The sequence below is a fragment of the Populus euphratica genome, unplaced genomic scaffold (genome assembly GCF_000495115.2).
Source record: "Populus euphratica unplaced genomic scaffold, PopEup_1.0 scaffold30.1, whole genome shotgun sequence".
NCBI lineage: Eukaryota > Viridiplantae > Streptophyta > Magnoliopsida > Malpighiales > Salicaceae > Populus > Populus euphratica.
The window spans coordinates 1223598-1295686 of NW_011499869.1; the positions used below are offsets into that span (position 1 = coordinate 1223598).

At 30.4% G+C, this 72089-nt stretch overlaps 6 protein-coding genes, 1 long non-coding RNA gene and 1 pseudogene across 8 annotated transcripts; 3 read left to right on the top strand and 5 right to left on the bottom strand.

The window, feature by feature from the left end:
- Positions 1-3221: 3221 nt before the first annotated feature.
- On the bottom strand, positions 3222-6870 carry LOC105126863 (mitochondrial Rho GTPase 2-like; annotated as a pseudogene).
- A 6824-nt stretch (positions 6871-13694) lies between these two features.
- LOC105126865 (uncharacterized) lies at positions 13695-28241 on the top strand. The gene is made up of 6 exons (XM_011027880.1): positions 13695-13821; positions 13902-14132; positions 14323-14400; positions 27352-27523; positions 27789-27878; positions 27969-28241. Exons 2-6 carry the CDS (start codon positions 14034-14036, stop codon positions 28109-28111), a joined length of 582 nt encoding a protein of 193 aa, XP_011026182.1. The 5' UTR covers positions 13695-13821; positions 13902-14033; the 3' UTR covers positions 28112-28241.
- LOC105126864 (uncharacterized) lies at positions 27512-27789 on the bottom strand. Its single transcript, XR_842506.1, has 2 exons — positions 27709-27789; positions 27512-27636 (listed from the first exon to the last, which is right to left on the bottom strand). It is a non-coding gene; the product is annotated as an uncharacterized LOC105126864 (long non-coding RNA).
- LOC105126974 (uncharacterized) lies at positions 28035-31210 on the bottom strand. Its single transcript, XM_011028034.1, is given in 7 exon segments — positions 28035-28123; positions 28585-28731; positions 28924-29907; positions 29993-30042; positions 30044-30408; positions 30816-30848; positions 30850-31210. Coding segments are annotated over 5 exon segments (852 nt in total). The 5' UTR covers positions 31135-31210; the 3' UTR covers positions 28035-28123; positions 28585-28731; positions 28924-29788.
- A 39-nt stretch (positions 31211-31249) lies between these two features.
- Positions 31250-37394, bottom strand: SCY2 (SecY protein transport family protein). Of its 2 annotated transcripts, none has more exons than XM_011027882.1 (14): positions 37211-37394; positions 36040-36546; positions 35842-35927; positions 34999-35078; positions 34775-34864; positions 34452-34543; positions 34282-34365; positions 33690-33831; positions 33278-33394; positions 32902-33031; positions 32459-32582; positions 32222-32328; positions 31889-32006; positions 31250-31798 (listed from the first exon to the last, which is right to left on the bottom strand). In XM_011027882.1, the coding sequence occupies exons 1-13, from the start codon at positions 37269-37271 to the stop codon at positions 31917-31919; spliced, it is 1710 nt and encodes a 569-aa protein (XP_011026184.1). In that variant the 5' UTR covers positions 37272-37394; the 3' UTR covers positions 31250-31798; positions 31889-31916. The 2 variants fall into 2 exon arrangements, with proteins under 2 accessions (XP_011026184.1, XP_011026183.1); XM_011027881.1 differs by having other exon boundaries at positions 36040-36549; positions 37211-37393.
- An 884-nt stretch (positions 37395-38278) lies between these two features.
- On the top strand, positions 38279-43702 carry UVH6 (RAD3-like DNA-binding helicase protein). The gene is made up of 12 exons (XM_011027883.1): positions 38279-38930; positions 39072-39352; positions 39744-39826; positions 39926-40329; positions 40771-40964; positions 41069-41249; positions 41421-41545; positions 41726-41815; positions 42184-42262; positions 42383-42459; positions 42670-42778; positions 43276-43702. The coding sequence occupies exons 1-12, from the start codon at positions 38397-38399 to the stop codon at positions 43393-43395; spliced, it is 2277 nt and encodes a 758-aa protein (XP_011026185.1). The 5' UTR covers positions 38279-38396; the 3' UTR covers positions 43396-43702.
- Positions 43703-44527: 825 nt separating this feature from the next.
- LOC105126870 (basic helix-loop-helix protein A-like) lies at positions 44528-50486 on the bottom strand. Its single transcript, XM_011027884.1, has 8 exons — positions 49880-50486; positions 49460-49714; positions 47910-48006; positions 47580-47594; positions 47387-47443; positions 46704-47280; positions 44960-45882; positions 44528-44833 (listed from the first exon to the last, which is right to left on the bottom strand). The coding sequence occupies exons 1-8, from the start codon at positions 49981-49983 to the stop codon at positions 44753-44755; spliced, it is 2109 nt and encodes a 702-aa protein (XP_011026186.1). The 5' UTR covers positions 49984-50486; the 3' UTR covers positions 44528-44752.
- A 16806-nt stretch (positions 50487-67292) lies between these two features.
- Positions 67293-69896, top strand: LOC105126871 (aluminum-activated malate transporter 2-like). Its single transcript, XM_011027885.1, has 6 exons — positions 67293-67609; positions 67752-67892; positions 68193-68465; positions 68705-68823; positions 69281-69424; positions 69519-69896. Exons 1-6 carry the CDS (start codon positions 67339-67341, stop codon positions 69840-69842), a joined length of 1272 nt encoding a protein of 423 aa, XP_011026187.1. The 5' UTR covers positions 67293-67338; the 3' UTR covers positions 69843-69896.
- The last annotated feature ends 2193 nt before the right edge of the window (positions 69897-72089 follow it).

Here is a 72089-nt window from a genome sequence, read left to right on the forward strand (position 1 = left end):
TCAAACGAGTCAAGATCAAGTGACACTTTGTCTGCTCCTCTGCAAGCACTACGTAGTTACCGGAAAAAAGAAGAGGCAAGAACATAAAATAGTTAAAATTCAAAATAAGATTATAAAGAAAAGGCATAAAATAGCAATTGGGAAACCTTTTAATACAGGGGTCAAATTAGAAATTTTCAAAATTTTGGGGTGCACTAGGTCCCATGGCTACTTCGCCTCTCTCTTCAGGCTTCAGCAATCAAACCTTGTAGCCACTGCCAATACTGATATCAATACCAATACCAATTCTTTCAAATTTGAAATGAAGCTTTCTTTTCAAATTCAAGTGTACCTAAAATAAAAGTTATTCATTTGAATTGTGATTTCAATTTCTTTTTTTTGGATGAAATGCAATTAATTTAATAACAATAGCGAACACTTAATCTGTGATTTTTCTATATTATTTTTTTCCATTATCTTAAATTTGGTAAAAAATCCCATCTGGAAAAAAAAAATGAAATAATAAGTGACGAGCGAGGTGTTAAAGAGACTATCTCCTCTAATAAAAAAAAAAATAGCCAGAGAAGAATTTGTGAGTTTTTAAATAGTATTTAGATATTATTTTGGGATAAAACATATAGAAACAATAGAAGTAAAGAAAACACATTTCCTATACGTTTTGTTTTAAGAATACAGAAATTTATTTTAAAAATATATTTTTTAAAAAATTATTTTTTATTCTTAACTCTACCTCTTCAACTAAATATATTTTTATTTTATTTATTTATTTTATTTTAAAACAAAAACCAAATACAACTTAAATATCATTTGAGAGAAATACTTGTCCAATGTCAAGTCTTCTTTTCTACAGGGAAAAAAAAAAACCCTTTCATATGTAACTGTTTTTTATTTGTTTTTATATTTTTAAAATGTTTTGAAATAAATTAATTTTTTTATTTGTTTCAAATTAATATTTTTTAATATTTTAAAATTATTTTAATATATTGATATTAAAAATAATTTTTTAAAAATATAAAAATATTATTTTAATATATTTTTAAATAAAAAAAACTTTAAATAACAACCACACGCAAATTTCATAACATCCCTTGTACGACAAGAAATTAAGTCCTCGAAAGTGTTGTCAGAGCTCCGTGATGCCACTTTACTGCTTTCCTTGTATTTCGAAGACTGCATTGGGAGCTCTTTTTATGCCGTCGCATTGGATAAAAATAAATTTAATATATAAAAAACCATCTAGCTAATGATAATATTTTTATAAAAATAAAAAATTTAAGAGTTAGATTATTGATCTTATTAAATTTAATATTTTTAATTAATTTAATAATATAATAAAAATATATATATTAATAAAAGAAATTAAAAAAATAAAATTAACTTAATTCAATCTCGATTAACCTGTGATCCATCACATAAAATTAAAATAAACTTATAAAAAAATTTAAAAAAAATCTAAAAAAACTCTAAATTAATCTAGATCAACTTTTCAAATTTGATATCCAGGTTTTGAGGTCAGAATTATATCATAGAAAATAAATTTAAAAAATTATAAAGCTAAATTCTTGATGAATAAAATCTCAATCAATAAAATATCAAGGAATAAAATTAAAAAAAATAAAGTTTTAATAAAAAATATAAAACAAAGTAAATAATAATTAAAAAAATAAAAATCAAATTTACACAAAAATAAAATGAATCAAAATATTAAAACATACAACTAAAAAACAAACTCAGAAGCCACTGTAACAACTCAAATGCCTCCATGAAAGCATGTGTTTGGTCATTGGATATTAAATAGTAACATTGATGATAATGATGATAATAGCAGTTGTCCTCATGATGAGAACCATTATATTGACAATATATATATATATATATATCAATATAAAAAATATAAAAAAATAAAATTGACTTAATTCAACTTGGATTAACTTTTGATGCATTACATAAAATTAAGATAAGTTTATAAAAAAATATTATAAAAAAATCTAAAATTTTTTTAAATTAATTCATATTAACTTTTCAAACTTAATATCCAGGTTCTGAGATCAGAATTATATCATAAAAAATAAATTTAAAAAATCATAAATCTAAATTTTTTATTAATAAAATCTCAATTAATATAATATTAAGGAATAAAATTTAAAAAATAAAATTTTAATAAAAATATATAAAACAAAGCAAATAACAATTAAAAAATAAAAATTAAATTTATATAAAAATAAAATGAAATAAAATATTAAAACATGCAACTAAAAAAACAAACTTAGAAGCCACTGTAACAACTCAAATGCCTCCATGAAAGCATGTGTTTGGTCATTGGATATTGAATAGTAACATTGATGATAATAATGATAATAACAGTTGCCTTTATGACGAGAACCATTATATTGATAAACCATTATATTGATAACAAAATGGTGATGGTTGGTGGTGGTGTAGTCGACAATTGTGGGGTGGTGGAAATTAACATTGTTAAATGATAGTGTATTAAGAGTTAGAAGCATTAAATAAAATACTATCTTTTTCATTCACGAGGGTAAGATCTCTCTCTAAATTAACACTATTAAAGAACAATTGGAAAATATTTTCCAATACTTATTTTTATTTTCACATGAAAATTTAAAAAATAATTTTCAAAAGAACATTTCACATGCTGTTAATTTATTTTTTTCCTATTTCAAAAAACATCTTACAACTTATTTGTCTAATTTATAATTTGAAATAATTGAAGTTCAAACGAAAGATTTTCAATTTAGGTCATTGAACGGCATAGAGAAAGAACCACATTCATAACTTTTTAATGTTTTTATCATTGATAATTTTACCTATCTATCACCTTTAATATAATTGTCTTTTAGCCAATCTAACGTTTCATTGAGCTATTTTTTTAATTATTATTATTTAAGAAAATTTTAGAATTTTGATATGTATTTTAATTATTATTTATATTATCTAACAATTATTTTTTAAAATATTTTTTGTTTTGAAATATCTCGAAATAATATTTTTTTAGTTTTTAAAATTTATTTTTAACATTGATACATTAAAACGATCCAATAATATAAAAAAATAACTTGAAGCAAATAAAAAAATAATTTTATTTAAAAAAAAAAACTTTTAAAATACAAAAATAAATGGGCTCTAAGTGGTTGAACCATTTACCCAAGGATCTAGGATAGGGTAAGACAGCTATGCTCTTAACACATCCATAGGGAAAGTGCGCATGAACGAGCTGATTTTCGAGCTTTTGGATTCAATTTATATTCAATAGGTGATCGGACCGAAGGTGACAGGCTCCATAATCGGTAGGACTTCAACAGAGCCTAGCAAACGGGAAAATGCTTGTGGCTCGCCAAAGCTATAAATAGGAAAAAATCAGAACATGAATTATAAGGGGATTGGTTGCAATGTGATTGAAAGGATTGTAGGCACGCGGAGCTGTCATTCCAACAACAGCAAAAGCTACGACCACTGCAAATTTAAAACATACTAAAACAGTTGAGATAATTCACGCAGACATGTAAACCATGAAATTAGTGTCATCGGTGTTCATGCATCCGTGTAGTGAGATTTTTTTTCCGGTGGGAGTGGGAGGCAAAACCTGACATGAGCAGAAGGGAGTGGTTGAGAAGCCAGCGGAACTGCTTGCGTCTCCTCCCAGCTACAGTTTCAGGAATGTTCAAATCCCATTCAGCTGCGCTTAAAATCCTAACTCTTGGCAAACCTGAAGATGAATTGGAAGTTATCACCACAAGCATATCTTAAAAATGATAAAAGGGATGGGCAATATGTGCCCGAAGATACAAAATTTTATTTGTGGTATCAAATTTCAGAAATTGAGTGTGCAAAAGATGAGGTTTCAATGACAAAAAGTATACCCTCACTGAATTTTGCACACTCATTGGATACGGATCCAAGGCATCCTTTGCAGCAACAATGAGACTAGGCACCTCGTGATCACTTTCCTCTCCGTGCCTAGCAACCTCTACAAGAAGTTCACTTGACCTTTTCCATGAATATTGATCCGAACTGGAAATAGGAATCATTTGTCATGCCATTATATCTATTTATTTAACAAGTACAAAAGGAGAAACTATTTCCAATAGTATATTTCTAATCCTTAAAAGAAAAATTGAACACCATTCATACACTTAGAAGGTATGTGCACGGGCAGGCTCAGAGGCAAAAGTTAAAGAATTTGGTAAAACGAAGATAGCAGCACCAATCGAAGTCCATATAATTGTGACAGACATAATATATGGTGATAAATGAGATCATCGACAGGCTACTTGACTACCAATATGTACAAGGAAGTCAAACTTGCTAAATATCATCAGTCAAACTTAACTGTCACAAACAAACACAGCAACATCAAAGGATAGCAGAGATTCTTTATTGGATTGCAATTTTGTCACTATCTTCAGGTATCTCTCGCAAAATATGTGTCTCCTTATCCCTCTGCAAGGACACCTGCATGAAAAAGAGGACCATACAGCTCAAGTCTAAGACACCTTGATGAAGATGACCCAGCACATCCTCCTTGATATCAGATGATATAAACACATTGAAAAATAATTCGCATTCGAGTTTTGAAAAGGAGCTGAAAAATAATTTGCATTTGAGTTTTGAAAAGGAGCCTGTTTAGAAAGATATTCTATAGAACTACCACCCAACAGAGCAGCTACTGTACGTACCCCAAGCTAGTCAACCACATTCATGCAAAATGCTCAGCGGCTGTCAAATCATGATTTTCAGAGAATGGCCTGTCGTTGGAATTGGCAGCAGAAAATTACTATTGCTTAGTGAAAAGCAGAACTGAAAAATGAAAACCTGGAAACAGAACTAGATTCTCCTATGATGACTCAGGGAAGTAACAGATTAAACTATCCAGAGCATATTGCTATAATGGCTACGACAATAGGTTCAAGAAAATACCTTCCTAAGAATGAATTCAAAAGTGCAGACTTTCCAGAATTTTTAGGTCCAAAAACTAAGCAGCGGAAAACATTTCTTTCTATTTGTTGCTTCTTCCGATCAACAGCTCTCTTCGAGTAACATAAGGTGCTGAAGCAGGATTTCCTCCATGTCCTAGCAAATTAAACAACTAGCTCGTGGATCCAGAATAAATTTGACAGATAGCTCAACAAGATTAAAAATAACATAATTTAAAGTTACCAGGTATAAAATGGATGCAGACAAGTATTTATAATAAGTCTTCCATTTTGTAGCGAAGTGAGGATGTTATTTTCTAAAAACACACAAATGAGAAAGAAGAGAAAAAAGATGCAGAAAGAGAGAGACAGTAACACATGGATCGATTTTTTTTTCAAGGAATCAATGAAGGTGGTGAAAAATTATAACAAAACAACTCTGATGCAACATAAAAAGATACGCCTACTTCTCCCAGACAAATTGGAGAAACACCAGCAAAGCTTTCATCATAATAAAATAGCCAAGATAACAGCTTCTTTTGAATAAGCACTACACAACTTCCACAGAATATTGGCACCTAGTTTTTCTACCAAGTTATTAGAACATCATCACTATGGATTCATTTAGTATCATCTTGTGTGAGCCCCCAAACATATCCATAATCAGTCTATGTTTAGGTCTTTTCAGAAGCCTTATTTTTTATGTCTCAGCGCACAGTATCTTCACCACCACCAAACAGTAAAAGAAATAGAAACAGGAGCAAACCAGTGCTTGGCCTAGCGGTGGAAAGGGCTTGTCTCCTTCCACTGCACTTGGGTTCGAGTCCTGACGTGCACGCCTGTCACCCCCACGGTGCCTTACATGCCTACTGGGTTTGCAGGGTATTCAGTGGGCCGTGGGGATTAGTCGTGATGCGTGCAAGCTGGCCCGAACACCCCACGTAAATCAAAAAAAAAAAAAGAAATAGAAACAGGACGTATGCAAGAAAGTAAATTGTTTAAGGTGGTCCAGAAAATGCTGTTGTCACATGGTATAACATGTTGGAATGTGATGAAGCCACCAAGAATCAGCAACAACTAAAGAAATAGTAGCAGAGCAAACCTCGAAAGAAACCCATCGAGAGTCAAATTTCCCATTGTGGTTCTCTCTGCAGCATCCTTGTAAGCAGCCTCACCCCAAGGACTGAAATATAGAAGTGAAAAACACAATTACAAAAGGCACTATATAAACAGAAGAAACCCCTATAGAGCAATTTGCAAGATCCTAGGAAACTTCAAAAGAAGCAGATTGGAGAATGATAATAAGAAATCCTTGCTTCCAATTCAAACGCAGGTAGCAAATATATGTGCGCGCGCGCGTGACGGAAATTCATAGGAAATCAACTGTATATATGCATACTCACACATATCACTACATCAAATTTTCAAGATTGTAAAAAAGAAAGAAAATGCCTATAATCGACGAAATTCTTCGAGCCAAAAACTACTCAAACGAGTTAGCGTCAACGGAAAATCACACGCGTAAGTTAATATGATCATTTCAGCTTGCTTCAATTCTTCAGTTAGCTTTCCTCTACTCTTCGAGCTTTAACATAAATGCTTACCTAGCAGAAGTGTCGATGATAGTGATAGGAACGCGATCGGTGATGAAATCAGCGGGAAGGCGAGTGGATACGTTTTCCTGGAAAGATTCGGTGGATGCTGCCGCAATCAAACTCGATTTTTCCGTTGCACAGTCTCCGACGACTAAAACTCTAACGCCTGTCTTCCCGCCGGTGGCCGCAGAATTTCGCCTGGCTTTGAATCATTTTAAGAATAAAAAACAATAGAGAGAGCCAATGGAAAACGAGGGAATCGGGGGGAAAAATCAATAAAGAAAAGAGTAATAAGATCTGAGAAATTGTAATTTATATTCACTATTCTTTTTTAAAAAATTCATTTTATGCTTGGACATTGGTCGACTGGGAGGAGGTAGCTTTCATTTTTAAATGTTTTCTCAAAATTAATTTGTCTTCAAAAAATGTTTTAAGTTGATGTATTTTTTAATATTTCTTTAATAATTTTAATATATATTGTATTGATATAAAAAAAATCCTCTAGCTAAAGATTTAAAATGACCAAAACTTTTTAAAATTTTGATTTAAATTGAAATTTTTTTATTTAATTATTTTTAACTAAAACTAAATTCTTTCATTAATTTTGATTACAAATAATATTTTAAAAATACAATACGCATTTTGAAAATATGTGATTTTAAAAAAGCTTAATAGAGTGATAAAGAATTAAATAAAAGGTTTATTTTTCTTTAAAAAATAATTTAAAATATAAAGTTTATGGAATAAGTTTATTTCATCACTATAACTTTCTATTATTCTAGGCATTTGAGAATTCAAAGTTATCTCGCGCGTCCGTTAAAATCAGGACTCGCTTTGTCTTCTTGTGCTTGTTGTTTAGGCCCAATCAATCGAATCAGATCAGCGCCCGTGTATTTTGTTTTTATATCCAACCCAGTGTAAAATCTCGGGTTGCTCTCGGAAATGTAGGGGAGGTACTTACGGGGAGCTGTTGCAGCTGCCACGCGGCAGTTCTCGTATGCATCAGTGGCGGAGAAGGTTGTAAGCGGAGGAGAAGGGGAAGAGAGTGGAGGCGGGGGCACTCAAGGAAGAAGGCTGTTTAGTTTGGTGTATGGAAAACGGAGTGCAGTAATAGCAAAAATGAAATGGAAAGAAGAGGGGCACAGTGTCAGAAAGTACGAGCCCCATCGGATTGTTAGAGAGCTCTGTAACCTGAAGCGTTACAGGCATGCACTCGAGGTCAGAATCAGATTGCCCACATCCCTTTCAAGTTTTTTTCTTGTCTGGAAGTATGAATGTATCTGTTTTTTAAAATAATTTTTATTTATAAATATGTTAAAACAATATTTTTTTTAAAAAAATTATTTTTAATATTAATATATTAAAAAAATTAAAAAATATTAATTTGAAATAAAAAATAAAAAAATTAAATTTTTTAAAAATATTTTTAAAATATAAAAACAAACATAACGTAAAACTATTTATTTGAATAAGTTATGTCTGTTTGTTAAATATGCAGCAGATACGTGAATGGATGACAAAACAGCATGATATAAAGCTTTTACCTTGTTAATTGCGAAAATTCGAGGTATAAATAGTGCAGAGAAGTTCTTTGAAGGTGTTCCTGATAAAATGAGGGGCCATCAAACATGCCCAGCTCTTCTCGTGGTTATGTACGGATTAAATTGATCTTCAGAGCGGAGGCTTTGATGAAGAATTTGTCTGAGCGGGGCGTTTCTTGAAGAATGCTCTTCCTTGCGATTATACGTTATCTTTGTATGTTGCAAACGTGCAATTTGCAATCCTAGTCTTTCAAATTTACTAGGTTGTGGTCTCTCAAATTCATCAAGATTTTAAAATTTTATAATGTAGGTCATTTGATCAAATTCAAAATCTCACAAGGTTGGTAACCTTTTAATTTAAATTTTAGAAGGTTAATTACTTTTAATTTGATCAAATTAAAAATTTTATAAAATTAATTATTTATCAATTTTACTAAAATTTTACAGGTTAGTCGTCTCTCGATTTGATCTAATGAAGTTATTCATTTTTTATTTAACCCAATTTAAATTTTATGCTGAGATTGATTATCTCTCAATATAACCTATTTAAATTTTATGTTGAGATTAGTTGCTTTCAATTTGATCTTTTATTTTAAATACCGGTCACTTTTTGACTTGGTTAATTTTTATTTATTTTTTTATAAATACTATTTTTTTACAAGCTTATGAAACAAAACCTATGAAAAATATTTTTTATTAACTTTGTACTATAAGTATTGTAAATAAATGACTGCGGTTATAAATTAATTTTTATTCCTCCTCGAAAACAAAAGTTTTCATTCAAAAAAAATGTTGCCAGCTCAATTTCCTAGACAATGTTAAAAAAATATGTTGTTGAAAAAGAAAAGGAAAAAAACATAAAGAAAAAAAATTGCAATTAATGGGTGAAATTGTGAAGAAATGGGAAAAAAATGGTTGAAATTGTCTACAAATTTAATAGTGGAAAGCCAATGATCAAATTGAAAGAGACAAGAAAGTTAAGAGATAAGAAAACTACATTAGAAATGAAATTATGAAGAAATTAAGAGAAAAGGAGTGAAATTGACTGAAAAATAAAAATCAAAAAGCTACTTATTGTTTTGAAAAATGTCAAAATTAAACATGTAGGGACTTTTTTTTAATTAGTAAGGGATGAGATTGAAAGAAGTCTTGAGAAAAAGGTCGAAATTGACAGAAAATAAAAAAAGACAATGACCAAAATGGAAATAAAGGAAAATTTAGAGGATCAATTCAAAAAGAAAAAAAAATCCTTTTAACTAAATGGCATTGTTTTTTAAAAAACTAAGTTAAAACAACAACATTTTGACATTGATTAAACAACCCTCTTCTCCCTCGTGAATGCATGATTAAAAAAGGCATGAATTTCCTTTGTTTTGCATGGCTTTTAGCTTGCTTTTAGGCACTCATTTCTCTCTTCCCCCTATCCAAACAACACATTATTTTCCTCCCTTAGATATTCATCCATTTTTAACCAAAAAAACATGTGCTCTGACCCTTTAAATTTATTGAAAAAACAGTTTAAATAGATCAATTTTAACATGTTTAGCTAAAGGTTACAATTATGATGATGATTGAGATTGATCCAAAAAAAATCAAGGGACATGATTATTCCACCTATAAGGGTTTTGAGACCTCTATTTTTGTCTATAAATAGAAAGGCAAGAACCACGAGGACTGGAGTTAGAGAAACAAAATACAAAAAAAAAATGGCAAGATAAAAGAAATAATAAAGTTTTAAGATAAAAGAAAATAGTAATTTTGAACTAGTAGATAGAAGAGGAAGAGACAAATAAAAGATAAACAAAAAACAAGAGAAACTTGAAATTAAAGAGAGAAAACCACCAAAAACCTTTCCATCATTGACACTACCACCATCTCCACCACAAAAGCCCTCAATAGCCATCATCGTAACCCCTAAATAATCTAAAACCACCCCTCAGGTAAGCCACAACCTACCTTGTTTATTTATTTTTTTCAATTCTAGGATCTTGCATGCATAATCCTATCACTCAATTTTTTATTCATATTTTTTTTATTGACTTTACAGTCATGATAGTTTCATTTTGTAAACTTACACTTTTTTATTCTAACAAAAATATAAGTATGTAGAAATTAATTTTCAAAATTAATAACTTCTTGCTCTTATATTTTTAAATGTTATTTGGATTTTATTTTGTTTTTATTGGATTTGAAATAGTATTAGATTCGTTTCAAAAAACTGTATTGTTACACTTTTACATATGCATGTGTGTTAAAAAAATATCATTTTTAGAAATCAACAACTTTTCACTCATGTATTTTATTTTTATTTTTAATGGCTTTCTAATATTGTTAGATATAGTTCATAAAATTATTTTATTTGTAGATTTTAAATTAAAATTTATAATTTATTTTAATTTAATTTTTATATAATTATAATAGTCTCGGACAAATGTCTCAACATTTGATAGGTGTTTAATTTTATGAACATCTATTTTTGTTATTGTATAAATTAAAAAAATTGAAAAAAAATATTAAATCTAATGTTATGTATAACTCGAATTATAGGTTTGACTGGTTCACTCATATTTTTTTTTTAATATTTTTTTAATTTTTTTATTTAATATAAAATTGATTAAGAATAAAACTTTATAATTTATTTTAATTTATTTTTTTATAAAATTATAATAATCCCATTACTTGAGTCACGAATTTACTTGAACCGATTTAATATATTTTACTTTTAATATTTTTTTTTAAAATATCACTTCATATATCACAATCTCAATATTTTTTTTAAAATCTCATCTCATATATATTAATTTTGAATTTATGGTTAAAAAATTCTGCTAAGAGATGCTCAAATACGTTTTGTACGTTTAAAAATAATTCAATTAATTTATTATATAGCGTCAAACAATGATCTAGTACATGACTAAAAGGACACGAGAGAGCTGAACAGTAATACCTACTTGAAGTGGATTAGTTCCGGTTTAGCTTACCAAAAACAACGTGCATCGATCATCGCAGGAGGGTGGATGATTGAAACATTCGTTCAGTAGTTACGGCAATATCCTAATATGATGTCATCATTCTCCTCCGAAAATATAGCTGCCAGCGTGTCTCTGTGTGTGCGCATGAGAAAATACATTTTTTATGCAATGCTCAATGCTAAGTTGGATATGCTGAAAGTAGCAGAGGTAGCTTAACCAGATAATAAGATAATATGTTTAATTTTGGACATTTCAGTCCACCCACTCCCTCCGTCGAGAAGGCGATAATGGGTTTTGACTTCTAATTATATCTCCGTCAACTGAAAACATAAATAAATAAAAGAAACAGTCAGGATTGCGAGATAGAAAGGCAATTTTGGCCATGAGGAAAATATTAGTCATCGGAAGAAATAAAGTTTTGTTAAAGACATCAGACAACTACGTACTACTTGAGAAGAACAAGTGGTTCACCAACATGTAGATTACCACTGATCCATATTGGCTTCTCGAATTAAGTAGAATACCATATTATTACGGGATTGTTTTGAAATATAGTCTAACTCATGTTTTTAAAATTTTAATTTAATTTTATTAAAAATTATTTTTTAAATATTTTTAGGTTGTTTTAATGTGCTGATATTAAAAATAATTTTTAAAAATATAAAAATATTATTTTGAAACATTTCTAGATTAAAAACATTTTAAACTACAAATAAATTTTTTTAAAAAATCTGGAAATCCAATTCTTACAAGTCAAATTAAACCTTAAAAAAAGGCGTGGGGGGGGGGGGGGGGGTGGGGCGTTACGTACACTTCTTGCATTCCTCGGTCGACCACTCCTTCCTGAACCAAACAAACAGACATTTGAAGATGCTGGATTAATTTTCGGGGGTTGGTGTGTTTGTTAAGAAGAACAGAGCCACCAGCTGCAACATGCAGGGCTACTACATTTGGGATAAGATCGATCGTCACCACGTAACCTGTTCAATTGATATCACCAAATTAGCTATTAATTAATTTAGTGTTTAGCTACCTGTACCACGTATGGAGATTTGGTGGGTGTAATCAGCAATCACTTTATCCAAAACCAAAATTATGACTTTAATATTAACATGTTATATATATATATATATATATATATATGATTAGTGATTATGGTGCAAATGAGCTTTGCCATCTGCGTTATGAATAATTGGAACAATATTTAATTAGCAGACAAAAAAAGGGTTAACCAAATCCAATGCAACCTACAATCCACATCTTAATCTGTTTAATAACTCAAATTAATACCCTTCAACATATATCTCAAAACTAAATACTAGTAATTAACTAGGATAAGTACTCTATTCTGTTTTTTAAAATTCTTAGAAACAAAATTAGTTTCCTTTTCTTTTATACAATATATATAAGTTTCCATGAAAAACTTTTGTCACGAGACTCGCTAAACTAATAAACTGACTAGGTATGTGTTTAGTGATATCATGGAGGTTGATTTTTAATTAAAAATATTTTTATTTTATTTTTTAATATTAATATATTAAAAATATTAAAAAATATATCAATTTAATATTCTTTTTAATAAAAATACTTTTAAAAGTTAAACCACAGGAACAATCATTCCCGGACTGTTGGGCATTCAAAGTTATGAAATTTACAAATATATCAGATACATAAAAGGAATCTATTCATTCCTAATCAATTAATACGCTCTTCTTGAAAAAAGAAGAAGAAGACAGCAACTGTATGGTTAAATAATATCAAAAGTAAAAATGCACTTGAGGTGTTGCCTGCAGGGAAAGGACTTCTTTTTTTTTTTTCTGTATTTGGATTTGATTTTTTTTTATATCTGTCATTTTCATTATGTTTTATTTATTTATTAGGCTTGTAAAATATTTAATAAATCTAAAAATTAGAATATTTAATGAATCTAAAAATTAATTATACTACCTATAAACTAGCTCGAACGTCTCAATTAATAATAATAATAATAATAATATTAAAAGTAAAAGCTTGCATTGTTCCATTTTGAATTCTACCAACCCATTTATAAAACACATAAAAGAAAAAAAGAAAAGCGTAGGGGTCTATGTATTAGAAGATGATCAAAGAGCTAGGGTTTAATATTTTTTTACCCAGGCATCTTATCTTTTGTTAGTTGGACGAGGTCTATGCAATAATTGATGCAGTAAATCTACACAGCAATTTTTGTCAAGCTCGTGCGATATAAGGATTTGCCACTCGTTCTACCTTAATTAGAACTCTAATAGAAGAAAAACATATTATTAAAGTGGACGGTCTCTTTAAGAGTTGAATGAAGAAAAGGGTCAGGTAGTAACGCAGGTTTATTTTTGTATTTTAAAAGATTTTTTTTTAAATTGATTTTTTTTATATTTTTAATCATTTTGATAGGTTAATATTAAAAATAATTTTTAAAAAATATAAAATATTTAAAAAATAAAAATTAATATATTTCCAAATAACCCCCGCCAATTAAGTTATCAGGGAAAGTATTTTGTTTAATGACGAGCAATAAGAAGCAGCTCTAGGTGGCCGGATTAGTAAATTGATACCGCAGAGTCCCAGGCAAATACGATAAATGTTTAGAAAGCGACGTGGTTTTCTGCTTAAATATCAGATAAAGCAATTGAAAGACGCAAACCAGACGCTTACAGGAACAGTACCCTTTACAGCGAGTGGAAAACGTCTTCGTTTCGTGAAAATCCCTTGGAAGATGTTCTGCAAGCGTTGAAGAGGAGAGTGATTAATATCTAGTCAAGAGGTCCCACAATATATCATTTTTCTTCTTCTTTTTTACCATGTCCTCTAGTCTTACCACGTGATAATTTAGTTGTGTTGCAGGTGAGAAGATGGAGCTTAAAAGCCTCCTCCTCTCCGCTCCAGAACAAGAAAGAAACTGAAATGACAAGCCAAGCCAAAGCCTGAAGCCTCCCTTTGCTTCCCTCTCCCTATCTGTCAAACCTTCTGCTTTCAATGGCTGGTATTGAAGATGGAGAAGTTGTGTTGGGAGAAGCAATTCCATGGCTACCTTCTCATATTGTTCTAGATCACGAGGCTTTATGGGACTCCAAGGTATATCACAGTATATGCATATATATATATATATATATATATATAGATATTTTTTTATTGATAAACCTTCCAATCGAAAAACACGCCACTGAATCGCAAGTTGTAGTGCTTCTGGTTTTATTTCTTTGTCTGTCTTTTTGGTCCCTTTTGGTTCTAGTTTTGAAAATCTCAGAGCCAGGTTTTATTTTAGGATTATGTGAGGCACCAACAGCATCACCACCACCAATATCGCAGTCTTCCTAGGTTGCCTCTAGACCAGCATCCACAGGTACAACACCCTGCTTTACTGTAGCTTCAACTTCTTCCAGAACTCTTTTTTTTTTTTGATATTTTCGTTTATTAACACTGTTTTTTTATATATAAAAATTAGTCAAATAACACATTTTAAATATTTTTATGAAATAAAACATTATGTATTCTTAGAATAATATAGTCTGAAATATTTTTATGAAATATCATAATTTGTGCATCTAAAATACCATGTTTTACAATTTGAACAGTAGTGATTAGAAAACATGACGTTTTACTTTTAAGAAACATGAAATATAAGGAAATTATGAAATAGACTGAGAAAAAAGAGAGGAGATATATGCAGTTTTGGTTATAATACGAGACAAATATAATAACATTAAAAAAAAGTTATTAAATTAATGTTTATTTGTTGGGAAGTGGTTTTTTAAAAATTATTTTTTAAATTTTTTTGTATTTATTTATTATTAAAAAAATTAATTAATAAAAAATAGTTTAGTTTTTAAGAAAATATATTTTTTTATTTTAAATGGAATATACTTCTTATAAATTGTAAAAAAATTAAAAATATTTTATTATTTGTTGATTATATCAAATTTGATCTCTAAATTTTTTATTGCTATATATTTTATTTTAATTTTTTTTAATTTCATTCCTAAAATTTTGATTCTTACATCAAATTTTACCCTTATTTTTATGTAATAGTTATTTATTTTTCTATTACTATTTTTTTTAATTGAAATTTTTTATTTATTACATTTGATTATTATTTGATTATTATTTATTTTATTTGAAATAATTTATAAAATTATAATATTTTTAATTTTATCATCTTTCAATTTTTTTATCTATTAAATTTAATTTTTATTATTATTTATTTTATTTGAGATAATTTATAAAATTATTATTTTTAATTTTATTATCATTCAAGTTTTTAATTTGTAAGATTTATTTTTTATTATTTTAATAAACTTAAAAAATATTAATAATTAATCTTTTATCTTATTTAATATGACAATCAAACATTGAAAAATATTTTTTAATTTATTTCTCATCATATTGTTAAATATTAAAAAGTAATTTATATTTTAATAATTTTTTATATAAAAATTAATTTTCAAATAAGAATTATTTTTTAACTGGTCTAATAGTGACTGGAATATATTTTCTGTCAAAAAAATAAATAAGCAATTACAATAAAAAGCGAAAAGGAAAAAGAGAAGAAGAAAGGAATGTAAGGTGGAGAGATTAGATGGAATGTAGCCATAAAGTTGATGATGATGTATCAGTTCTTGTACGCATGCATGCAAACTAGAGCAGAGATGGGACATGCCACGAAGACAAAGTTAAAGTTGGGTGCAGGACTTGAAGTCCTTGCTTGCAAGTGAAACGCTGTACGAAAGCTGAGAGTTCAAGTGACAACAATGCCAATAGCCTCTTGTCGCCACATGTAATGCAGTGTTTGGTTTTCCTGTCCAGTAGTATTTTTTAAAATATTTGATTTTTTTATTTTAAATTATTTTCTTTTACTTCTTTGGATGGTTTATGTTAAAATAAATTTTAAAAAATAAAATAATATTATTTTAACATATTTCTAAAAATAAAATATTTTAAAAAAACCACGGTAAAAAGATTTCTTTTGCTCACGGGATAAATATAGATAGTATTTTGTGGGCAATTGTGAGATGAGGTTGAGAATATGGGATATGTTGAATAAAACTTTCCAGGTGCTGGGCTGCAGTTTGCCTTTGCTAATGGATTGGAACCCTTTTAAATTGTTACCATAGGTGACATGGAGAAAGTTTTCTCAAAGCAATAATATCCATTTCGATCCTACGGATGGAGTTGCATTCCTTTACTATATACGTTGGATCATATGTTTACAAGTCTTTTTTCTTTCAGAAATTTGAATAATTGATCATGTGTTTAGAAAAACACGCCTTTAAATAATTTTTAACCATTAAATATTTATTTGTTTTTTAAAATATTTTTTATTTAAAAATACATTAAAAAATAATTTTTAATTAATTATCAAACCATATCGAAACAATCTAAAAACATCTAAAAAATTTAATTTAAAACTAAAAAGATTTATTTTTTTAAAAAAAAATTATTTTTTCAACTGATCTAACAGTGACTGGAATATATTTTTCTGTAAAAAAACAAGCAATTACAATAAAAAGCGAAAAGAAAAAAGAGGAGAAGAAAGGAATATAAGGTGGAGCGATTGGATGGAATGGAGACATAATGTTGATGATGATGTATCAGTTCTTGTACGCATGCATGCAAACTAGAGCAGAGATGGGACATACTATTAAGACCAAATTAAAGTAGGGCACGGGAGAGAATGTTTGGGTGTTAGGTGTGGTTAGTTTTTTTTTAAGGTATTATTTTTTTAAATATATTTTTTTAAAATAAAAAATATATATTTTTTATAAAAAAAAAAATAATTTTTCAAAAAAACTAACCACACCTCCTGCCCCTCGCTTGCAAGTGAAACGCTGTGCGAAAGCTGAGAGTTGAAGTGACAATAATGCCAATAGCCTCTTGTCGCCACATGTAATGCAGTGTTTGGTTTTCCTGTCCAGTAGTATTTTTTAAAATATTTGATTTTTTTATTTTAAATTATTTTCTTTTACTTCTTTGGATGGTTTATGTTAAAATGAATTTAAAAAAATAAAATAATATTATTTTAACATATTTCTAAAATAAAATATTTTAAAAAAACCACGGTAAAAAGATTTCTTTTGCACACGGGATAGATATAGATAATATTTTATGGTCAATTGTGAGATGAGGTTGAGAATATGGGATATGTTGAGTAAAGCTTTCCAGGTGCCGGGCTGCAGTTTGCCTTTTCTTAATGGATTGGAACCCTTTCAAATTGTTACCATTATGGAGAAAGTTTTCTCAAAGCAATAATTTCCATTTCGATTAATATATACGTTGGATCATATATTTACAAGTCTTTTTTTTTTAGAAATTAGAATAATTAATCATGTATTTAGAAAAATACTCCCTTAAATAATTTCTAACCATTAAATGTGTATTTAATAGCATATTAAAGATTACTTTTCAAAATATTTTTTGTTTAGAAATATATTAAAAAAATAATTTTTAAATAATTATCAAACCATATAAAAACAATTTCTAACCATTAAATGTGTATTTAATAGCATATTAAAGATTACTTTTCAAAATATTTTTTGTTTAGAAATATATTAAAAAAATAATTTTTAAATAATTATCAAACCATATAAAAACAATCCAAAAACATCCAAAATTTTTAATTCAAAACTAAAAAAAATTAATTTTTAATATTAATATATTAAAATAATTTAAAAATACTAAAAAAATATTAATTTGAAATAAAAAAATAAAAAAATTAAATTTTTTAAAAATATTTTTAAAATATAAAGACAAACATGATGTAAAACTATTTGTTTGAATAAGTTATGTCTGTTTGTTAATTATGCAGTAGATACGTGAATGGATGACAAAACAGCATGATATAAAGCTTTTACCTTGTTAATTGCGAAAATTCGAGGTATAAATAGTGCAGAGAAGTTCTTTGAAGGTGTTCCTGATAAAATGAGGGGCCATCAAACATGCCCAGCTCTTCTCGTGGTTATGTACGGATTAAATTGATCTTCAGAGCGGAGGCTTTGATGAAGAATTTGTCTGAGCGGGGCGTTTCTTGAAGAATGCTCTTCCTTGCGATTATACGTTATCTTTGTATGTTGCAAACGTGCAATTTGCAATCCTAGTCTTTCAAATTTACTAGGTTGTGGTCTCTCAAATTCATCAAGATTTTAAAATTTTACAATGTAGGTCATTTGACCAAATTGAAAATCTCACAAGGCTGGTCACCTTTTAATTTAAATTTTAGGAGGTTAATTGCTTTCATCAAATTAAAATTTTTATAAAATTAATTATCTATCAATTTGATCAAAATCTTATAAGTAGTCACCTCTCGATTTGATCTAATAAAATTATTTATTTTTGATTTAACCATGTTATATTGAGATTGATTATCTCTAAATATAATCTATTTAAATTTTATGTTGAAATTAGTTGTTTTTAATTTGATTTTTTTTTAAATACTGGTTACTCCTTGACTTGGTTGATTTTTTTTTATTTTTTTTATAAGCACTATTTCTTTACAAGCTTATAAAACAAAACCTATAAAAAATATTTTTCATCAACTTTGTACTATAAGTATTGTAAATAAATGACTGTGGTCATAAATTAATTTTTATTCCTCCTCAAAAACAAAAGTTTTCATCCAAAAAAAATGTTGCCTGCTCAATTTCCTAGACAATATTAAAAAAATATATTGTTGAGAAGGAAAAAAAACACATAAAGGAAAAAAAATTGCAATTAATGGGTGAAATTGTGAAGAAATGGGAAAAAAATGGTTGAAATTGTCTACAAATTTAATAGTGGAAAGCCAATGATCAAATTGAAAGAGACAAGAAAGTTAAGAGATAAGAAAACTACATTAGAAATGAAATTATGAAGAAATTAAGAGAAAAGGAGTGAAATTGACTGAAAAATAAAAATTAGAAAGCTACTGATTGTTTTGAAAAATATCAAAATTAAACATGTAGGGACTTTTTTTAATTAGTAAGGGATGAAATTGAAAGAAGTCTTGAGAAAAAGGTTAAAATTGACAGAAAATAAAAAAAATAAAAAAGACAATAACCAAAATGGAAAAAGAGGAAAACTTAGAGGATCATTTTGAAAAGAAAAAAAATCCTTTTAACTAAATGGTATTGTTTTTTTAAAAACTAAGTTAAAACAACATCATTTTGACATTGGTTAAACAACCCTCTTCTCCCTCATGCATGCATGATTAAAAAAGGCATGAATTTCCTTTTCTTCCCACTATCCAAACAACACATTATTCTCCTCCCTTAGATATTCATCCATTTTTAACCAAAAAAACATGTGCTAGCTCTAACCCTTTAAATTCGTTGAAAAAACAGTGCAAAGAGATCAATTTTAACATGTTTGGCTAAAGATTATAACTATAATGATAGTTGAGATTGATTCAAAAAAATCAAGGGACATGATCATTCCACCTATAAGGATTTTGAGACCTCTATCTTTGTCTATAAATAGAAAGGCCAGAACCAAAAGGACTCGAGTTAGAGAGACAAAATACAAAGGAAGAAATGGCAAGATAAAAGAAATAATAAAGTTTTAAGATAAAAAAAAATAGTAATTTTGAACTAGTAGATAAGAGAGGGAGAGACAAATAAAAGATAAAGAAAAAAGAGAAGAAAACAAGAGAAACTTGAAATTAGAGAGAGAAAACCAACAAAAACCTTTCCATCATTGACACCACCACCGTCTCCACCACAAAAACCACCAATAGCCATCATCGTAACTCCTAAATAATCTAAAACCACTTCTCAGGTAAGCCACAACCTACCTTGTTTGTTTTTTTTTTTTTTTTCAATTATAGGATCTTGCATGCATAATGCTATCACTCAATTTTTTATCATATTTTTTTTATTGACTTTACAATCATGTTAGTTTCATTTCGTAAACTTACACTTTTTTATTTTAACAAAAATATGAGTATGTAGAAATTAATTTTTAAAATTAATAACTTCTTGCTTTTATATTTTTAAATGTTATTTGGATTTTATTTTGTTTTTATTGGATTTGAAATAGTATTAGATTCGTTTCAAAAAACTGTATTGTTACACTTTTACATATGCATGTGTGTTAAAAAAATATCATTTTTAGAAATCAACAACTTTTCACTCATGTATTTTATTTTTATTTTTAATGGCTTTCTAATATTACTAGATATAGTTTATAAAATTGTTTTAATTATAGATTTTAAATTAGAATTCATGATTTGTTTCAATTTAATTTTTGTATGATTATAGCGGTCTCGGACAAACGTCTCAACATTTGATATATATTTAATTTTATGAACATCTATTTTTATTGTTGTATAAATTAAAAAAATTCAAAAAAATATTAAACCTAATGTTATGCATGACTCGAACTGTATTTTTGACTGGTTCACTCATGCCTTTTTTTTCTTTTTAATTTTTCTTTTTAATTTTTTTATTTAACATTAAGTTGATTAGAAATAAAACTTCATAATTTATTTTAATTTATTTTTTTATAAAATTATAATGGTCCCATTACTCGAGTGACGAATTTACTTGAATCGATTTAATATATTTTAATTTTAATATTTTTTTTAAAAAATATCACTCAATATATTATAATCTCGATATTTTTTTTAAAATCTCATCTCATATATATTAATTTTGAATTTATGGTTAAAAAATTCTGCTAAGAGATGCTCAAATACGTTTTGTACGTTTAAAAATAATTCAGTTAATTCATTATATAACGTGTAACAATGATCCAGTGCAAGACTAAAAAGACACGAGAGAGCTGAACACTAACACCTACCTGAAGTGGATTAGTTCCAGTTTAGCTTACCAAAAACAACGTGCATCGATCACAGCAGAGGGTTGGATGATTGAAACATTCGTTCAGTAGTTAAGGCAATATCCTAATATGATGTCATCATTCTCTTCCGAAAATATAGCTGCCAGTGTGTCTCTGTGTGTGTGCATGAGAAAATACATTTTTTATGCAATGCTCAATGCTATGCTGAGAGTAGCAGAGGTAGCTTAACCAGATAATAAGATAATATGTTTAATTTTGGACATTTCAGTCCACCCACTCCCTCCGTCGAGAAGGCGATAATGGGTTTTGACTTCTAATTATATCTCCGTCAACTGAAAACATAAATAAATAAAAGAAACAGTCAGGATTGCGAGATAGAAAGGCAATTTTGGCCATGAGGAAAATATTAGTCATCGGAAGAAATAAAGTTTTGTCAAAGACATCAGCCAATTACGTACTACTTGAGAAGAACAAGTGGTTCACCAACATGTAGATTACCACTGATCCATATTGGCTTCTCGAATTAAGTAGAATACCATATAATTACGGGATTGTTTTGAAATATGGTCTAACACATGTTTTCAAAATTTTAATTTAATTTTATTAAAAAATAATTTTTTTATATTTTTAGATCGTTTTAATATACTGATATTAAAAATAATTTTTAAAAATATAAAAATATTATTTTAATATATTTCTAAATTAAAAATACAGTGAAGCACAACCAAAATCTCAAAAAATACCCATCCAAATCTTACAAGTCAAATTAAACCTTAAAAAAATTAAGGGGGTGCTCAATATCATCTCTTCTTTCGACACTTCTTGCATTCCTCGGTCGACCACTCCTTCCTGAACCAAACAAACAAACATTTGAAGATGCTGGATTTTCGGGGGTTGGTGTGTTTGTTAAGAAGAACAGAGCCACCAGCTGCAACATGCAGGGCTACTACATTTGGGATAAGATCGATCGTCACCACGTAACCTGTTCAAATGATACCACCAAATTAGCTATTAATTAATTTAGTGTTTAGCTACCAGTACCACGTATGGAGATTTGGTGGGTATAATCAGCAATCACTTCATCCAAAATCAAAATTATGACTTTAATATTAACATGTTATATATATATATATGATTAGTGATTATGGTGCAAATGAGCTTTGCCATATGCGTTATGAATAATTGGAACAATATTTAATTAATAGACAAAAAAGGGGTTAACCAAATCCAATTCAACCTACAATCCACATCTTAATCTGTTTAATAACTCAAATTAATACCCTTCAACGAATATCTCAAAACTAAATACTAGTAATTAACTAGGATAAGTAATCTATTCTGTTTTTTAAAATTCTTAGAAAAACAAATTAGTTTCCTTTTCTTTTATGCAATATATATAAGTTTCCATGAAAAACTTTTGTCTCGAGACTCGCTAAACTAATAAACTGACTAAGTATGTGTTTAGTGATATCATGGAGGTTGATTTTTAATTAAAAATATTTTTTTTTATTTTTCAATAGTAATATATTAAAACTATTAAAAAATATATCAAAGTTTAAAAATACTTTAAAAAGTTAAACCACAGAAACAATCATTCCCGGACTGTTGGGCATTCAAAGTTGTGAAATTTACACATAAATCAGATACATAAAAGGAATCTATTCTGTAAAGGAAATGGATTTCATCTTTGACCCAAATTTGAAATGAGGAACGGGATTTCAGAACAAGTAATTTAACGCAGCAATAAGTAAGGGAGTCTTCGATCAAGCCGTTTTCATTCCTAATCAATTAATACGCTCTTCTTGAAAAAAGAAGAAGAAGACAGCAACTGTATAGTTAAATAATATCAAAAGTAAAAATGCACTTGAGGTGAAAGGACTTCTTTTTTTTTTTTCTGTATTTGGATTTGATATTTTTTTATATATCTGTTTTGTTTATTTATTGGGTTTATAAAGTATTTAATGAATCTAAAAATTAGAGTATTTAATAAATCTAAAAATTAGTTGTACTAACTATAAACTAGCTCGGAAGCCTCAGTTAATAATAATAATAATAATAATATTAAAAGTAAAAGCTTGCATGATTCCATTTTGAATTCTACCAACCCATTTATAAAACACATTAAAAAAAAAAACGTAAGGGGCTATATAAAAAAACGTAAGGGTCTATATATTAGAAGATGATCAAAGAGCTAGGGTTTAATATTTTTTTACCCAGGCATCTTATCTTTTGTTAGTTGGACGAGGTCTATGCAATAATTGATGCAGTAAATCTACACAGCAATTTTTGTCAAGCTCGTGCGATATAAGGATTTGCCACTCGTTCTACCTTAATTAGAACTCTAATAGAAGAAAAACATATTATTAAAGTGGACGGTCTCTTTAAGAGTTGGATGAAGAAAAGGGTTAGGCAGTAGTGATACATGAAATACAGATTTATTTTTGTATTTTAAAAGAATTTTTTTAAATTTACATTTTTTAAGTATTTTTAATCATTTTGATAGTTTAATATTAAAAATAATTTTTTTTAAAATATAAAATACTTTAAAAAATAACAATTAATATATTTCCAAATAACCCCCGCAAATTAAGTTATTAGGCAAAGTATTTTGTTTAATTATCAAACCATATAAAAACAATTTCTAACCATTAAATGTGTATTTAATAGCATATTAAAGATTACTTTTCAAAATATTTTTTGTTTAGAAATATATTAAAAAAATAATTTTTAAATAATTATCAAACCATATAAAAACAATTTCTAACCATTAAATGTGTATTTAATAGCATATTAAAGATTACTTTTCAAAATATTTTTTGTTTAGAAATATATTAAAAAAATAATTTTTAAATAATTATCAAACCATATAAAAACAATTTCTAACCATTAAATGTGTATTTAATAGCATATTAAAGATTACTTTTCAAAATATTTTTTGTTTAGAAATATATTAAAAAAATAATTTTTAAATAATTATCAAACCATATAAAAACAATTTCTAACCATTAAATGTGTATTTAATAGCATATTAAAGATTACTTTTCAAAATATTTTTTGTTTAGAAATATATTAAAAAAATAATTTTTAAATAATTATCAAACCATATAAAAACAATTTCTAACCATTAAATGTGTATTTAATAGCATATTAAAGATTACTTTTCAAAATATTTTTTGTTTAGAAATATATTAAAAAAATAATTTTTAAATAATTATCAAACCATATAAAAACAATTTCTAACCATTAAATGTGTATTTAATAGCATATTAAAGATTACTTTTCAAAATATTTTTTGTTTAGAAATATATTAAAAAAATAATTTTTAAATAATTATCAAACCATATAAAAACAATTTCTAACCATTAAATGTGTATTTAATAGCATATTAAAGATTACTTTTCAAAATATTTTTTGTTTAGAAATATATTAAAAAAATAATTTTTAAATAATTATCAAACCATATAAAAACAATTTCTAACCATTAAATGTGTATTTAATAGCATATTAAAGATTACTTTTCAAAATATTTTTTGTTTAGAAATATATTAAAAAAATAATTTTTAAATAATTATCAAACCATATAAAAACAATTTCTAACCATTAAATGTGTATTTAATAGCATATTAAAGATTACTTTTCAAAATATTTTTTGTTTAGAAATATATTAAAAAAATAATTTTTAAATAATTATCAAACCATATAAAAACAATTTCTAACCATTAAATGTGTATTTAATAGCATATTAAAGATTACTTTTCAAAATATTTTTTGTTTAGAAATATATTAAAAAAATAATTTTTAAATAATTATCAAACCATATAAAAACAATTTCTAACCATTAAATGTGTATTTAATAGCATATTAAAGATTACTTTTCAAAATATTTTTTGTTTAGAAATATATTAAAAAAATAATTTTTAAATAATTATCAAACCATATAAAAACAATTTCTAACCATTAAATGTGTATTTAATAGCATATTAAAGATTACTTTTCAAAATATTTTTTGTTTAGAAATATATTAAAAAAATAATTTTTAAATAATTATCAAACCATATAAAAACAATTTCTAACCATTAAATGTGTATTTAATAGCATATTAAAGATTACTTTTCAAAATATTTTTTGTTTAGAAATATATTAAAAAAATAATTTTTAAATAATTATCAAACCATATAAAAACAATTTCTAACCATTAAATGTGTATTTAATAGCATATTAAAGATTACTTTTCAAAATATTTTTTGTTTAGAAATATATTAAAAAAATAATTTTTAAATAATTATCAAACCATATAAAAACAATTTCTAACCATTAAATGTGTATTTAATAGCATATTAAAGATTACTTTTCAAAATATTTTTTGTTTAGAAATATATTAAAAAAATAATTTTTAAATAATTATCAAACCATATAAAAACAATTTCTAACCATTAAATGTGTATTTAATAGCATATTAAAGATTACTTTTCAAAATATTTTTTGTTTAGAAATATATTAAAAAAATAATTTTTAAATAATTATCAAACCATATAAAAACAATTTCTAACCATTAAATGTGTATTTAATAGCATATTAAAGATTACTTTTCAAAATATTTTTTGTTTAGAAATATATTAAAAAAATAATTTTTAAATAATTATCAAACCATATAAAAACAATTTCTAACCATTAAATGTGTATTTAATAGCATATTAAAGATTACTTTTCAAAATATTTTTTGTTTAGAAATATATTAAAAAAATAATTTTTAAATAATTATCAAACCATATAAAAACAATTTCTAACCATTAAATGTGTATTTAATAGCATATTAAAGATTACTTTTCAAAATATTTTTTGTTTAGAAATATATTAAAAAAATAATTTTTAAATAATTATCAAACCATATAAAAACAATTTCTAACCATTAAATGTGTATTTAATAGCATATTAAAGATTACTTTTCAAAATATTTTTTGTTTAGAAATATATTAAAAAAATAATTTTTAAATAATTATCAAACCATATAAAAACAATTTCTAACCATTAAATGTGTATTTAATAGCATATTAAAGATTACTTTTCAAAATATTTTTTGTTTAGAAATATATTAAAAAAATAATTTTTAAATAATTATCAAACCATATAAAAACAATTTCTAACCATTAAATGTGTATTTAATAGCATATTAAAGATTACTTTTCAAAATATTTTTTGTTTAGAAATATATTAAAAAAATAATTTTTAAATAATTATCAAACCATATAAAAACAATTTCTAACCATTAAATGTGTATTTAATAGCATATTAAAGATTACTTTTCAAAATATTTTTTGTTTAGAAATATATTAAAAAAATAATTTTTAAATAATTATCAAACCATATAAAAACAATTTCTAACCATTAAATGTGTATTTAATAGCATATTAAAGATTACTTTTCAAAATATTTTTTGTTTAGAAATATATTAAAAAAATAATTTTTAAATAATTATCAAACCATATAAAAACAATTTCTAACCATTAAATGTGTATTTAATAGCATATTAAAGATTACTTTTCAAAATATTTTTTGTTTAGAAATATATTAAAAAAATAATTTTTAAATAATTATCAAACCATATAAAAACAATTTCTAACCATTAAATGTGTATTTAATAGCATATTAAAGATTACTTTTCAAAATATTTTTTGTTTAGAAATATATTAAAAAAATAATTTTTAAATAATTATCAAACCATATAAAAACAATTTCTAACCATTAAATGTGTATTTAATAGCATATTAAAGATTACTTTTCAAAATATTTTTTGTTTAGAAATATATTAAAAAAATAATTTTTAAATAATTATCAAACCATATAAAAACAATTTCTAACCATTAAATGTGTATTTAATAGCATATTAAAGATTACTTTTCAAAATATTTTTTGTTTAGAAATATATTAAAAAAATAATTTTTAAATAATTATCAAACCATATAAAAACAATTTCTAACCATTAAATGTGTATTTAATAGCATATTAAAGATTACTTTTCAAAATATTTTTTGTTTAGAAATATATTAAAAAAATAATTTTTAAATAATTATCAAACCATATAAAAACAATCCAAAAACATCCAAAATTTTTAATTCAAAACTAAAAAAAATTAATTTTTTTTTAAATCACTGTTATACCATAATAATGCCAAATAAAGCCAAAAAAGAGAAGAATATATTAATCATAAAACACTTTAATTTGCAATGGAGTAGCGTATAAATACCAAACGAGTACTAATGATAGTATAACATAAAATATCCAGCACATAGAAGGCCTAAATAATTTTGTTGCACCAATTCTTATGAAATACTTGCAAGGATTACCGGGGGAATATTTTGAGTGATTTCGCTGCAGTTCTTTCTTTCCGTTCGCTATCGAAGTTTTGAATCAGAAACTAATGTTGCTAAATAATAGAAGTACTAGAGAGATGATAAATTACAAATTGTTTTTCTTTTTTTAGACTCGGTAGTGAAAGTTTCTCACCAATGTGCTTATGTGATATCAGCGCACAAAACCCAGCCCAGGACCGAATTGCCGAACAAAATACGCCACTAACTGGGCATCAGGGGGGCCTGGAATGCAGGCTGTTTTCCTAGATTCTGGTAAAAAATCATCTGGGACTGGAGTTTTTCTTCCACAAGGGGCGGGCACCAACATGCAATCCAGGAAGAAGCCAGGTACGGCATCTTATTGAATCTTCGTTAGAATGATGCAAGTGTCTGATCCACAAGACAACCATGTCCACGTGCATGCGGGTACTTTTCACAATCATTTTTAACAGTGAAGTTAACTGAACCACTAAAAAATAAATAAATAAATAATGGAAATAACAAGGCAGGCAGGCAAGATAAACTGAGCTTACATGTAAACCAAAATATCCTGCTAAAATGAAGAGGCACTGGAAATATCAGTACTGATCTGGAGTCTTTCATGATTGTGCAGCTTGCGCTCGTGTTCTCCTTCCTGCACGGGTTGTTCAAGCTCTTAATCTCAACGTGCATGAAATAGGCTTGCACATAACACGCCGGCAAGGTTAGGCTTATTCACTTTTGGTCCTTATCTTGTACATGTATCCTTTTGGCTTTATGATAGATTTGTTGCCGATAATTGTCTTATTGCCAGATGCCAAGAATAAATCGAAAGGCAGAGACTGCAAATCTTTCAAGAATAAAAATAGCAAGGATGTATCAACACAATGTAGTGTTGTATCAAATAACGAGAATTCGTCGCCAGAGACATTTCTTCCCGAAGAGTGGACTTACTAATTCCCAAAGGGGCTGCCATACCACAGTGCATCAAAGCAAGAGCTCTCGTTATGTTGTGCAGTTAAATATCATGTACAATGTAAATTAAATAATAACAATAACAGCACTCTATCTCCTTTATTGTTTATCCCAATTCCAAAACTTCATCGGCATGAGACAGTTTTTATAGCTTGCATATTGGTAAAACATTTAATAGGATAGTTGATTCAGGGTTTAATTTTGAATTGTTTTTTTCAAATAACATGATGCAAGTTGTTAGTGGGTATTACAGGAGCATGCTATGATTTGATCACCTGGTAAATGTAGAAGATCTAGTAAACAAAAAGGTCAAGAAAACAGTATAAAGCTAACATGCAGCTTTCTAGTAGGATAAAAATATCAAAGGAAACTACCAGACATATATTGATAAATATATCTATAGAAATAATCGACCTTAGAGTCAAGGCTGGTGAATAAATAGGTCAGTTACTTACAAGCAATGCTGCATAGGTACATCGTAGTTAAAGTGAAGCATGATCAGAGGCGGCACAAGAAAAGCTGCTCTTTACAATGATGAAGAGACTCATTCTTCAGTTAGGATCTTGGATGCGAGGCCCTTGACTACATGGCGACATTGAAACCTGCAAGAGAAATTCATGTCACTTTGTGATGTTGAAATCTTGTCTCATAAAATCTCATATGGCGTCAAGAAGCCAGCGACACAAACTGCGTCAATTCGCCCCAGCTTCTAGATTATAAAACTTGAACCATTATTACACATTGTTATAGAAAAAAATCCCTTTTTTTATTGGAATCGCAAAAGGCACACAGACCAAATGATCCTGGACTATAATTCCCACTCCTTCCTCATTTCTGACCATGAAGCTGACAAGACGAAACCTTCACACTGTTCATTTTGGGGTGGTTCACGCATTATTGAATTTCATTTTCTGCTCTTCAAGTTATTCAACTGCTATGTGTTCTCACCATCAGAGTCAAACACATTTCAATCATCTACTAAACTTGAAGCTCACAAGGTCAGATAATTCAAAAACTATTAATTATATCAAAACAGCAGTCTGGAAGGCACAATCTGCTAAAAAAACAAGAAAGTAATCAAATAAAACAATAATTTGATGTTGATGCATGCTGCTCGTAATATAGAGGAGTCAGAGTATGAATACAATAGTGCTCCCACCAATACAACGGATGAGAAGCACTGATATTATGATCTCAGCTATACTGCATTTTGATTAATCCAAAAATGTCAAGAAGATTTTTTTTTTGTTTACGAATGCGTCCTCAAGGCTTCAGATAGAGAACTTGCAGGATATTGTACGTAATGTAGAAAGACACACATGAATGGCTACAGAACTTCATACAATGATGCTCAACAGTTGAAGAAAAGATGTGCTTGAGAACTGTCAAGGTCAGGATGGCGCATGCATTCAATAAACAGAATGCAGCCAAAATTAATGTAATTGTATGAAATTCATTGCTACATTAACATGATTTTCTCTAAGCGTAGAGCAAAGATCAAAACATTATTAGCCAATTCAAAGGTTAAAAAAGGTGGATTTACATTTCTGAGCTAAGTAGGATGCTTGATGTTGTTATGGTTGCGTTAGTGATTGTTTCTTAAAGTGATCTTTGATATCATAGAATGTAAGACATGCAACTAAGAGTAAATCTATTTTGCTATTTGTGTAGCCCAATCCACGCCTTTTTACAGTATCTGAAGTCACGTTTTGGAAGAAAATGCAGAGGCAAATTGAAAGAAGCTGGAGCTTTCACCAACAGAAACAATTTAGTAGGACCTACAGAAAAGAACAAACACAGAAAACATCAGTGTTGACTTCCAGCAGATTAGCTGATAATGACAGGATAAGCTTTACCAGCTACCCGGATAGGAACTTGATCCAGCACCCTTTGAGATCAAGGCACGAGCAGCCTGTTGAAAGACATTTAAAGTATAAACCATTATCAAATATTTTCGAATTTGCCTTTATGAGACCACAAACAAAACACACACTCTCACAAAACCTTTCTTGAAGCCCTTCTGCAACTTTGCTTTTAGTGAAACCACCATCATCGCCTGCGACAACATTTCCACGCAAAAAACACGATTCATGTACATGCTGGGGCTGTATTGGACTAGCTCCAAGCACTAAAATTACTTCCTCAAAGCAAAAAACCTCACTAATTATGAGTGGCAACACGCTCTCGAGCCCACCCCCCGTGTTCACCAATTTCTCCAGTCTCCTAATCCCACACTTCACCTCTCTCATTCTGCTAAGGTGATCTCGTCTAACGGATAACTTCAATTAAGTTTGCGTAATTGCCATCTCCTATAAGTAAAAATTTTTAGGCTTCAAAGAATAATAAAAATAATAAAACAATGTCCAGAATCAGATTTATGTAGCAAATAACATACCAGCTCTTTATATTCTGTTTGCAAGGTATCAAATTCAAGACTAATATCCTGCTAAATCCTGTATCATCGTGTAACGAAGATATTGTAGAGCATTTTCTAATTCGATTCTTTTCACCAATACTTTCCATTTTTTCCCTAACAAATGCTTTCATATTAACAGATTAATTTCGAAAATTCAAAACAAAACGCAGAGATTAATGACGGGCCTAAAAATTATTTTAGAATAACCTGATCAGGAGTTGAAAGGAAGAAAACTTAGAATTAGGGGAATTCGAAGAGAGAAGCAACTTAAGAAGGGATTTTCTGATGCATATAGAGAACAAAAACCTATAACGCTTCTAGTGACATGGAAGATAACCCAGTTATCGATCGAGTCAGTGGTGGTCTCGATCTCTGTAAACTCCAAATATGAGCTTCCCTCCCTTCCATCACCGTTTGCTTTTACCGAGAGATGATGGGGCTTTTTTGAATAGATATAAGGGCGGGACGGGTGCAATCGGCTTTTATTACTGGGCTTGGACCAAGTCGCAGAGAAATCCAGTTGCTGAAGTTTATTTTCCCAAATCCCTGGTATGGTTAATTTCTCTTGAAAAGTGATGAAAAGGTGCATTGATAAAATCTCGAAAAATATTTTGAACTTATTTTAAAAGGAAAATCTAAAAATCAAACCTTGAGAATTTTTTAGGCATTTGGGAATTAATTTTTTAGGAAAAGATTTTAATGAGGTAAGTTACCAAACATTTTATATTTTTGACAACAATAGTCACAGCTGCTTTCACAAGCACAAATTTTGAATTGACGTTAAATCCCACTCATGTACAAGACATCTTTGTTCTAGAAAATCCAAGAAAACGAAACGCAGTTGAATTTGAATTCACTAAGTGAAAGCTATATGGCTTCTGGTTTGGGATTTTATATCAGAAGGAAAAAATCAATAATGGCACGACATTTTTCAAGGTTGTCAGAGGTTCATTCAATCCAGAGCATCAGCTTCAAGCAGCAACATGAACCAGGCCCTCCCCTTCCATGGCCAGGTAGAATTATGTTTTGTGTCCACCCGTCCACAAATACCCTGAACACACGCTATACTCATGCAAGGGGATAGAAGACAACCAAAAACTGAGGCTCAGAATCCACTCTTGCATCATTTAATCTGTAAAATAAGAAGACATCTATCTTTTTACTTGCACAACTGAAGTTGGCAGTTCCTGGTGCCTACCCTCCGAGGTGTTGCACGAAGGAATACCAATCAACAGTTGCCATTTGAAGAGTCTCTGCACCACAGGAAAAACAAATTTATTCATCAGGAACCAGCAATTTTTACACGAGGCGGGATTTCCTTTTATGGGCTAATTTATTATCACCTGAAAAGGTGATTGCAGCATCATCATGTTACACGCCATACCGCCTTAGGGCTTTGCTCAAACTTGGCATAACATTATATGCTTGATAAGATCTCCTTAGTTCAATAATAGAACCCACCTGGACCACCAATAAATGTGAAACGTTAGGAGAGGTGCAGAATATGACAGTTGTGCAAACCACCATAATTGATAAATTATTTACACAATTACAGTATCCTTTAGGAGTTTTTGTTTCTCTGTCATGCCTCCATGGTGCAATTCCATCATCAAACAGTCTAAAATAACAAAGCCAAGTGAATAATACATAATCATAAGGTGTCAGTTGGCACTCACGATAATTAGAACCGATGTAAACCCAATTGCAAATCCCTCATTGATCCGACGCAAGTAATGATCGAGAATGGTTGATGTAGTTGCCAGTACACTCAACAATAGACCTCCTGCAGGATCCACCCATTCCAAAAAAAAAAATGGCAAATTTTTTTTAAAAAAAAAGAAAAGAAAGGAAAAGATATGGCTCGAGATTGTAGTTATTCATTACATAAATAACTTGCAGAGGCAAATGTGTACCCCAGAAACGTGTTGATGCCTGGATCTTTGTGAGGTACTCAATGGTCGCCTTCCCAGGTTTCACATTTGGGATCCTAGCTCCCATTTTGTTCAAGTAATCTGCAATCTCCTTTGGCAAGTTTGCCTGTATAGGATCTCCAATTCAGAAACATTCACAAATAGGAAACAACAAATCATAGCAAGTGTGCTATGTAAAGAACAAACTTAAATAGGAACTTTTGCATTTAGAGTCAAAATGGTCCATCTATCTAGCTTGACATGTTTTCTTGAATAAATTAATTTCACATTTTCTGCAGAAAAGATATTGACAAGAAGTGGCTAAAAGGAAATCTTGACACATAAAATGAAAGGATCACAGGACAACAAACACATATACTAGCAAAAGTTTCCATCACATAGCATGTATGATATAATAATTCAAACAAGGATGAGTAGAAACTTACAATGTCAAATATATTGAATAAAAAGACAAACAAAGCATATATTGAATAGTAAACCCAGGGCTCTGCACCAATAGAAGTTTCAGGGTTCAATATCTCCTTAACGTGCTCCCAGAAAGGTGAACCAAGGATACTGCCACAAATGCTATGTTAGAATCCTTACAAACACAAGATTTGGTGAGAAGCGACAAATATATTCATGCTGTTGTCAGGCACAAAGGCACTGCAAACTTGAAAATCTTATAATTCCATGACAAAAGCATATCTAATAAAAAGATAAGCAGCAAGTTTAAGAGAATAGATATGAATTTTTGCCCTTAATATTCAAAATGAACAGGTCAATAGGAAACTATATCTAAATCAGTTTAGATGAAGTTACCCGGCAAGAATACTGGGAACAGCCAAGAGATAAGTTGTGGTGAGAAGAGGCTGCATTCCAGATGGATTAATGTTGAAAGGGATATAAGGCTCCACTTCAGTAATTGGGGAATCATCCCTGTCCAATACACAAAGAGAATAATGTCATATAAGCATTACTGACATAATTAAATTGAGTTAATTCATGAGCAAAGGGACATATTCTTCATAATTGCTTAAACTTTAGTATTTTTTAAAACAACAGGTCGTGTATTTAACCATCCTCTAGATCCACTCAAGAATATCCATCTCCAGAATCAAGCACTTCAAATAACATGGGAAAAAAGATAAAAGATCATAAAAGTGAATTTATGTAATCTGCATTTTGTTCCACCCAAAAAGAGGCTAAAAGTTCTGGAGAACTAAAGTATTACCTTGCAGCAGATGCAAGTTTAAAGCCATAGTATTGCAGCTTTATTTTCCTGCAACCTTCGGTCACCACAACTGCCCACATAGTGACAATGGTAAAAACACCCAATACTGCGAACATATAAGGCCACCAACTAGCAGCACTCCCTACAGCATGCACAAAAAGCTCATGATAAATACTCTGAGCTAGTATGTGGACAAGATACGCCAAAACACTCAAGAAAGCTTCATGTTGATAAAAGCCCACGCTCCCGCTTCGTATTTTTAATTAAATACAACCATTTGGGTTTTGCACCAGGCACACTCATCATGTGATTTTGCAAAGGCTGGTTTTAAGATACAATAATGCAGCATCCTACTCTCTACTTTGCATGTATAGAATTTCAATCCAGTGATCATCAGGGTTTTGGAAGTATAATGTTTGGCTTGAAGTTCAAAATGTTTTACTCACACTCCGTATCAATTTTTACATTTTACCATTTACATACAATTAGATGTTGCTTTTCACTGTCACATGCTCATCAAAGTACACAAAAAAAAAAAAAAAACAAGAAGAAGAGATTTTGGGCATCAGTTGCATGATCTCCTGTCATGTACCTGAGAGCTGAGACAGCATCTTGTATAATGTTTCAGTGTAACCCGTCAGGATTCCCACACAAATAATTAGAGATGAACCTTGACCTGAAATATGCTGAAGAGTTAAAAGCAAGCTAGACAAAAGAGGAAAACAATGAACAAAAATAAGAAAAAAATCACAAGGATAGTACCAAATCCAGATTCTGATATCGTGTCGCAGATCCATGTCATAGTCATTGCACCGCAGACCAACAAAAGAGCTGTCACCATCACATGCTTGACCCTACAAAACCATGAAGATTTTACAAAACAAGCTACCTCTAGGCATTTATTGGATAGCTATTCACAAACTTATAAACATCAGAAATGAGGATCACATGCATTAAGAATAAAATGAGGCAGAAAAGTTTTACTCCAACTGTTGATAGAAACTTGTTCTTTCCAATTTTTGTGGGACAAATTAGAGTCTAAAGTCAAAAGGAATATAGTGGAAACAGCATTATCACTAAATTACCTTTGACTGGCTGCATAAACTGAATAAGGAAGTGAATAGCAAGCAACTATGATTGCCTCAAATATTGCAAAGCCGAGTGATATCCACCATCTGAAATAGATAAAGGGAAAAAAAAATGCTTGATTTGTAACCTACAACATAATTGACTGATTCAATATAACATGCAATTTAAGATCCACTAGCAAGGACTCGTCTCACTGCTTGAGAAGAATAACTAGACACACATATAACTCTTAATCTTCTCATGGCCATCCAAGCCTTCTTTCCGCAGCTTTACCAGGGATGGAACAACATGGCAGAGTACCTGAGAGTCCAGTTCATGAGAATTAGAACGATTTTAGCTGTTCAGCCAAGTATATAAATGTACCAGTCTATAAAATGTTTAATGCATGAACTCAAATACTATTAAAATTAGTTAGCATATATATTTTATTATGCTATCACATATCTGAAGTGCCAATACTAAAAGAACAAAATAGAATTTGTGAGATTTCATTAGGTAGATAAACATTGGGAGAAAAGAGCATCTGATTTGTTGATTTTATCTTCTTGAAGAAAGGCAAGGGTTTTAACTGTTGGATACCATTGAACTAAAGCAATAAAGATTTTTTTTAAATAATCTAGCTAGCAGCATCGCATTCCATCAAACTTAATTATGGAACAGCGATTTTTAAAATGGAAGGCCAAATATCTCGGAAACAAAAATTTCCTTGAATATCCATCAACTTTCAATAGCCCTCACTATCCCACAAACTTTATGAAGAATCAGCGATCACAAACACCAGAAGCACTTTTTAATCTAATCATGCACCAACAGACAGTGATGATTCATTTACAGAAACTGCTGCATGTAATCTGCTAAAAAAAAAAGAAGGATAAGAGAGGATTTTCATCTGTCCAATATCTTGGTAAAGAGAGAAGCATTCTTCCGCCTCTGAATACTGCTTCGTATGTGAAATCCACAAATTGCTTTGAGAAAAAGAGAAGGCAAGGACCATATAGAGTGTGGTGATGCAGAACAGTCTAATTAAGAAATGTGTTATCTGGCCAAAGAAAAAGCTCAAAACCTGCATGAGTATTGATGCTAATATCTGAGGACTGATTCCAAGCTGAAAGAATGACAGTTTCAGTTCCGTTGAGAAATCCAATTCATCTGCCAAACAGCATAACAAGTAACTCAATCAAACAAAATTAAAAACACTAGCTTTGAAGTCCCAGCAGATTTGATCTAAAATGATAGACATGGTTATTTAAGTTTAACTTACCAACAGATCCAGTGACAAAGCTTAGATAATCTCGAGGTATCAACCTTCTATCAAATCCAGGCAAAGGAATATAATATCCAACACGACCAATTACAATTAGGACAGCTGTCACAAATAACCTCCTTCTTATCTCACTCTTGAAAAATGATTCAGCAGCACTATTGATAACAGAATTCATCCGACCAAAATTGAGGAACCTGTTTCGAAACATTTTAGGTGGGGATTGCAAACTATTCAAGTTATTGACATCAAGCAGATTGAGAAGAGCAGCCCCGTCATCAGATCTAGGTGGTATGGCTTCATGTACAGGCGATGCATCAGCATTTGCATAATCAGTTCGATGCTGATCTGAAGAATTGATAGAGATTTTTTTGTTTGCTCTAAAAATAATAGGTCTGTTACGTAACAGGAAACGCCTTCGGCCAGATTCTTCTAGATTCATCTTATGAGAAAAACTATTTTTTGCACATAGGGGATAGCATTCTTCAAGTTTCCTTCCAGTCCGTTGATCTGCATCGGTCACATGATGTGTATTCAACCATCAGAAAGGGGGGAAAAATAAAAATAAGCAAAGAATGCCATTCATATTGATCAAGTAGCTTAAATTGGAACATTACAACCTATCACAACCTTAACAAGACAAAAGATAAATCACTCAACAATACATTTTAGCTGGAGTACATTTCGATTATTCTTTAATCGGGTGGTAATCAATCAATGGCTGGATTCGTATATCACCCAAATAAACGAGTTCATCGACATTGACAAAACCGAATGCTACGTGGTTTCACCGAGACATCCCTCATTTCACATTAAATTTAAGACTGGACAGGAAAGGATACTGCTTTCAGAGTACGTAATGATAGCCATCATTTTCCACAGGCTAATTCTTGCCACTGTTCGCTCGGCCATGTTGGTCATCAAGCTATTGCAAGCAATTAATTTCATAATTCGAAATACAAAATATGCTAAAACTCAATACCAAGCTGGTATTCAAAACTGAGAACTGAGGCACACCAAAGCTGAGATTTGGATTCAAAAGATGCTAAAACAGCTATCGTAACCCTCGAATTTATGCACAGAAAAAATTAAAAAAGAATGAAAAAAAGAGGAAGAAACAACAGATAATCCCTGACTTAGCTTCACTTTCCATTTTCAATCTCTTCGTTACCTCGAAAATTGAGGGGTTTGAATCCAAATACACGAGGCGTGAAGCCAAGAGTTGCTTCCATGAGACGCGATGCCTGAGTCCCTCTAGTCCCTCGACTTCACTTCACTTCAAGTGTCTCTCCCTAAAACGCGCTTGCTCATTCTCGCTGATAACTCTACTTCAGGGAGAAAAAAACACACTTCTTTTTGGCTCCAGGCGGTGCTCAAAATAAATATCAAGATGACTGACGTGTCAGTTGTGTTGTATGTATAAAGTACATTTTGCCTCCTTTGGTTTTTCGCTTCTTTCATTTCGTCCCTGCCTTGCTTTAAAAGTGAAACATTTCACCCTATAAAGCAAAATGAAAAATCTATTTGCTATTTTTATTTTGGATCTCTTGGGAAAAAAAGAAATTGTTCTTTCTTTGGATTTTTTTTGTTTGAAAAGGATTAAATTTGATGAATATTATATTTTCTTTTAAAAAAACAATGGCTATTGTGAATGGTTTGCTATTATTAAATATGTTAAAATTAAATATTTTTTTTGTTACACTGCAATAATTAAACATAGTTTAAATCTTGAATTATTAATATATTAAATAATAAAATTAAAAATAAAATATTTTGAAAATGAAGGAAATTAAACCATAATCTCCATCCTTTTATTTCAAAAATCCATAACAAATGCTCCACCTTCACCCACCAATACCCCCCTCCTCGTGCATATTGAGATTAATTAGAGCGTGTTTAGTTGGATTTAATCTATATTTTTTAATTATTTTTAAAAAAATATTAGTATCAATTTTTTTTAAATACAATAAGTATTTTAATATATTTTTAAAAAATAACCATTATTATATTTCTAAACACCCTTAGTAATGGTTGGATTGAAACGAATTGCTTTTAATTGTATATTTTTCCTCGTGCATGTAGTAATTAAACTCATGATTAATATTGAAATATAAAAATAAACAATAGGGTCCTAACTGAAACATTTTAATAACTATGGTGACCAAGACGCACTTTAGCCTATTACAGTATCAATATGTTTTCTTTAAAGCCCTAAAGAACACCCTCTCTGAATCCACCCCACTACCCAACCACCACCACACTGCCGCCTTGAACCACCACATACCGCTCGCTCTCTTCACTTGTATATTTATACGCAAAAATATAGTGTATATTGATCCGTATATAAAAACCAAACCATGAAGTTTCAAATCGAGGACGTGACCGTATACTTCCCGTACGATCACATATACCCGGAGCAATACTCCTACATGGTGGAGTTAAAGCGTGCACTAGACGCTAAAGGTCACTGCCTGCTTGAAATGCCTACGGGAACAGGAAAGACAATAGCTTTACTATCATTAATCACAAGCTACACTATCTCTAAACCTGAAGGCGCAATCAAGCTAATTTACTGCACTCGCACAGTTCACGAGATGGAGAAAACCCTAGCCGAATTGAAGTTATTGCACAATTATCAAGTCAAGCACCTCGGCCCTGCTGCCAACATTTTGGCGATTGGATTGTCTTCGAGGAAGAATTTGTGTGTAAATCCTAATGTTTTGGAAGCGAATAATAGGGATTCGGTTGATGCTGCGTGTCGGAAAAGGACTGCGAGTTGGGTTAGGGCTTTGGCCGCGGAGAATCCGAATGTCGAGACTTGTGAGTTTTTTGAAAATTATGAGAGGGCTGCGTCTGGTGCTGTTTTGCCTCCTGGGGTTTATACTCTTCAGGTAATTTATCTATTTATTTTTTATTTTTTTTGTAAACTTGATTAATAGTGTTTTCTAATTGATTTGTTAAAACAAGATTACTGAGATGCGAAGGAATGTTTTTGATTCGGCATTGTTTTGTTTGGTTTCCGTGGTTTGCAGGATCTAAGGGCATTTGGGAAAGAGAAAGGGTGGTGTCCGTATTTTTTGGCAAGGCATATGGTGCAGCTTGCGAATGTAGTGGTTTATAGTTACCAATACTTGCTTGATCCGAAGGTGGCTGGGATTATATCCAAGGAAATGCAGAAGGAATCTGTTGTTGTGTTTGACGAGGCGCATAATATCGATAATGTATGTATTGAAGCACTTAGTGTTAGTGTGAGGAGGCAAACTCTTGATGGAGCATCAAGAAATATCTCAAGGATTGAACAAGAGATTAACAGGTATGACTTATTTTTCTGTTTCCTTCTATCTCACTGGAAGTGTTGATGGATAGCCTGTATTTGAATGTTTCACACTCTAGATCATTTGTCACAGGTTCACAGAATGGCATTTGGGGCTGTAGCGCACACTATTAGTTTGATATTACCTTGAGCATGTATTACATTTCTAAATGTTTTGAGACATTTTTTTTTCTATTGCAAGTGCTATTTGATATTTGTTTTAATGTGCCTTGAATATGGATCTAGATGCTTATACTCTTGTTCAAATCTGACAAAAGGGGCCTTACTTTAATTATCTGTGGTGATATAAATGCCCTGATGGAATGGCAAAACTATTTCCTAGAATGAAGATTATTTATGTTTTATTTAATCTGTTTGGCATGTTAGGAAGGTTCAAGGCCACTGATGCTAATAGACTGCGTGATGAGTACAAGCGGCTTGTTAATGGTTTGGCATTAAGTGGAAACTTACCTGGTATGTCAAATGCTAAAGCATAACTGCTTGTGCTACTTTCTATTATAACCTAAGTTCTGACATGTTGTGCTCTTGCTTTCTCTTTATCTCTTTCTTCAGGCACAGATTCCTGGCTTTCAAATCCTGCCTTGCCTGATGATATTCTGAGGGAAGCGGTTCCTGGAAATATTCGCCGGGCAGAACATTTTTTGCATGTTTTACGAAGATTGCTCCAGTATCTAACAGCGCGGTTGGATACTGAGAATGTTGAGAAGGAAAGCCCTATTAGCTTTGTTGCCTCCATAAACAACCAAGCTGGAATCGACCAGAAAACACTAAAGTTTTGTTATGATCGTCTACATTCACTTATGTTGACGTTGGAAATAACCGATACAGATGAGTTCTTGCATGTCCAAACAATATGTGACTTTGCAACACTAGTGGGGACATATTCTCGTGGATTTTCCATCATAATCGAACCTTTTGATGAGAGAATGCCACATATTCCTGACCCTGTATTACAGGTTCCTCCTAACTTTTCTACCTCTACACCTTCATCTTCATTTTAACTTATTGTATAATATTTTTTTTATCAACGTATATTTTCATTGTAGGGAATAGTTATATGCTGGCAAACCTTGCATTATTCCATGAATGCTTACAATTATGCCCTTCATGTACCATACTAGACAAACATGCAGAATCTGCATAGGTGATTTTGACCTGTCTGTTAAGGGAACTTTTTTACTATCTGGTGTGACTCATTTCAGTAGTTGCTGCTTTACCTCCAATGTGCCTACATGTGCATAATATGTTTAATTGTGCTCCTCTTGTTCTAATTTATATGAGTTTTGTAAGCATGCTACAACTGCTTATTTTGTCATGTCCTCTGTTTTATTTAGAATATCCTTTCTCTAGCATCTTTTTTTCTCACACCTAGTCTTTATTCACCTTGTTTGTTCCAGCTCAGTTGTCATGATGCTTCTCTTGCCATAAAGCCCGTGTTTGACCGGTTTCAGTCAGTCGTAATTACATCTGGAACTCTAAGCCCAATTGATCTGTATCCCCGACTTCTTAATTTCCACCCTGTTGTCAGTCGAAGCTTTAAAATGTCCTTGACAAGAGATTGCATATGTCCAATGGTTCTCACTCGTGGAAGGTATGTGGTTGGAGACGAATATTTTATTTGTTTAAAGAATCCACCATTGTTTTAAGATCAAAGTGGTCTGTTGTATTATGTGAAATTTTTGTTTCTGATTGCAGTGATCAACTTCCAGTGAGTACCAAATTTGATATGAGAAGTGATCCTGGTGTTGTAAGGAATTATGGGAAACTATTGGTGGAGATGGTTTCTATTGTTCCAGATGGAATTGTGTGCTTTTTTGTGAGTTATTCATACATGGATGGGATTATCAACACCTGGAATGAAAGTGGACTTCTAAAGGTGAAATGCATTCTTTCCCTTTACTTGGTGAAAAACCGCTATCCTTAACTATTCAAGCATCCCCTTGTCTTTTCTTTCTTTCTTTCTTTTCCCCCTAAAGGTGAAAATGTTCTATTGGTACGATATGTGTCTTCATTTCCTTTAGAGTACCTGATGATCTTGTTATTTCAGGAAATAATGCAACATAAGCTTGTCTTTATCGAGACCCAAGATGTGGTAGAAACTACTTTGGCTCTTGACAACTATCGTAGGGCTTGTGATTGTGGAAGAGGTGCTGTTTTTTTCTCTGTTGCCAGGTATCAGAATGCCATTGTTAAATCATAATGTCTTCGAGCATTCATATGGAAGCAGTTATGTGAAGGAGGTGTTGAAAATAATCTGATAATGATTGGGTGTCATGACCGAAGAGGTGGGATGTAGCTGACCCAATCATATTCTTTGTACTGTGATAACTTTTTTTAATCTGTCAATTGCAGGGGAAAAGTAGCTGAAGGAATAGATTTTGATCGGCATTATGGCAGACTAGTGATCATGTTTGGTGTTCCTTTCCAGTACACCTTAAGCAAGTGAGCTTCGTTGTATTCCTTCCCATCCTAGTTTTTTTAGCACATTATTTCTTTTAAGGTGCCCTGATTTTAGACTAGTGGAAGGTAGCCGAAGGAATAGAGTTTCCCTTGGTTCAACCAATTACACTAGCACTGTTTTTAAGGTAGGAAGTTTTTCCTGTGGAAATATATTCCCTTAGAGGTCAGGCTAACAAAATGGGGTGGATCAGCTGGGGATATAATGTCATGTTTCCATTGGCATAAATAGATGTTCTGTTGGGGTAATGTTCTACATTTGTGCAGTTCTTATGTAAAGGCTAGATTAAACTTTCATAATCAATTTGCTTGAGTTGCCATTATGTGAATGTATTGAGACAAGAATCTTGCAGGATACTACTTGCACGGTTGGAGTATCTAAGGGACACATTTCAAATTAAGGAAGGGGATTTCCTAACATTTGATGCCCTGGTATGATTTTATCCACATAATTATAAACCGAGAGCAACTTGAAATGGTTTGACCTTAAGGCTTGGAAGTTTATTTCTTCCTTTGAATTATAAATCTAATTAAAGGGATTTTGTCGATCAGAGACAAGCTGCTCAATGTGTGGGCCGAGTGATCCGGTCAAAGGCTGATTACGGAATGATGATATTTGCTGACAAGAGGTATGGAGTTAAAACTGTATAAATCCATTAATATTCTCTACTGGTAACATTTATTGCTCAACTCTCCACTAACACACTGACAGAGAGTGGTATCCACATGCGAGCGTGGAGAGAAAAGTATCACTTGGATATTTTAGACCTGATCTTAGTACTCGAGAGTTTTCTGTGCAAAAATGTGTGTAGCTCTCATAATGATGCAATTTTGTGCAGGTATAGCCGTCATGACAAGCGCTCTAAATTGCCTGGTTGGATTTTGTCTCATTTACGTGATGCACACCTGAATTTGAGCACTGACATGGCACTGCATATAGCACGCGAGGTGTGTCAACCACATTTGTTTTTCCTACTTTTGCTTTTGGGAAACAAGCAATTACCTGCTTAGACTTTTAACAATGAACTACCAAAATAAACAGGAGGCCATATTTCTGGTCTGCATTTGAACATAGCATGACGTTTTCCCATGTGAAGGGATTATACCTCTTCAACACATTCTCTTGTGAAACCATCTTTGTTCAGTTTTCTCTTCCCCGTCTAATTTAGCACCCTATGCGCCTGAAAGAGAACCCACAATAATGAGTTTCAATTAGGTATCTGCCCTCAATCGCCCGGGTTAAATTTGAATTAACTTGAAATAATATTGTTAAGTTATTTGAATAATTTTATATAGGAAGAATGAAATGCTGCAAGTGACGGGAGTCTTGCTCTGCTTTGTTTAAAGAAACTCTCTTTCGGGCTGAGGCATTCTATGACGCAAATAAAATTACTGTACTGCTAATGCAATTTTCCTTTATATGAAATTATTTCCCTTGAGTGCAGTTTCTTCGAAAGATGGCTCAACCATATGACAAGACTGGTTCTAGCGGTAAGAAAACCCTGTTATCACAAGAAGATTTGGAAAAGATGGATGACAGTGGTTTGCAGGCGATGCTGTATTAAGGATCTGAGAATGGGCACACCTTTCAAGTTGGGTTTGAAAACATCATTCCAATTTAACTTGTAAAATTTTGCCAGGGAACTTTTTCCAAATTTCCCCTGGGTAGTCCCTCATCTCTTGACTAATGTTTTTCGGTCATTGCGGACATTTGTCCCTTTTTTTATTTTATTTTATTTTTAGATTTACCGGCAGCTTTTGTTGGGCTTTGTAATATATGATGCATTAATGGATAAAATTGAATTGTTTGCCAAGGATACATGATACAATTATGTCGAAGAACCGTAAATGAATTCCTGCGATTCTGCTTGAGGCTGCCTCCACAAGCCAGACAAAAACCGGTTAATTTTGATGAGCTCGACGTAGGCCCATTTACTTAGGTTCATTTGTTTAATAAAAGGATTTTTTAAATTTTTTTATTTTTGCCTTAAAAGAAAACTATTTTTTAATAAAAAAAATCAACTTGTTTTTCATGAAAGAAATTTTTTTATTTTAAGTGGGAAATACCTTTCAGAAGTTAAAAATTTTAAAATGTGATGTTTTTTATTGATTATATTAAATTTAATTCTTAAATTTTTTATTGCTATATGTTTTATTTTGATTTTTTATATTAATTTTATCTTTTAAAATTTGATTTTTATATTAATTTTGATATTTATTTTTATTATTGTTATTAATTTTTTTATCAAGCTTTTATTGAAATTTTTTTATTTGTCTAATGTGCTTTATATTTTTGTATTATTATTTATTTTATTTGAAATAACTTATAAAACTATAATTATTATTTTTTAATTTTATTATTTTTCAATTTTTTATCTATTAGATTTTATCTTTATTATTTTGATTGTTATTTATTTGATTTGAGATAATTTATAAAATTAGATTTTTTAAAAAAAAATTATTTTTACTTAACTTTTTAATTTATAAAATTTATTTCTTATTATTTTAATAAATTTAAAAAAATATTAACAAGTTATTTTTTGTTTAATTTTTTATGATATCGTGAAATAATGAAAAAAATATTTTTTAATTTATTTTTTATAATACCATTAATAAAATGTTGAAGAATAATTTATCTTTTAGGAATTTATTCTCTACAAATAAATTAAACTAGTATTGTTTAATGAATTCCTGATCTTCATGGAAAGATTAGCTGCTCGGCTTTTCTCGGTTCTACTTTTATAACTGCTGAGTATCATACAAGCTTTGTTTATTGTTAGATTGCATTTCAGGGATAGCCACTTGATCTTAACGAGGATCCGAGCAATATGCTAAGTTATACACAAGTAAGCAGAATTTATCAGAAAGAAAAATGTCAGTTCGTTCGTCGGGTTTCCCTAAATATACAGCGAACGTCTCTACTCAATCAAGGGGTATTATTTGACGTATTGCCCTCTTCACCTCCACAATGCTCAACTTCTTTCCACTAACATTCTCCTTCACCTGCCAACATAAACTTAGGAGTTAGTCAAGGCATATAATTTTTATATTTCTGTTCACAAATTAACAAAACAAAAGCACAGAAGATGATGATGGGGTGTTTTTGCATGGTAGAAAGTAAAGGCATACCTTGGCCCTCAATTCCCCTACAAAGATCCCATTGTTCGAAGAAGACTGGACTGCAATAGTTTCTATCCTGAGCTCCCTCAGCATTTGCATTATGTCAAGTAAAAGCCCCTCTCTGTAGCCACATTTCAACTCTATCAAAGCGTCACTCTCTATTATCGACACCTCTACGCTGATCTCCGGTTCTGCATCGACCATCGGCTCTGGCGATGGCAATGAATCCACCGATTTGGGCTGGGCACGGCCAGTAGTATAATCCTCCACAATCCTCATCTTCCTCTTATCTGATCCTGGGCCAACACTCCTAGCCCGGTCCACCACTGTGACCCCATTATTTTGCTCATTCAAACTAGTGGAAGTGGTCATCGTCTGTGGTGGGTCCACCGATCTTGAACGTTGCTCACTCTCCATCTGTTTATTACGCGCCTCCAAATCCTGAATTTTCTGAAGTAATTGCTTCACGTATTCAATCGTGTCCCCTAATATTGATGCTTTATCCATTTTGGTCACGAATGGCACTAGTGACCTTAATATTATGAACCTCTCGTTTAACTTCTCTCTACGGCGTCGTTCGGCCAGCACGTGATTGGCACTGAGCTCATCTTGCGGGGTCCCCTTGCGGAACTTATTGGCTGCGTCACCGTCGCGTGACTTTGGGGAATTTTCTTCCCGGTTTTTGCTGTGAAGGTATGGTACGGTAAAAAGAATGTACTTTAGTAGCCATTGGGAGGTGGTCTCGACTGGTACGTTGAGGCAGGGATCCGTGCAGTTCATCCACTTGGTAAAAGCCGATTGGTTGGAGTATGCCTCGTATGCATTTGGCGATGCCTCTGCTGCATGCTCAATTGTCTGGTTTTGGAGGATGGTGGAGACAGTTTGGGAGTAGTGCGTGTCCTCTTGCGCCAAGTCTTCTAGCGTAGGCGATCCTGCAAATATATATATATATATATATATGTATAAAAGTTAAGCATTTTTTGGCAGAGAAAACCACTTAAAATAAGGAGAACTGGAATTTTGTGGGATTAGGTTAATGATGTGCGTGATTATGGATCAAGGGGTGCCGTGAAGGTTGAAGCTAACAGGACGTTTGAAGGGTCAGTGCCTGGTCAAGATTGTTTTGCATTGGTTAGTTGAAACTTGAATGTTCGCTGGCAGGCAGTACTACACAACCAAACCCCAACATTTGCCTTAAATCTAGCACGTCTTTAAGGAAAAGGAACAGGCTGAACCAGTATACTACAACGTGCACAGTGCGGTGGTTTTTTGTCCCTGTTCACCTGAGACCCAATGAAGCAGGACTTTGAAGGATTGGCAAATGGAACAATCTGCTTTCTTCTGTGAGCCATAGACAAGCCTAGGGGTCTAAACTACGCACCGGCTATGTGGATTCAGGACTGAAAAGGATTACTGTAATATAATTGTTCAAAACAGTGATCGATCTGTTGATATATATGATCAAGGAAAGGATGATCATAACTAAATTTCTTAGATTTTTAATTAATTTTATTCTTTGTGAAAGATGAAAATTTGATGCCAGTTGTTTGTACTCGAAACCGTAACTTTATAAAAGGCAACACCGTCAAAGGAGGGTAAAATTTAAAACCGTAGGGTCATCGTGGATGAGTGATTGCCTCATGTCATCACTGTCCACAACCCTAACAGCCAAATTTCTGGAACCCGATTTGTTGTGTTCGCTTCTCCTAGGAATCAACATGTGCAAACGCACACACTCTATTAATTTATTTACCTGAAGCTGATGGTTGAAGGCTACCACTGAAAGGGTTGTCTTGCAACATTGGCGCCCACCTCCGGGCAGACTCCGTTCTAAACGAGTCAGCTCGGCTCTGGTGATTCATCAGGCTCTCTGGGCTAATAAAAGGAAAATCCAAGTCCAAAGTATTAGATCCATCATCAGGAGAACCAAGCCTGATACCCTCAGACATCTCAAGTTGCATCAATTCGCTCGGCTCAACTACTGCCACTTGAAGAGGGTTTTGAGCCTGACACGGTTCTAAGAGAGCTTCGCGACTGGTTTCAGCTTCCAAGTCTGACTCCTGGTCCTCTTCGTCATCCTCATCATCATCTTCTTCTTCTTCTTCTTCTTCTTCTTCTTCTTCATCCTCATTCATTTGGCCCGCATTGGCTGGTGGGTCTGCAGCCACAAGGAAGGGAGGAATGGGTGGAGAATATAAGTAAGGATGGTCTGATGAGGTGGCAGGGTTGGAAGTGGAGTGCTCGGATAAAGCTGGTTTTGGCGGAGGAAGGTGGTGGTGGTCACTGAAAAAGGATTTTACGTGTTGGATAAACCCAAGATCCTCTTTCATCTACAAAATGTCAATGCCCCGAATTGTTATACAATTTGAAGCACTGGTATGGATAGCTATAAAAAGAAACATTCAAAAAAATACAGCACAGGTGTAATTCTTTCACCTTGTCGGTTGTTCCAAATTCAACTACGCCATCAAGGAGAGGGATGCATACCACAGTCTGCATGAACACACACACACACACGTTAACATGTAAAAATCGTGTGTGAAAGTTATAGCTTGGATCTAGAAGAAAGAAAAACAAAAGGCAAGCACATAGTAAATGATGTAATGACATGGGTGATCAGTAAATTTACCTGAACTCCAGCACTCTAGTACAACATTATGATGGATCAGGAGGTTCATGAACAGAAAATGAGAGAGAAGGCAGTTAGTTTTTTTTTCTAGTAAGAAAAATTGTAGGTAAATTGAAATTAAGAATGGAATGATGAAAAGAAAAACATGTAATTAACCAATAATTTTCTTGTTTATTTTTTATTTTTTGAGGTACACGTGTTACAATGATCATGTTTCGTACACATCATGATCAAAACTTTGCCTACCTTCCTGGCTAGCTAATTCATTCAAGGACCAATTAATTATAGAACCAGATCATCAAAATGAAGGCAGATCGAAGCAAATAATACCTTGGCAAGGATAGCTCTAGAGAAAGTTTTGCTATCAATATCGTTTGCACCTGTAAGCCACACATGTTGTTTCCTATCGTAGGCCTTTCCTGGTAACCTGCAAGTAAAATCCAAATATAATGATTTTCCATTGATTCTTATTACACAATATGCATGAACTAATATATTTGGCAAGAAACGGATTTCTTAGAGACAAAAAATAGAAATTGCATCAGTAAATGATTAATATATAAAGTCGCTTCCAACGTTGGATACATAAATATCTGACACAAGAGTACTGACATGCTTCATTGCCGCACTTCATTAATTCCATATCATTTATTACTAAGAACAGAATTTTGTGAGCAGCAATTAATCAGTTATTTGATAGCCTAGGCCGTAAAAGCTGCAGCATTAATGGAGTTCATGAACAAGAACCAAGAGGAGATATGAGAGTTTGGAGTGAAATTGTGCGTGGAGCTAGAGAAGACGAGCTGCCACATATTCCCATTTGATAAGGGTTCTAGGTAGCTCTGTGTCTTGTCAAAATAGATGGCATCTATGGCCAATACTAGTGAAGTTGGTCACTGGCCCAGTTTTGAAAGTACCCCTCAAATTATCTCAAAATTCACCAGTTCTCCTTTTTACAGTCTCTAGAATAGTTTCCCCATCAATCTTTGTCGTAGTTTTCAATCTAAACTCCAAACCATATTTACGTACCGAGGTGCACTTTCATGAACATTTTTAACCAGAATCTCAGTATGCTTTACGTAGGAAAGAAGGTGGACATTAAAGCTCGCTCACCTAATCAACATGCGCCTGTTGCAACCAGCTAAGGTAACACCTTTGCCAGCATAGACGGTACATATAAACGATCAATCAATCATCCGTCAGCTTCTTCTCAACAACAATTAAATCAAAAGCAGGCCCTTTCATTTTTATTGTCTGTCTTGAAGTCTACCACAAAGTATCCTGCTTGCTGCCCTCTATAATGTTTCTACCAATACTATCCAGCCTTTTCGGCATTTAAAACAATTTTGACACAGTGGCTGCCGCCGTATTTTTGTTAAAAATTTGAATTGTTTTTCTGTTTAAAATTAATATTTTTATATATTTTTTAATCTAATATTATTTGATTTGAAAAGCAAATTAAAAAACAAACATTATCACGATACCACACCGTTCCCTTACAAGGGGGGATGTGCATTGCTGTGGTCTGGTTGTTTATCTCTTCAAATAGGCAATAATTGAATTAGATCCAACTATAATAAATATCCAACATTCTTGGATTGGAAATATTTGAATTCTATCGTACCAAAAGTTTTCAGAGAAGTAAAGAGAGTAGGTTTCGCCGGTATAACCAAGCCTAAGATGATAACAACTAGTATAAAACAACAAAGGAAGTCAATCGCCCACGTACACATTAATTATATATATTTCTCCTTTTACTGGCAGACTGATTTACTGGGTTTCGCTTCAGTTGTAAATTTGCATTCATGTAAATCAAACAACTGGAAATTCTGGGGAAAAATTAAAGCATGAAAAGGAAATGGAAACGCATACAAACTTACCCAGCACCAGGAGAGAAAGAGAAGGACACACACATCAGATAAAACCATTCAGTCTCCGTTAAGTCTTCCGGTGACAAGGCAGCGCAAGGCCTCCGTTCTGGCTGGTTGGTCTCTCCTATAGACAATGAATCGTAGAGATCTCTAAGCTGCTGGCTCCTTTGCAAGGAGGCTTCTTCAGTACTAACCTCCATTGGCTGCACTGTTTTTCTAGTCTTAATTGGTCCATTGTAATACCCATCTCCCCACACTAAGATCCTGAACCACAGAGTAGTAATTAATGCCAACTAAATTCATTGATATTGACATTAACTTCTCCAAGACATGAAGATGAAGTGTTTTGAAGCTCTACGTACTATTAGTCTATGACCAAAAAAATATGTAGGGGATGCGTTAATTTAATAATTTGTGGAAGAAACTTACCCTTGTTGTGGACACATTTGCCAAAACAGACTGTAAGTCCATTGTACAGATTGCACTGCAGCCTGCAGGATAGTCTGCAAGCGACTACTAAGCGGGGCAGCCATTCTTGCAACTGTATATTGATCACCACCAGATCAGAGCCTATTCTCTTTCTAATACTCCAGGTATCTCTCTTTGCTAACAAAATAAGTCAGATAAAAGAAGATGCCAAAATTGAAAGAAAAAAAAAAAAGTCACTTCTGTCCTTTATATCATACAAGTTTTAAGGAGACGAAGGGAAGGGACTCGGTTATATGATCTGAACCGAAAATCAAACTCTTGAGTACCAACTAATTAATAGAGAAAAGAAGTTGGAAAGTAGTTTTGAATGAGAGAACAGAAGGGGAAGGTGAAGGAGAAGAAGAAGAGAAGGTACAATTACAGAGCGTAGACTTGCAGGTAAGACAAGAGTGAAGAAGGAGAGAAACAAACAAAAGAAAGAAAGGTAGCTGTGTGCATGACTTTGAAGGGATTCTTCTACGTCTACTGCCACTGCTACTTCTTTAGCTAGCTTGCTATATATGTATATACTGTTGAAATCTTATGGGAGAGATTAAGGGAGTGGTAGTTAGGGTTTCTCGAATATATACAGATCAAGACATGCCACTGTGAAGGAGAATGAGACTGCGGGAGAAGAAAGAAAGAAAGAAAGAAATTAAAACATGTCACTATTTGATTTGTTAATTACCAGGGAAAGAAAATTAGACAGGGCTTTGGGGTTTTGACTGGTGGTTCTACCAGACAGTTTCGTGGTTCTCTCTGTTCCTCTAATTAATACTTCTTATGATGTGGTCTCTGCACACTGGCAATGTTAGTTGGTGTGATCGCGAGCGCGTGTGCTCCCGCGTTTGGTGAGGGCTCAGGTCTCTTGGGAGGCCGAAGACTGGGCGTTGGGATTAGTGGAAAGGGAATTAGGATCGAAGCTGCCACCACAATCACTTGTCAACTAACTATTTACTAATTATTAAAACGATATGATTTCTTGGAAAAGTACCTCTGTCTCTGTCTTTGTATTGGCTTTCGTGAGTGTAATGAACTCTAGAGCTGAATACATTCACTTTGTCAATCTGTCTTCCCATGCCAGTGGATAAAAAAACGTGGTAGAAATTTGAGTTTGGTGAAGCGGGTCCCACATATATTTAAATTTTCTTAAGACTCGTGTGTGTACGCGGTGGATTTCACGTTTGCGGGAACCACGGTTATGCTTCGTTTCTAATAAAATTGAGTTTGGGGAAACGGGTTACACAATTTTTTTTTAAGAATTTTATTTAAAAATATATTAAAATAATATTTTTTATTTTTAAAAATTAATATATCAAAAAATAAAAAAAAAATAAAAAAAATATTAATTTAAAATAAATTAAAAAATTAATTATTTTTAAAAATACTTTTAAAGCATAAAAATAAACAGCAGCACGAGAGACTTGCTGTATATCTCTTTTTTTTTTTATGCATGTGACAATATTCTTCCCCTTCTCAATATTGGAGCCACTGCTTACTTGTTTTCTCACCCTACACAAACAACCTCATTAATAACTGCCGAGGGTTACCATAAAAGCCCTCGCCCTGCTTTTTTCCTACTGTTTGTAAATGAAGGAAAAAAATAAAGAAAGCAGATATATCATATAATCAATAGAGAAACCAGAGCAACCATTCACACAGTATTCTCCAAATTCTTCCATGATCACAGCACAAGCCTGCAGAAAAATTAATAAAAAAGTGTTGTAATTCATGTGAGAGTTTATAACATTTAATGTTAATGAAATGCAAATAAATACAACTAAAAAATAATTATATGTTTTTTTTTAATATCATTATCTCAATTAATTTAACCATAATTTTATACATCTTATACATGTTTTTTATGCTCATACATATATTTTTTTATGCTTATGAACCTCAATTATATTTTTTATCAAATAAGTATTTAAACTTAACTAACCACAGCTAATCATATATTTTTTAAACTTATTTTTTTCAAATTACAACCATAAAAGTTATTAATACCAAACATATTTTTAAATTTTAGTTTTAGTTTTTTTTTCTCTCTCACCAAGTAAGTATATAAATATTTATATTTACTCTAGTGGGATTCAAAAAAAAAACTTATATATATATTAACAAAAGTTAATTGAGAATGGATTTTCACTTACTTATTAAAACAGTGTTTTTATGGTTTTGATCTTACATTAAAAAATTTAATATTATTTATTTGAGTCATTGAAGTCTTTTCACAGTGATCATTAATCATTATCATTCAAGAATATTAATATCATTTAATAATTCAGGCATTCAAAAAAAAACATGTTATATCCAAAGATCTTGTGAAACTACTGTCTCTAAAATTATAGTTAGTTCACGATAATAACCGGTATATATCTTATACCATGCAATTGAGCATTTCTCTCATTTTCAATACATATAGTCAATGCTTCCTAACATCTTTGGAAATCTACACTGCTCTTGAATTGATAATAATTGACAAATATCAGTATTGTTTGGTGTTCTTAGATACCAATCACCAAAAAAAATTATGATTGTTTTGACAAAAGCTTCATGACTCTCCATCGTAGTGCTTTCTCCAAATTAAATATATTCATCAACAAGATCTACAAGAATACCATATGCAAGTATTTTGTGAGTTGCAGTTACCTTTTGAAAGCAAGATAAATCAAAAACATTAAAATCATATGTTTTTTATTTGAAATATAGATTATGAGCTTTCACTGCATTTGCGATTAAAAAAAAAGACGACGACTAATCCTAAATCTTCTTCAAAATTGAGTTTTAGTGAATTTAAAATTTTCAGCAAAATAATCATTATATAACCTTAACTCACATTCCTTTTTTTTATGATTGCCAATATTGTGATCCAGAATAGAGTCATGATACCCTATTCTCCGCCCTTGATTATTCTATTCTTTTTTAGTAACTACAACGGTAGCAACTTGAAAAACGAACATAGGAGTGTCATCATAAAAATTAAAATTAGAATGATTCATAATTAATTTTAATGAAATATATTTCTGATTGGAGAGAAAAAAATGGATTGATGAGAAAAAATGTTAAGGCATATAAAAATATTTATAGATAGATTCAAATTTGAAATTGAAAATCTTAAAATGTTGGCAGTTATTTTTTCAAAATTTAAAATCTTAAAATTTATGGTGCTGGTCATTTTTTCAAAGCATGAATTTTTTTAAAAAAAGTTTAGAAATTAAAATTTAAAATATTGATGGTTTTTTTCAAAGTTTGAATTTGAATTTACTTTTAAAAAATTAAATTTTTAGCAGTAACATTTAAAACTAAAAATTAAAAATATTCAAACAAATAAATTTTAAATTTAATTTTAAATTATATCTTTAACTTTCATAGTACTTCATTAATTTTATATTAATTTTATAAATTAATCATATTAATTACATAATTAATAACATCATAATTATATTATATATAAAATATCTAAATTAGTTATATAATTATATTAAAATTAATTTAACATGAAATATGTTAAAATATAATTAAATTTTTTAAATAGCTTTTTATTACTGGAATACCTATAATTTAAAAAAATTATATTTATATTATTTAAAAAATTATTTTATCAATTTGCCTTTCCAATTTAGTATTTTGCATTGAAGACTTACAACTAACCATATATAAATCTATCACCTTTTCCTCGCTGCCTCAATCGACAGATTTAGAATTCTTATTCAAATAATTAATAGTGGTAGTGGTACTGAGGGCGACAGCTCTCGCATCTACCGAGGCTAAACCTCCTTTCTGGTAACGAGAATCGTAGCTCCCTGTTGTTATCTTCTATTAATTTTATATTTTATTAATTTTCTTTTAATAGTTTTGATAATAATATGTGAGAAATAATTAATAAATATATTAATTTTATATTTTTCAAATAAAGAATAATCTTAATCATATCATAAAAAATACACGAAATCAATTTTTTTCAGAAATAATTTTTAGACAAAAAACTGTAGCATCGAATTCATGTGCTCCAAAACAAGCATGTAGACGCACATGATTCAGTATTATAATTGGAGATCCAAGGAGAAACTAATTTCCGAGGTAAAGTAAACTTAAACAATTATATATGCTAACGTAAACGTCGAAAAAGAGAGAAGTGTCCTGTTTGACTATAACTCCAGGGCAATTTGTATACCGCAGCTACTCCAAGAGCAAGGCGCCAGTCCCTTTGACTTGAGGATCCATTTAAGGCTGGGTTTGGTAGTGTGGTGGCTTTATGCCACCACTACCAAACAGACAACTAGACTGGCAGATTCGAACTAAGAGTCTTCATTGAATATGGGAATGAAAATAACCTACCTTTTTAGTTGTGCGTTCGTATTGGTGCGATGCGTATGCATGCTTCACTTGTTGCTCAGAAAGATTTTCTATGAATCAGCTCCCGGTGTCTATGTTCAGCCTCTTAATTCTTGTTTTTTTTGTTTTTTTGTCTTGTGTACGTGTATTGTACGCATACAGTGATCAATGTTCTTCAGAATACCAGACTGCTAGCCAGACTGGCAGATTCGAACAAAGAGTCTGTCCTTGGAAAATGGGAATAGAAAATAACTTAACCCTTTTAGTCTTGCATGCTGGTGTGGTGCATATGCTTCTCTTGTTGCTCAAAGAGATTGTCTATGAATTAGCTAGCTCATAGCGTCCATGTTCTGTTCTTAGGGCTCTTGATTCTTGTTTTCTTGACTTTTGTCTTGTGTACCTACATTGGAACACTTACTCTTTAGTGGCTTGTTTTTAGACATTTTCTCAGTGATCAATTTAATTTGTTGGATTTCCCACGAAACAAATTGGTCATGTCGAGCATGTTGACGCACTGTACCATGTCGAAGAGGAATGATCTCTCAAATACACCACCATTCTTTTTATTTTTAATCCATAAATATTAATAATATATATATATATAAAAAAAAATTATGTCATCTTTTAACTCGGCTAAAACATGATATTTAGTAATCTACTACACTCGTGAATTACTACTCAGGTCTAATGAGTTTTTATTCAAATAACAAATATATATATATATATAACAAAAAACACAGAGCTATATATGCGATGTGAACTTTAACATGATTGCAGTGACATTGTAGTTTCTATAAATTATTTTATTTTAAATAATTCATTTTGAATATGCATGAGACAATTTATAAAAGATAACACAAGGCAATATCTAAGAATCCATTATAATAAAAGATAAACAAGATTTAATTAATTTGATAGTTTGTTGAATCTAGCTAGATGTAATTTTATTATTTTAAATTTTAGCAATTATATGTAAGGTGAGTAGGAACTAAAATATACGCATGAATTGAAACACGATGAAACATTTTGTTTAAAGAAGTCTTCTTTTAATATTGTTAATGACTGTAAGAAGAATTCAAATACAATATGACAATTATTAAGGATCTGATTAATAATTTCATAAAAAAATAATTAATGTAATTTCATTATTATTAGATTTTAATTATTATTGGTATGTTTTGAAGTATTTTTCGAACTCAATAGTCAAAAGAAAGTGCCGATGAAATACTTTAGAGTTCATAGATGATTTAAAGGCTTAATTATTTTATATTTACTTATTGTTTAATCTGATGTACGTGCAAATAGCTATATATTTAAAAGAAAAGGAGATTAACCTTTTTTCTTTTTTATGAATTGTATAATATTTTAGTCTCTTTCGTAATTAAGAATCAAGAATAAGTTTTAATTGATATATTAGTGTTGGCGTATACTTCACACAAAAAATATTCCTAGCATGGAGTTAAGTATTTAATTTTAATTTTGGTGTGAATAATTTGTTTAAGATAAGATAATATGATAAAATCATATCAATACGTGTGATGGTTAAAGAATTAAAGGATATTCTTGTTGAATTAAATATTTTATGTATATATCATACGTTTTTTATATAGTCACGCATTATATTATTATAGATATATACTTTGACCAGTGTATGTTTAATATTTTCAAGTTTTAAATACTAAATTCCATCTTTTATGGCAAGAAAGAGACGGGGAATGTTAGCGTTGAGTTACGCTTTTAACAATTTAATGACGCAAATAAACTTTTTTATTCATAAAAAACATGAAAGCTTATAGACATTAGTTTGGAGACGACCAGAACCATTGAAAACTGGACCACCAATACTATGAGGCCCATGGTTTTAGTTCTCCGAGACTTTGACAGGTAAAGTTTAATTAAATGTCTCTAAAGCAAAGTAGAATAAATGAAAACAAGGAAAAGAAATTCCAAGTCAATGTTCATGATTTCATTTTCTTTGAAAAAAGTCATTTTTCATGAATAACTTGTATTACTTGCTTCATTAGTTGTCCTTTTATAATAATTTTTTAAAATATTTTTATTTTTTCATTGATGTCCTTTTATAATAATTTCTTTAAAATATTTTTATTTTAAAATATATTAAAATAATTTATTTTATTTTTAAAATTTATTTTTAACATTAATATATCAAAACAATTTAAAAATTAAATTAAAATTAAATTGAGTGCTGCTATTTGAAGAATTTCCATCGGGCCCAGTAAAATTAAATTGAGTGATGCTATTTGAAGAATTTCCATCGGGCCCAGGTCCAATTTACTGAACTCATGTGAAGGCAACTTCACTGCTAGTGCTCTTTTCAAACCATTCGAGGTCGATATTTTGGGCTTCGTTTTCTACAATTCGTTTAGGTAACATTAAGCCGAGGCCTAGACTGGAAGGGCTATCCTTAAAAAAAAAATTTGCTCTTAAAAACACACACCATTGGCCCAGCAGCAGGGACACCAAGTAGGAACCCAAATGGAAGAAGAAGAAGAAAACGAAAGGAGATCGTCTGGTCTATCTCTGTCGATTTTTTTGTTCTTTCAAATTTCCATCATGGATTTTCTTTTACTTTTCAATAAAAAGCATCATCAGCAGCAATAATGTGATCATGATCTGCTGAAACGAATACAAGATAGTTTCCTTTTTTCCCCTCTATGAACACGAGATATTCTGCGTAGACGGGACAATACGCACGCTTCTACTTTAGCTTCCCTTCCTTGTCTCGCAAATAAAAAGCATGAGCCTCCTAAAACGATTTTATCGTACTGTCAAGGAGAAAGGGGTCACCAGCACCAGCACCTGCACCAGCATCATTACCTTTAGCAACTAGATTTACATGGCTCAGTGGACTCTTCACTAGAAGATTGATTCTCTTTCAGCAACTTGGCTTCCTTGCCTCAATATCTTGCCTCAATCGATGACACGCTAAGGCAATTAAAAACGTTTCTTCTTCTGTTGAACACCCTCCCGGGCCTGGGCACTTGCAACTTCACATGGCCGGGAATTTAAACAAATTCCTGTCGCTCACCAAGGGTACGGTTGATTTCAAGTGAAAAGAAGTTTCCCACCATATGTCTGGACCCGGTACTACCTTAGTTAGTGGTGGCGTGGAAAATGGATTTGCGCAAGTCACTTGATAGTGTTGCCGTTAACAGAGCAAACTCTTGAAAATTTCTTTTACGGAATCTGTATTTTATCATGAAAAGTCTTGATCGGTTCTTTTACATGTCTCAATTAAGAGGCCATTGAACAAAAAAGTGGCATGGTTACCTTGTTGTAATCTTTTGTTTATGTAATTGTAAGCTTTGTTCTTGAAATAAAAGAGTGTGTTTTATCGATTGCGATGGAGCTCCCCTAAATATTGTTGAAGTAAACTCAATCCAGAGGATTGCGATGGAGCTCCACTAAATATACCTATGTTTTTGCATTTAATTTAGTGCAACACTACTCTTAATGATCACTAACGCTATGATTTGATTCACTTTGTTCACAATAAATAACAAAATCAGCAAGAAAGTTTGGTCGATAGACACCCACTTGAACATATTAAACTACACTGCAGACATAGGAGTAAGAGAGTAACTGCAGGCTAGGCAGCGAGTTGCAAGATCGCCTAGCTACTAGGGTTTGATGATCATATACTCACAGAGCTATCCTTCACTAAAACTTGGACTGCAAACCCCAACTTAGGCAGATTCAACAAGAGAGTGGACATTTTACCTTTTCGAAATGAAACTACCTTCCTCCATGCATTCATAGGATCATTATGTACACGGATGGAGTATCTTGCTAGCCACGGCCATCAAATGAAATACAATAGAAACAAGTTGGCAGCTTGATTATAAAATCTACCAGCCTACAAGGTTATTTGTTGCCCATTTCCTACGAATTCACATGTTACAACTCTACTAGGTTTAATAGTATTGGAATATATGGAGTGTAGTTGACATAATTCCCACATTTTCTTAGGGAACAATTCCCCCATTGACATAGATGTTAAAATAAAGTTCAACAAATGAGATAGGTAAGGATTCCACTAGATTTGCAGCCGATGGTCGAATCGGAGTACTCTCCGTCTCAGAATGAATATTAACATTTGTTGCTCGATTCAACTTCGTTGTCATTAGTGAGTATTTGGCATGTCGATACCTTTTCTAGAAATCGTCAGGTATTTATTATCCGAAATACTTGAAAAGAAATAAAAATAAAATAAATATTAATGCATTACTATATTTATTTCTTATTGGTTCAGGAAGTATTTTTGAGACTATATGCCAAGAGTTATCACGCTAGCTAGTTGATTTTCATTTAGTGATGTTTACAGTACAGATCGTATGCTCGATTGAGTTTATTTTACCAGTGTCCCATTACACTGTAGATGAAAAGAAAGATTAACTGTCTAATTCCAGAAGCTCTTGGTGAGCAATTGGACAGCCACTTTGACCAGGACATGTGCAAGTTAACGCGATAAAGCAAATTTACTTGAAAACATCATCAGTGCAGATAGGACCTCGGCCATCAAAGATAAAAGAAAATACATCTGCTTACAAAAATCTAGACAGGACCTGCCATCATCACACCTTTAGAACGTGCTTGATAACGAGGTGTGAATTATATTTTTTTAATTTTAATTTTAATTTTTGAATTAAAAATTATATTTTTTTATGTTTTTATATTATTTTGATATACGGATATTAAAAATAAATTTTTTTAAATAAAAAAATATATTATTTTTTATATTTTTAAATAAAAAATACTTTAAATCACAATTATTTACTATATAATTTCAAACAGACGCCTAATCATTAGCTTGGATTAAAAGTTCACGTGATTCAGGCAACTTAATAGCTCATAATTATCCACTTTCATTTCTTATAAACTTTTTATATAATCTCAAACAGACGCATTAAAAGTTCACGTGATCCAGCCATCTTAAGTGCTCATAATTATCCACTTTCATTTCTTATAAACATAAATAATTTTGAAAGATATTTAACCTGGTAAGAAAATATATGATTCTGGGAGTTCTTAAAAATAATTTTGTATTAAGTAAAAGTTATTTAAATCCGTACTTAATTCCATTAGAGCTTTAAAAAAGCCTCGTAACTCAACAAAAATTCTACAGTTCAAATCAATTCACAAGCTGTAAAAGACGGGCTTCAAACAAGGGACAATTTAATGAACATATCTCATGTCTTGAATAAATAAAATAATATAAAGTAATATAAAAAAATAAAGATGCGATTGCAAACTTAAGTTTTTTAAACGAACCCTCTACTATTTTATATTTAATTTAATTAGAAAGAATAAAAATAATAAAATTCAAATATTTAATCATTGAAGTTTTAATATCATATTAAATTTAATATAATTTTAGAGTTTTAAAAAAACTTCGAGACTCAAAATTTTTTTTATAATCCAAATCAATTCACAAGTTGTAAAAGATGGTCTTCATCTAAGGGAGAATTTAATGAACATATCTCATGTTTTGAATAAATATAAAGTAATATAAAAAAATAAGGATATGATATACTTATCATATAATTTAAGATTTTTAAATATTAAATTTGTACAAGCCGGCGCTATTTTATATTTAATTTAATTAAAAAATAAATATAATAAAATGCAAACATTTAACTTAATTCAATCAAAATTTTGATACATATCAAATTTAATATAATATAAGTATTAGAGCTTAAAAAAGATTTAATGATCCTGTAAGGATTATCTTTTTGAATTGCCCAATTCTTTTTCCCAATCATAAAGAAAATATATAGCCAAAAAAATGGGTTCCCATTAGGCTAGCTGTGCAAAGTGCCTGATTTCTCCACCCGCCCATTAATTAGTGCTTACGGGAGTGGCCATCTCTGAGCAGCGACAAAATTTTGAAGTGCTCCGGCATCTGGAGCATTGTTCTCCTTCTTTAACACGATAACGTTGAGGTAGATGGAGCGGCAGCACATAAATCTACAGTAGTTGTAGATGCATATTTGCATGGCTGCCGGCCCATTTCACTCCAGTAATGATATCTTACGTCAATTGATCATGATTAGGCTAATCAGTTAATAATTAGGCCCTGTCACCTACAAATTATTTAACTCTTTCTATACAATGAATAACCCTCTCCTCAATTATATGAGAAAACAAAAACAAAAGAATTGTTTGGACTCTAATTTTGTTTCATGAAATAAAGTTAGTAATAGCTCACAAAACTACTAAATCAAATATTTGCCTATAAAAAATATTAAATGAACTTTGAAGGATTGGTTAGAATTTAAATTTATTATATAAAAATTATTAATTTAAGTTTTATAAATCTTAAAATTATTGAAAGTTTAGATGATTATTAATTTTAGAGTCCATGAAATTAATTAAGATATATACAAACTGATCCAAATATTAATATATATATATATATATAAATTAATGTTGAAGGTTACAATCATGAAAATAAATAAACTAAATCTATAAAATTAAGATAAATTTATATAAAAAAATTAAAAAATTTAATTGTAAAATAATATAATATTAAAAAATTAAATTGTTAAAATTAATAACATTGTTGCTTAATATAATATTAAAAAATTAAATTAAAAAAACAACATAAAATTAATAACATTGTTGCTTAAAAAATTGGTCATTTTCATGGCCCCTTCTCCATTAAAAAAAATAAAAAGACAACCATCCCAAACACGTGGAAATGAAAAGGTACGATCTTCGTACCCCCAAGAAATGCTTGCAAAATTCATAGAATGAAGTGGTAAGATTCTAAATTAAAAATGTAAAATAGAATGCGCATTCTCAGTGACTCCTAGGAAATGATCAAAAGATTTTCTTGGCAACATCAAATAAAATAATGCCAAACCAAAACAACTTTGCTAATAAGTAAAATATTTTTAAAATTTTTTATTTTAAAAAAAATAATTTAATTTATCATATTTTAAATTTATTTTTTAAATATTATTAATTTGAATTTTATAAATTTCAGGTCAATAAAAATTTATATAATTATTAATTTTAAAATTCATGAAATTAATTAAAATATATACAAGTTAGTTTAAATATTTATATTAATAAAAAAAATACTCTAAAAAATAAAAACTCTTACACCCGTTGAAAGTGCCTTTGGTTGCCTGATGGCACCGGCGAATGGCCATTGTTGATCAGAGGACCCCGAAGAACTCGCACCCCGTACTTACATTAGCACGCTACGGGCATGTGTTTGAATCAGTAGCTAGATTTCTATTGGGGAGGGAGTGGGAGCTGTCAAATCGGAAGCCATCAGTGACCGGGACTCGGTAGACTGAAATTGATGGTCGTGCCGATCATGATGCGCCATAGCTGGCATTTCTTTTTTAGTAAATTATAAATCAGTCCTAATAGTTTTGCTAAATAGATTGAGTACTATCTCTAGTTTCAAAAATAATTAATTAGTTGTTGTATTTGTAAATCTATTTATAGCTTGATTTTTTTTTTCGAGTAAGAAAATTATAAATATGAGCACAAAAAATATAACAGAATCTAAGATTTAAACATTCTGGGACCATTAAAATTATACACCTGTAGATCATAGTAAAATTAAAGATTCAACACCACATACCTTATTATCTACTATTATGACTAATCTTGCGTAAGAAAGACCTTGACTAATCCTGCGTAAGAAAGACCTTTAACTAGTTGTTTAGCCGAGTTATGTCGCGTGTTAAAAATGATATTTAAATAATGCAAGTGTATTTTAAAAAGAAAAAAAAATATATAATTCATATCATTTATTAGGTTAAATAAATTGATTTTATTTTAATTAGTTAATAAAAAAATAACAAAAAATAGTTTATTTTAATTAGATAATAAAAAAATAACAAAAAATGGAACAAATTAGAAAAAAATAATAACGACAACCTAATAAAAAATATTCTTGTAAAATAGAACAAACAAATTCTCAGCCTATTAAATATAAAAGAATAACATTAGTTAAAAATTGACAATAAAAACCTAGCTCAAATCAATCTGAGCTATTACGACAAACTCATAACGCGGAAAACAAGGGACGAGCTAATTCACTAAATCAGCAACTCAAGTTATGAGATTGAGATAATTCAATAGAAAACAAAACATTAAAACTCACAAAGCTGAAAAAAACATAAGTAAAAAAAAAATATCAACCAATATTAACTTTTCAAACTCATTATCCAGGGCATTAGACCAAAAGGATCTTACCTGAAAAAATCATGAAACTTAATTTTCAACCAATTAAATATTGAAGGACTAACTTGGAAAAAGAATATCAATTACACAAAATAATTTAAAATAAAAAATAACAATTAAAAGAATGAGAATCAAAATTGAAATACAAAATAAAATTTATTTTTGATTGAAGGGTAAAATTAAAAAGAAAAATTAATTGAACAAAAGGAACAAAAAAAACAATAAAAAAAATAAAGATCAAAATTAAAATAAAAAATCAAACTTTTTTTGATTGAATTGTGAGATTAAAAAGAAAAATCAATTCAACAAAAGGCTAAAAAAATCAAAAGAATGAAAATCAAATTGAAAAAAATAATATATGGTAAATTAGAATTGAATAATAAAATAAAAAATAAATACCTCATTTTTTTTATATATTTCCTATTTAGTCATAATACCAAATTATCTTTTCAATTAACATGATAACAACAAAAAAAACCATTGCTTTTTTAGTTCAATCTTAGTTTTTTAGCTTTCAAAGGCATTGGGTTGTTTTATTATGCTTTTTATTTTGTATTTTTTATATTTGATCAAGTATTAAATTGCCACTTAGTTAGCCTAATAAAAACTAAAAAATTAAAAATATAAAAATATTCATTGATGCTAATTTTATATTTTTTTTAAAGTATTTTGATTGTGTTATTGTATAATTAAAATAAAAAAAACTTATTTATCCTTGATAAATTTGCAATAACTAATGATTCATGTGAAAACTTAATACCCATAATAACCATTGTTAATTTTATTTGATGCAGAGAACAAAAATGTAAAAATATTGTTTTAGTAAATAGTATTTTCACCCAAGTACTAGAGTGAAAATCTCCCTCCAATTAGTTTTTGTTATTTCAATAATCCAAAATATATTTAAAAATATTTCTTGTAATTGAAAGGGCGTGGATATGATTCTCAAACAAAAAACTAGCACTAAATTATGTAATAAAAAACCATCTTCATCTTAAAATATTAAGTTTCAAGGAGAAATTCAATATATAATTTTATATTATTCATTAAAGTTTTTTAGTTTTGAAATTTACACAAACTTGCTACTATTTTGTACTTAATTATATTAATTTAGTTAAAGAAAATGAAATTAGTGAGATCTGAATCATTGCCGCTTGATAATTAACTTTAATAATATCTTTTTTCTTCACTCTTAATTGGTTAAATTAAATTAATTTACCTGTCATCTTCAATTTGATAATAGAAGGGCTCTACTGCGTCCACATCAACACCATATTAATCAGTAACTGTGACACTGACTTCAGTGGTTTGTGCATTCAGAGGAGTTCTCTTCCGACGATAAGAAAGAAGATAGAACATGATGTTGTATTGAACGCAAACCAAAATTTGAAGAGCTACACAGCATCAGCACGTCACAGACAATGGAAAGTGGCACATATAAATTTATTAGGATAAACCCTACTGCGATCGATGAGTAAGTGGGTCACTTTCTGGTTTCTAGTTTTTACGTTAATGTCTAGAATAATGATAAACGTTATATTTTAAAATGTTTTTTATTTTAAAATATTATTTTTTTATTTTTTAAAATGTATTTTTAATCGCAACACATCAAACCAATTTATAAATATTAAAAAATAATCTAAATTAAAAAAATTAAAAATAACAAAAGTAATATCAAACACACTCTCTATCATCAATTAAGTCTAAAGTATGTATTTATTTTTAAACCCATTGATATTCTTTTACCCTGCTTCAATCACTATATATCTTATGCGTTGACTCCTAGTCTTACTGCCTTGTTTCTTTCTAGGGCTTCAACATTCACACTACCCTTCATTTCTCAAAAGCAATAAATACTCCAATATTTAATCAAGAAAATTAAAATAAAATCTCATCCACGGTTAATAAATAATTGAGTATACAATATACAATTTTTGATTGAATAGTTTCCAGGTAAGGTTTTTTCATTTCTTAAATAGTTTGTTCACTAAAATTAGTTGAATTGGCACAACCATAACACGGTTTCCCGTGCTAAAATGGATGGGCAGGGCAATATCAATGTTATTGCAAATATCTTACTTGGTATCACTTAGGGCAACTAGGATATTTATAACAAGCTTTTCAAAATTTTAATAAAATTATCTTAGTAAATAAGATTTTTAAATCAAAATAAAAGGATTTAATTATTTTTTAATAAATTCAAAGCTCTACATTTGAAAAGAAAATCAAAGCATAAAAAAAAACACTAAGATAAAAAATTGTGTAAAAATCTAGAAAAAACTTTTATAAAACTCCTCATTCCCCCATCCCTTCTAAGTGTGGATTTTAGAAGCTAAAAAATTAAAAAAAATTAATTTTAAAAGAGACTATTCGGGTGCTAGCACTCATAGGCTTCTGGTATATGCTACATAGTTCTTTTATTTGATGCTTTACTAGGCAGCACCATCCCCTTTTCTTTTCTTGTGATTGTTCCGAGTCTCTTTGACTTTTATGGTTTTGTTATCTCTGAACGTTGTTGTTACTTTTACTTTTGCTGTGACAATTTCAATTCATGTACTCTTTTTCACTAATTTGGCTTACACACACACGTCTAAGTTTAGTTTGAAATAAAAATATAATTGATCACCAAATTAAACTTTTTGACCTCAACAAGAAAATATAGAAAAAAAGGCATTTAGTCAATAGTCACCTACTTTTAATCAGATTTGCTTAGCCAATCAGTAGATAAAAGGACTTTTAACCATGAACATTGCCAACTCTTTCGAGGCCTAGAGTTCTATTACATGTTTTTAAAGTATTAGAAGAATGGTGGTTAATTTATTATAACATTAGCATTCAAACATAAAATATGTTTAAGGAAGGCCTTGAGTTAATAAAAATTTAAATCTATAAGCATGAAAAATAAAAATCATACTAAACATGCTTTTAATACAAATATAATAATACAATTATAGCATGCAAAATAAGCATATAGTCAAACTTAAAATTGATATTTGATCAAAATCCTAGCATGCATACTAATAATAAAAATATCTATATTTTATATTAAGAAAAAAAATACTTGTTGAATTTGGGTAGTGTTGTTTATACAAAATCTCATAAACCTGATGAGAAAAAAGAACCTTAAAAGTATAGATGAATGCTACTAAATTATGTAGGTCTCGTGTATGAGTGATTATAGGATAATAAATTCATATAACTTGCATTCTACTTTCTAAATTATATTTGTAAACTATAGATTCTGTTTTTAGTAGAACAATTTCTATTTCAACTTCCTCTACAATTAATTTTTGAAATTAAGATGAAGTATTTTTTTAATTTAAATGATATAATATTTCACTCATATTGACCAAATAAAATTGTAAATATAGTTTTGTAATGATCTTTATAATGGATTTGAAATTGCCAAAATCATGACATTATATTAAACTTTGAAAATATGAATGCAAAATTTAATTTTTGTAACAAATTTTTTTTTTTCTGAGATTAGATATCTAATCCATTTCAAAGTTTTGTTCAAAGAGTTATAATTAATGATGAGTCTTGGTGTAACTCATTCAATTTCAAAATTTTTAGTAACATATAAAGGTGCATACGACCAAGGTGATTTAGACTTTTATAGAAAAGCTTTAGATTCTAAATCTTTGATTTCAAGTCAACAATGTTATTTTAATTCAACATTCATTTAAATAGGTATTGCTTTTACGAGAATTTACTTTTCAGTAAAACTAGCATCATAAATAAGATCAACAACATGTTTTTTTTTTCAAAAGACATTTGATAAATCAGAACAAATCTTTTTTTCTATCTTATTTTGAAATTCTAAAATTCTTTTTTGTAAAATAGGACTTTTTAATTGCTACTTAATTTTTTTGTAAAAAGACATCTTGTCTAAGATGCATGAGATGAACTTATTTTTCTTGAATTAATGCATTGATATGATGAATATGAATAAAACATGTTTTGATGATACCTAAATTTCTTGTCTTTGTTTTTTCTAATAAAGAAAAAACAAGTTTTAAATAATTGATTTTTGAAATAATACGTTCATGAATAGTTTTATAAGAAGTAATCATATCAATAAAAGAAATGCCAAAAATAATTTTATGATTAATATTATTAGTAACAATAAAGAAATTTTTAAGAAAAAACCTATTATTAAAAAATGATGCTTGAGTTTTGTTTTTAATAGTTAATTTAGTATTATTTATTTGAAAAGGTATTTAAAAAGTGCTTTGCAAAAATCCTTTTGAAACTATTTTTTTAATACAATTTAAATGTACCTATATCCTGTCGATTTTAAAATCATTTCAAAGAATTAATACAATTTTTATGATACATTTTTATTAAAGTAATTTAAGTAAAAACATGTAGAAAAATTTCAGAAAAATACTCAATATTTAATAATTCATATCTAATGCTTGATTTTTTAGGGTTTAGTCTTCATGTTCTATCTTTCTTTGTGGGAAGATGCTGTAAAATAGCACTACACACACACACATCAAAAGTGTTGCGAAAAGACCATCCTCCACATTACTGTAACAGAGGGTACACTTGTGTTGTTCTAGGTGTTCCACTAGGATCACTAACCTCACTAAAACGAACCCTACGTTAAGATAAATGGAGTTTTGCATGTTTCAGTGCATTACTCCATGTAAGTGTGATTTGAAATGTGAAGGCCCGTGTCCACTTTGAAGCTACGCACAAATTACTGTCTTTTCACTTTACATCCCAAGCCATCGATCCTTGTTATTATAAATAGCTTCTCCTCTCTCTACCCTAGCCATTCAACAATCAAGTTAATATTTTTTACCAAGGAGAGAAAAAAAAGAGTAGAGGAGTATCGCCTCCTAATAATGGGTTCAACTGTGATTCCTATTTCAGATGATCAGGGATTTGCTGATCTCAAAGAGAGAAGGAAATTCCTAGTTTCTCTGAGTCCTATCGTTTCGTTTGTCCAGAAAAATAAGGACAGCATGAAGAAAATTATTCACTGTATCAAAGTTGGAACTGCTCTGGTGTTGGTTTCTCTTGTCTACTTCGATGGCCGTCTCTACAAGGAAATTGGAGACGATAATGCGATGTGGGCTATGATGACTGTTGTTGTCATCTTTGAGTTGCACGCAGGTTGGCCCATGCTATAGATATAGATATAGTATATAGTATATAGTATATAGTATACAGTATTAATTTGCTTGAACTTTATTTGGTAATGAATGCATGCTACGTGTTCCAAATAAACTTTTATTTCATCACACATGCATTTCAGGAGCTACGCTTGGCAAGGGATTCTATCGAGGAATTGGGACTGTTTTAGGAGGCGGGTTGGGATGTATAGCGGCAATCTTAGGTGACCAAGTTGGTGGAATCGGCAACCCTTTTATCGTTGGTGTTTCTCTCTTTATTTTTGGTAACGTTTTCATCATTCCCAGAATTCAATATCAGCAAAAAAAAATTCAAATTCAAATCAGCAATCAATCAAATAAAGAAGAGAAGAATATTGCAGCGACAGTCATTTTTTTTCCTTTAACAATAAAGTTTTTGAGGCCAACACAGTTACAAGAGTTTTGGTAATATTTTCAAACATTTTAACTGTTTTTATAATTTCCGTAATATCGTGTCAAAGGTGAGTATAATTTTTATCTTTTATTGCCTAACCAGTCATTTAAATTATTTTGAGACTGATCGCTCAATATTGACTGTGGATCAGGCGGGGCAGCAACATACGCTAGACTGATTCCAAACATTAAGAAGAGATATGACTATGGAATCATGATATTCATCCTCACATTCAATCTGGTCTCGGTATCTGGTTTACGTGAAGAAAATGTCATGGAAATAGCTCGTGAACGTCTCATGATGATTGTTATAGGCTTCGTTATCTGCATTTGCACAACCCTATTTTTTTACCCCACATGGGCTAGTGATGAGATTCATAATTCTATGGTCTCCAAATTCGAAGACCTTGCCAGCTCCATTGAAGGTTGGCAATTCAACAAATTAATTGAGAATTCAATCAGATCAGTTTTTATATTTTTTTTATTATTCGAGATTATTTTTTAAAATATTTTTTGATTAAAAAAAGCATAAAATATTTTTTAAAAATTTGAAATATGCAGTTTGAACACAATACCAAACACAATAAAAACTGTGTATGAACTGCATTTTATCTTTCTTGACAGTAAAAACTAGAAAGGAGTGAGAATTTTTACTGATTTGCAGGATGCGTAGATGAGTATTTCAGATTAGTCGGCGACAAGGAAAACCAGTCAGTTCATCCAATTGCTAGTTTCAGGAACTGCATATCAGTGCTAAACTCTAAGGCAAGGGATGAATCCTTGGTATAATATTCCTTCCTTTGTCCCCCAGTATTTAGAAAATAGCATCAGCATCCACTGTTAATTATTATTGAATTTTTTAAAGGATGACCCATAGATGATTTAACAAAAAGGAAATTAGAAGTTATAATAAATGTTTGGCTTTCGAGGCCATTTGTTTTGTGCAAATTCAATAAAATTTATATAACTAAGAGTTCTGTAACGCTACAACTGAGAAAGATTTTGGGCTTTCTTTTGCCTAGGAAAGTGTCAAAGACACTATTGAATTTGGTTAGCCAAACTAATTTCCTTGTGATAATTTTTATTTATCCTGTCAAAAATAACAATTTTCTCACCTCAATTCACTGACTTGTGCTGCCTATTTATCTGCAGGATTGTCCTGAGTAATTTTTTTTCCCATGTTTCCTGCTATCTCTTTTGCTCAAGCATTCAATAAAACTATGGAGTCTGGTGTTTTTAGGTAAATTTTGCAAAATGGGAACCGTGGCATGGAAAATTTGGGCTGTTCCACCCTTGGGAGAAATACCAAAAGATTGGCGAGGTTCTTAGAGAAGTTGCTGCCATCACACTTTCGCTCAAGGGTTCTCTTAATTCTTCCAAAGAGGTAATATATACTGACTTTTCTTTCAACATTTCAATTTTTCCATTTAAGTTTCTGAAATCTGTTGACCTAAACCATTGAAATTGTGTTATCATAGCCCCTGCAAGCTTTGAGGGAGTCAATCAAAGAACCTTGTGAAGCAGCTGGCTTATCACTTGCATGGACCCTGAGAGAGCTGGGAGAGAGCATCAAGAAAATGAGACGGTGCCAGTCAGAGCCTTTCATAGTGCCAAAGTTAAAATTAGCAAGACAAGGGCTTAGTCAGGTCATGTCTCCTTTCAAACTAGGAAAACATGATACAGCTGAGGGACTTGCAATAGCATGCTTTGTGTTCTCACTGATGGAGCTGGCAGAGAAGCTGAAAGGTTTAGCCAAGGAGGTGGAAGAGCTTGGAGAACTTGCTGGTTTCAACCGAAGCTAAATTTCCAAGTGAACAATAATATTGCGCGCAACCATTTGCCAAGTCTTTGAAGGAGCCATTATATATATATATATATATATATATATGCTTAATAAAAGAGGTCTAAAATGCCAAAAAGAAGGTATCGTTGACATATAATTTTATGGAGAAAACGGTAGCGATCACTTGATCAGACGATGTTCTCGCTAGATTTGGATCCCTTTAAAAAAATCAGCGTCTTGACATTCACACCCTACTAGATAATTAACAGTACTCTAAAAGAAATGTAAAAAAAGTACTCTACATTTCCCACGCTACAGGCTTCTTCTTTTTTTCATTTTTTTCTTCATTTTTTTTTGTTTTTTTTTCCCACACTTTTTTTCCTTTTTTTTGGGCTTTTTTATTTTATTTTTTCCCCAAGATTACCTTCTTCTTCTTTTGTTATATATATTTTTTAAAATTATCTTTATTAATTTTTTTAATATTAAATTGGTTAAAAATTTAATTCTGTAATTTTTTTTTTAAATATTATGGATTGCTATAATGTTTTTCTATATAGTTTTTTTTATGAATTTTTTTTTAAATGATCTTTGTCGATTTTGCTTTGTAGGTTTTTTTTTTTGAAACATTGTGAATTGTTATAATATTTCTCCATATTATTTTTATTTTTTGTCGATTTTGCTTTGTAGTTTTTTTTTTTTTGAAACATTGTGAATTATTATAATATTTCCCCATATTATTTTTATTTTATTACAGTATTTCCTCATATTTTTTTAAATTATTTTTATTAAATTTATTTTTTTTAATTTTAAGCTGGTTGAGAATTTAGCTTTAACTTTTCCTATATGTTTCTTTAATTTTTTTTATTTTTTTTCAAAATTGTCTTCTTTTTTTGCATACTTTTTTTTCAAAATTATCTTCTTTTTTTTCATTTTTTTCAAAAATTTTTTATTTTATTTTTTTAATATAGAGCTGGTTAAAAATTTAGCTTTGTAATTTATTTTTTTAATATTGTGGATTGCTATAGTGTTTCCTCACATGATTTCTGCTTTACTATAGTGTTTCACATGGTTTCTTGTTTCCTCACATGTTTTTGTTGAATTGTTTTTTAATATTAAGCTAGTTGAGAATTCAACTTTAACTTTCCTCGTATTTTTTTTATTTTTTATTTTTTAAAATTATCTTCTTTTTATTTTTTTTTTTTTTTATTTTTTTGTGTTTTTTTTAGAATTATTATTGTTAATTTTATTTTTTTAATATGGAGCTAGTTGAAAATTTAGCTTTGTAGTTTTTTTTACAAAAAAAACACTATGAATTGCTACATTGTTTTCTCACATAGTTTATGTTTTATTACAATGTTTCACATGGTTTCTGGCTTTCTAACATGTTTTTTGTTAAAAAAATTTTTGAGTTTTCTCACATAGTTTATGTTTTATTACCGTGTTTCACATGGTTTCTGGCTTCCTAACATGTTTTTTGTTAAAAAAAAATTTGAATATTGAACTGGTTAAGAATTTAACTTTAACTTTTCCCGCATGTTTTTTTTTCAAAATTATCTTCTTTTTTTTTTAGTTTTTCTGTTTTTTTTATTTTTTCAAAATTATCTTCTTCTTTTTTTAGTTTTTCTATTTTTTTTAGAATTATTTTTGTTGATTTTATTTTTTTTAATATGGAGTTAGTTAAAAATTTAGCTTTATAACTTTTTTAAAAATACTATAAATTACTATAATATTTCTCTATATAATTTTTTTATATATAATTTTTTCCTCAAACATGCCCTTAGGCTACAAAATCACAGAAGTGCAATTACAGCAAGGATTGCATAAGGATGTAAATAAAAAAAGGAAAGAAAGAAGAATTGGGCTATTTATAAAAAACATGGTTCGAAAGCTATCGTATTAGGCAAACAAAGATGCAATTTAGCATGGGTCCAACTGCGAATCTTCCAGCCCACGATCCACCTCGAAACCAGAGGCCATGGGGGTTGTACTATAAACTCGGCCGAGAAGCACTTAAAGCAAGACAATTTAGGGCTTAGAAAAAGGTTGTTTTACAACTAGCCGACAGCATCACTAGCTTTGTTCTTAACCCATTTTTACTTCATAGTCAAATAGTTGGAACTTGAAAGCCCACTTGAGCCATGGTGGCAGAGAAACATACAACCTGCGAACCACAGGACAGGAGAGTCGGTGACGCTCATGACCCCCCGGAACAAAAGATATAGACTTTCCAGATTAGAACAAACCACCTGCGTGCCGACCTCTTCTT

Bases quoted from the DNA above. Each gene is read 5' to 3' on its own strand.
- LOC105126865 (XM_011027880.1), top strand. From the start codon at position 14,034: ATGGCTGGTATTGAAGATGGAGAAGTTGTGTTGGGAGAAGCAATTCCA. The intron at 14,401-27,351 runs GTACAACACCCT...ATGTGATATCAG, and splicing joins CTCTAGACCAGCATCCACAG to CGCACAAAACCCAGCCCAGG. The intron at 27,879-27,968 runs GTTAGGCTTATT...TCTTATTGCCAG, and splicing joins GCACATAACACGCCGGCAAG to ATGCCAAGAATAAATCGAAA.
- SCY2 (XM_011027881.1), bottom strand. From the start codon at position 37,271: ATGGAAGCAACTCTTGGCTTCACGCCTCGTGTATTTGGATTCAAACCC. The intron at 35,079-35,841 runs GTTTTGAGCTTT...CTGGACTCTCAG, and splicing joins TAGCATCAATACTCATGCAG to GTACTCTGCCATGTTGTTCC. The intron at 33,395-33,689 runs GTAATACTTTAG...TGTATTGGACAG, and splicing joins AAACTTGCATCTGCTGCAAG to GGATGATTCCCCAATTACTG.
- UVH6 (XM_011027883.1), top strand. From the start codon at position 38,397: ATGAAGTTTCAAATCGAGGACGTGACCGTATACTTCCCGTACGATCAC. The intron at 39,353-39,743 runs GTATGACTTATT...CATGTTAGGAAG, and splicing joins ATTGAACAAGAGATTAACAG to GTTCAAGGCCACTGATGCTA. The intron at 41,546-41,725 runs GTATCAGAATGC...TGTCAATTGCAG, and splicing joins GTTTTTTTCTCTGTTGCCAG to GGGAAAAGTAGCTGAAGGAA.
- LOC105126870 (XM_011027884.1), bottom strand. From the start codon at position 49,983: ATGGCTGCCCCGCTTAGTAGTCGCTTGCAGACTATCCTGCAGGCTGCA. The intron at 49,715-49,879 runs GTAAGTTTCTTC...TCTGTGGTTCAG, and splicing joins CAAATGTGTCCACAACAAGG to GATCTTAGTGTGGGGAGATG. The intron at 44,834-44,959 runs GTATGCCTTTAC...TTATGTTGGCAG, and splicing joins TAGGGGAATTGAGGGCCAAG to GTGAAGGAGAATGTTAGTGG.
- LOC105126871 (XM_011027885.1), top strand. From the start codon at position 67,339: ATGGGTTCAACTGTGATTCCTATTTCAGATGATCAGGGATTTGCTGAT. The intron at 67,610-67,751 runs GTTGGCCCATGC...CATGCATTTCAG, and splicing joins CATCTTTGAGTTGCACGCAG to GAGCTACGCTTGGCAAGGGA. The intron at 68,466-68,704 runs GTTGGCAATTCA...ACTGATTTGCAG, and splicing joins CCTTGCCAGCTCCATTGAAG to GATGCGTAGATGAGTATTTC.